A 54,009-nucleotide genomic window follows, 5' to 3' on the forward strand; every position below is an offset into this window, starting at 1 on the left:
AGTAATAAAGGGACAGTTACTAGCAGTCAGAGCTGCTACCTGAAATCGCAGAAAACAGACCTATGCATTCACACAAACGCAAATGTGAAAGAAAGTGTTTTTAAAAAGTACTGTTTTGGGCAATGGAGCAGTAGGATCAGCCCAGTCCTCCCGGCTCATTTATACCCTCTACTTGCTTTTTAGGTTATTATGTAATCTGAGAATAAGGTATAAGATAGAAGGAACACACACAAATAAAATGTAGGATTCTTAATGTTCCATTATAAACAAATCCAGTGTATGGCACAATGTTTGCTTTATAGATTATATAAAATGTTTATTAGGAAGTAAAGTGCTCAGTTTTACAGATCAATACATTCTTGATCATTGTAGAAGATTTGCATAATTAACAGCTTCCTAATAAGACCAAACACTGTACATTACATTACTATGCAAAACACCTTTGTAATAAGTGGTGAATGATATTATAATCTAAAGTTGAAAAATGAAATAATAAAAATGTTTGTAACATTTGTCAAGTGGCCATGCTCTTACTGCAAGGACCATTGTCGACACACACGGGTACCCCATGAAAACTTATTGCACTTCAAGATGAAGTTTGTTATTAAGTAACGACGCGTTACAGAAATATACCTCAACAAATACAGCGATGAATGCAAACATCTTCCTTTTCAATAATAAGCACAGACTACAAATAAAAGACGAGCTGCGTGACTGAATTTGCATTTTGAAAGATACATCTTTACAGGAAACCTATTAAAAAACATACTGATAGGTTTAGTTTTGCTTTTCTTCTCCCCAGGAAGGCCCACCCTCACCAACAGATGACCACTGCATCATTTCTGCACGGTCCCCAATCCCTGCTGCCATAAACCTCAGTAGTACCATGCCACATGCTTCGCAGGCCACAGGCACAAGCCATAACACAAGGTATCTTTAGTAACCTTCCAGCTGATTGCTGGACAACTAAACTTGGGTCACTTGGCCAAAGTCACTGATTTTAAGTACATTATTATTTAATTACTGTCTTAGCATTTAGACAACCCTTCACTCTAGAAATCCAACATCAATTACATGTTACCCACAGGTAATTACTTAGCATGCCTCAAAGTTTAACTGTAAATCATGTCACCTATAAACACATTACACATTTCAGATATGAGTAAAAAGACAAGGCTACGTATATTTAAATTGCTTTGTATTTTATTTTCTATTTTCCTTGCACACCAGCTGGCCATGTGTAGAGCTAGTGTTTTGTGGGGGTTGGTTTGTTTGTTTGTTTTTGAAGTCAGAAACACCAGTTTAACAGAGAAAAGCTCTCCCTGAGAAAGGGAGATCCAAAAACTTTTACTAAAGGCAAGACAGAGCTTAGTCTGAGTGTCTCTGGTTTCACACAAATGCCCTAACTGTTATGCTGTGGGCTCTTTTAGGAATTCGATGAGGTCTCTTGTGAAAGAGTATGAATTTCCTCCTAGTATGGGACAAAGTCACCCACAGGAAGAAAAAACACTTCCCAAGAATCACAACCTGTTTTCCCACATCATTCTGTTCTCAAGCCAAAGCTACTAAGAAATTCCAGTCTCCACACTGAACCTTCTCCTGCTCCACCTTACATGAATTTCTGTGCATATGGTTTCTCATAAACTTAAAAACAGGGAAAGGCATGAAGTCTATTTAGTCATAGCAAGTTCTCCGGTTAAACGGAAGGTATGCTGAGTCATTGGATATCCAACTGTACGAACATATGCAAGACGTAGCTTTGCCTTCTACTACTATAAGAATTAGGTGCTAATCCCTGGCAAGAACTGCTTTTTGAAACAAAAAGCCCCAACATAACATATACATGCTACTTACACTTTGTTAAATAGGCTTTTTTTTCCTCTATGTAGCCTACTACTAGCTAAGGTGTTTCACTACATAGCTTTCCATTTTCCTTTACACCAACTCCAAGCCTCTAAATGTAAGACAACTGCCATCTTCAGGAAAAAAGCACAATTGACAACCTCCCTCCTAAACTGGAATGCCACATTGGGAAATATGTTGCCAGACAAATCTACAAGCACTATGCCTCAATGCTTTCTACAGGAAACCAATGTAATTTCAGTGTTGCATCGCCTTTCAAAAACAAAGTTTCTATGACACGGAAAGCAGAGGAAATTAAATACTAAAAATCAGTGATTGTCCTAAAAACTTACATGTAAATACAGACTACATTGTCAAGACACTATCAGAACTTGACAGAGCATGAGATTGGATTTTTCCAACTCTCAGCAACTTCTCGGCCCGCTTCGGTGTCACACCCAAGTAACAGTTAGTGTTTTTCAATTTTGTGTGCTTTGAAATTACGTATTTTCTAAAAAGTAACCATGTTTACCTAAAAACGCGTGGAATGTTTATCCTAGGAACATTTAGATCATGAAAACATAGCATTAAAAAATGGGCACCATGTAACAAAGCTGAAAATGATTACATTAGTTGGGTCTGAAGAGGCAGTTCTCAAATATTACTTTTGAAATGCTAACGAAATGCAAAAACACATAACGCATACTGTTTCTATTATGGAATAATGTGATTCATGATTGTACAAGCTAAGTGCACTTTCTTCTGTTTAAAGAAACAGTATTTCTCAAAAACAGGAAAAAATGAACATCTTTAATTGTTAGTACACCAAGAGTAACTCAGAAAAACAGAAACTCAAAAAAAGAGTGCTGTTTTACCTCTCTGAGAAGTGTCAGCTGAGTAAGAGAATAATAAACTGATGCCATCTTTCAAAAATCACTTCTAAAAGCATTTAAAAATAGTATTTTCCAACAGGAAGCAGTAAACTCACAGTCCTTCATTTGAGTGTTCTAGCCACAGCACATTATTTTGTCTGAAGCTTGCTGCCCTGTGAAAATGTTCCTCATAGTACATGTGTGGAAACAAAATTCTGTCCAGGTAGATTTTGTCACACCTGGTTTCCATTCTGTCTCCTGCATTTGCATTTCCAACGCTGACAATTCTTGCTGGTAACTTGAACCTGACACATGGCTTATGTAGGTCTGAAAATGCCTTATGAAGAAAATAATTACTTTTACCCACCAGTGAAACTTGTACTTAGTGGTCTGATTGGGCTGATCACCTCACACTGGGAAACAGCAGAGTGTATTTCCTGGCTTAATACTGACCTGAACCAGTTCATCCTACACATGGATGTTATTCCCTCCATTTCCTCCTCCCCCATCAATACCATCTGATTGTGAGGAAGAGGGTCGAGAGCTCCTTGAACGAGGCTGGCCATTCAGTCCAAGCGGTGTTCCCAACCGATGGCTCATTTGGGATGCCGCATCATCCGATTCCCACCGCTCCAACTCCTCTCGAACAAGCCGCTCCATTTGTTCCCTGTGGATTTCGTTGTCACGACCAAGTCTTTCATCCTAAACAGATTAAAAGACACGAGCTGGAAGCGCAGCTTCCAAACTGCAGCCTAAGCAAAACCCTACACAAACACATGAAATACTTAAACCACTCAAGTATTTCCATAGGCTGGTGGAGAAACACGGGTGGTACTGCAGTAAATTTTTTTTCCAGTAATGTAACGCCCAGGCTGTCACCTTCATTTACGGAAGCACAACTTGTATTACAGTTTCTAATATTTAAATCCACCTTCAGAAATGTAAAATATACTGAGGAGAGCACATTCACAAGCTCAAGAACCAAGCAGAATTATTGTCTGGAACAACAGTAACAGCCATGAACACTGAATCTCTGACAGGGCAGCTGCAAGTCTGACCTTCGTAGCCCACCAAAACAGTTCATCTCGCCCACCCCTTTAACAGCCCTGTTCCGGCTGCTCTTGCCCCATCAGAAGCTGACATGTTTTAGTGTCCACATAAATTACACGTTTGTCCCACTGGCTACTTCCAAAGGGCCCTCAAGAAAGAGAGGTTGGGAGGAGAGGCGATAGAAGTTAGCAACAGAAGCTAGATAACACTGGTGTCAGAGGTGACCTGCTTCCACCTGCCACACACAATCCCAGAAGCAACAGAAGAGAAGAGCAGCAGACTGCACAGGCCTGCTGGGCTGGATCCCTCGGACTCTAACAGATTAATCCATAAAAAGCTTTGTATTAATCCCAACAGACACCAAGGGGTGAAGGAGCTGCTTTGCCAACTACTGAACACCACTGCTATCCAGTTCAGAGGTTTAAATGGTGCTCTGTTGCCTCAGCGTGACACAGGCCTGCTATAAGATGGGTAGTCACATCTGAAACTTGCATTATGTCCCGCCAGTAACACAAAACTGAAATCATTTGGCCGCTGCCAAAGCACCAACCTCGTTTTTACCACCACTCCTTCAACCCTCCCAAGCCAAGCAGCAGAAAGAAGTGCTAACAAGAAGTAAGCCATGCAGGTTGTGGCCACATATGAAACAGTAAGGGTTTCTTACCTCTGTCACTCCATCCAACAGTCTTCCTAACACATCTCTCCTTTTCAGCTTGGCTCTCTCCATCGCTTCAAGCTTCACAATAACCGCATCAATCTTGGAGACGATACTGCCGATAGAATGCTCCATGCGATCGACTCGCCTCATCAGTCTGAGGGCAACAAGTGTGAGCTTCAGTGACTGACATTTCTGAGTCAGTATTGTCAACACACAAAGAGTGGATAAGGATGAGAGAGCATTTTAATTCAGGCACACATCTGACTTTCCACAAATGACTCCTACTGCCCAGGAAGGGACAAGGTACACAAGAGCAAGAAGGTAACATAGGGGTAAAGCACATAGAGTGGAATATTTTTTGTTTTCTCTTTCCTCTGCTTTTAGGGCATCATCATCAAAATGTACTGGTTCTAATTACTCAAATTCTTCATTCAGCTACTGTTACTATAATGAATTAATATGAAGATCTATCATTTTAGGCAAAATATACAATCATAAGTAACTTAATCTTATTAAAACCAACAGCTGAAGTTCTCACTGAACCTACAAGAACCTCAAGGTTTTACTTCTAGAAAGAATAGTAAAGTCTTCTGGCATTATTGTAGTATGACCATTTTCTCTGTCTTTTCAATGACCAGGTTTTAAGGACAAGGGTTTTTTTTTGTTTTGTTTTTCTTCGGTTTTGTTTTGGTTTTCTTACCAATTTCCAGGAGCCTCTCCAAAGCACTTCCAGTTCAGACACTACCTGAAAGCTACTAAAAGGAGTGACTTAAGCACTTCAAAAACATAACATTGACTTTCATTAATAATTGTATTAATATTGAGAGTTTAGGAGAGACTAATATATAACCAAAAGAAAAAAAAAACACAAGGAAAAGAACTGCCACCATGCAGATTCATGCCCCTCAGGAAGACAAACTTACACTTGGAACTCTTCGTAGGAAACCCCACTAGAGCTGCTGCCCCTCCTCCTGGAACTGTGTCCACTGTCTTCATCCTCATCCTCCTCGGAGTCATCCAAGCTCCGGGGGAAGCTGCGGCTGCTCAGAGGACGTGGCAGAGAGCTCCTATCCAGGTCCAGATCCTCCTTTGTGAAAATACAAGCCACAGACAGAAGATGTAGAGACTTTCACCTGTACACAGGTAATGGGAGTGTCAAGGCCAAAGACCTCCTACACACCATCAGCTCCCCTTTGCCTTTTCACAGTTCTGCTCAGACAGCTAGGGATGAGAGCAAATGTAAAGGCAAACGAGGATTCTTCTAGGACAGTAAATCAGCACAAGGAGAAAACCAGCAGACAGTGCTGGAGGCATACCACTCCTAATGATGAGCTCACCCTCTCTTTCTCCAGGTCATCTCTCATCTGCTGATGTTCATGCTCTGTCAATTCCTGGTCCCCATCCTGGTCATATTTGGTAAATATTGCTTCAATCTCTGCATCTGTGTGCCCCTTCCTGAAAAGGCAGTAAAAACAGTTCCTTTACTTTCCGTTCTTCAGATGCCGAACGAACATCTTCAAGTACTAGAAAAACACTTCACTCCGAACAACCTTTCACCCCCAAGTCAAAGACATGACTGTGCTGCACATAACTTCACAACACTGATGATAAGAAAAAGCTCAGCCCCCACCTTTCATTAGTTAATAGCACAGATCATCTCTAGACTGCACCCTGCTCCTTCACAATCATCCTTTTTATACGTCCTTGATTTGTTCCCTTTCGTGAATTCCTGTCTGTTCACAAAATCCTGCAACGGCTCTGCTACAGACATCACTGTTTCCTCAAAGGCCTTAGATCTCTCCTTCCTCAGACCCTTTCTCCTCTACAACACAGCAACTCGAGGAGGCTGGGCCCCAGAGTACCAAATCCTCCCCGTGGCGTGGGATGCTGCCCCACTGCAGCAACACCAGCCATACTGCAGAGTCCAGGGGCCAGAGCTCAGCAAACCACCTCAGTTAAGACTTCTCTTCCACCTCAAACTGACTGTTCTTTCCTCACTCCTCTTCTCTCTTCTTTCCCAGTCCCACGCCACAATTTGAGTTTTCCTTTGTGCAATGCCTGAAGATCCATATGAAAAGACTGTTTGCCTGTACAAGCCTGCTTGTTTACACAAACTTCCCACGAGATACAAGAAAAGCACATGCTTTGTTACCCACTAATCAAAAGAAAAGTACTCTGCTCTGTTGTCTTTATTCACATTAGTGCACTCTTGCCAGATCATAGAAGCAAGAGAAACTTGCATCAAAGACAATGTCACGTGTCTCTAGGGATACTATTCAAGATATGAAGTAAGAGCTTCCTTACCCTTTAAGATCTTGCCGGAGTTCATCAAAATTTAGTTTTCCCCCACCTTGTCTCAGACTTTCTGAAATGTCATCAACAGTTGTTTTCTTCAATTTAAGTTTGATCATGGCTTTATTGTAGCCCTAAAAGAAAACGTGAAATTTTGTGTTTTACTTGTCATGAAATGTTAACACTCAATTTCTAATAACTTTTTTGATTACAAAAATCAGCTACTGTACACTATTATCCAGTGTGTTCCAAAAGCTCTGCAAGAATCTGTCTTCTCCTCCAGTTTATCCATCTTTTATCTCAGCATTTAAATGGACAACATACAAATACCTTCGCACTTAGGGGTAAGGCTTTCACCATTCAATTTGCACTGCAGATCAGTAGAAATGGAGTATTTTGTCCCAGTAAGACACCTTTGGCAGTTACTGTCAGTTAAGTGACAGTTTTAAATAACGCTGACAAACCAGGTACAACTTTGTGCAGTCATTTTGCTTATCTCTCATTCTTCAGTTGTAGGAACGACTTTTTTTAAGAGTCCTCATCCCAACAAAGTAGCACTTTTCGTTTTTCTCTGCTCTGTTTTAATAACCAGTTTCCAATTTTTAAACACTGAGTTACTGATCACGCAGAGTATGCGTTTAGACATTTCTAGCCATGGTATAGCACTGCATTCCATGCCAGAGCGCATGTACGTGCACTTGTTTTACATAAAGTGGGATTCAGGTCAAGCTCTTAACTCTGTATTCAACCTCAGTGGCAGCCCCCCCCGGGAGCTCCAAATACATTATCCAAGATTTCTTATTGCCTGAAATCAGGTAATTCTGAATTCTGTGACCAAATCAAATAGCAGTTCAGCTTCATCAGTTCAATACTGATACGGGGAGATCTTACAGCGGCCTTATAGTACCTAAAGGGGGCCTACAGGAAAGATGAAGAGAAGCTCTTCAGTAGGGCCTGCTGCAAGAGGACAAGGGGTAATGGTTTTAAAACAGAGTGAGGTAGATTCAGATAAGACATTAGGAATAAATTTTCTACAATAGGAGTCATGAAACACTGGAACAGGTTGCCCAGAGAGCTGGTGGATGCCCCATTCCTGGAAACATTCAAGGCCAGGTTGGATGAGGCTCTGAGCAACCTGATCTGGTTGGACATGTCCCTGCTTCTTGCAGGGGGGCTGGACTAGATGGCCTTTAAAGGTCACTTTCAACCCAAACTATTCTATTATTCTATGATTCTATTTCTCTCTGTACCTAGACAGACAAATCTTATGTTATATTCAGCAGGCTGATCATCTGATGCAAAGTCTGAGATGACTAAAATACGTTGTGATGGAAAGTTTTCATTCATTTAATTTACACTCAGCTCAGATTCATTTATTTTAACCGAGACATGCACTTTCATCAGCTGCTGCCATCTTTACTTTGTGTGGTTTATACAGTGTTTTATGGAGTAAGTTGAGATGTGAGTAATGAGATGTCAAACAAATAAAACGTTACTTTTACCTTTCTGATAAGGTCAGACAGTTCCATTTCTGCCTTCTGTTGTGCCATATCCGATTTGACTTCAGAGTATGTATCATTGATAATGGCCAAAAACATGTTCTGTTCATGAGAGAAATTAAAAAACCCACTTAAAAAACGTCAGCCAGTCTGAGCCCTACCACTCCCATGACCTTTATGTGCAGACCTATCCACGAATTTTTTAAAAGGAGCCAGGAGAAAACGATGGGCTGTTTAAAAAGCACGAACATTAAGAGCTTGAGATATTGAAATATGATGCACTGCAGTACAACAACTTTTAATCAAGACTGCTGATTATTAACATAACAGAGAATTACTTTCTCTAGTAACTAGAGAATTACTTTCCAGGAAGGGTTCATGTCTACACACACCAATGGTAATAAACCATGTTCTACCTTCAGGGCCAAACTTTTATCTTATAGATAACAACTATGAATTAATCCAGGCAACACAGCTGGCAACAAAAATGCCTGAGGAATCAAGTTAACTATTCATCCTGTAATAACCAGCACAAACACAGGTTCTTATCTAGTTACAGCTCTGCTAGTATTTCAGACTAAAGATAAAATCAAAAAAGCTTAAAATCAGACACTTGGCATGTATGCTATCAACTCTGAAAAGAGTTCGGTCACTTTTTCAGACAAAAGAGAAAAAATTGGTCTCGCTAACCCTGTGTGCCAAGCATGTAATTTACTTGAGCCATGCTGTCATTACTGAAAGGGTCCTGCTGAACCTAGAGTAAATGTGACTGAATTGCAAGCTGGACATTCAAGTCCAGAAAGAATTACTCAATTACTTAATTTACTGGGATGTTCAATGTGCTACTCTCATGCAGAAAGGCAGTGTTAACCTCTGTTTTCTCATGGACTTTAGGGAAACAATTTTCCAATGCTGTATCTTTATGCATTCTTGCCCAACGCCAGAGAAGCGAGAGATAACTTGACTACTGTCTATTTTGCTTTCAGCTGCTCAACATTAAGAGTTTGTGCTTTCCGCTCATCTTCCACAACTTAGTTTCCAGGTCTCAAGGAGCTTACAGCAACATTTCACTCAAGTCAAATTACAGGATGTGCAGATCTTAATAAGCACATAAATTATAGTGAGTACTTCAGATAACCTGCTGTGCCTTCATACTCCAGTGCTTTTTTGCTGCCCCTTAGAAACATATATTTCTTTCCCTTGCCAGACACTAGCCTGGATTTTGTGAGGTGCTTCATAGGAAGTATGAAACCTGCTTCATGTGCTTCTTCAGCCAGAGTGACCCATAGATTATCTTCCGACTGACTACCCACTGTCCATCCCACTGAACACATAAGATTCTCTGCTTCCTTACTAGTGAATAGCCAAGATGAAGTCTTCTCCCATCTCCCACAAATAACTATCCAAGTGCCACTTCTCCTCATCTCAAAGAATAATAAAAAGCCTCATTAAGTACAAGGGTCATTAAGTAACTCTAGAAGTTACAATGACACGTGACTGCTGTACCATTTTAAGGTTAGTAAAATCCTGCTTTAATGCTTGCCACCTTATCAAATCACCAAAAGACACAAAGTTTTGGAAATAATTTGATGATTTCTTCTCATGTAACAGCTTCTGTCTGGTGATATCATCACAAACAAGACTACTATATATTAATGCTAGTGCCAAACTAACTGAAAGCTACATCCAGGTAGAAGACACTGAGGCTCTTCACTTACACTGACATTAAAAAAAAATGAATTTACTTGGTCTCCTAGGTTTCTGAGAGGTCTCCTCCCTGCAATTTTTATTGTATAAATTATTAGAAAGACTGTAATATGAATTCAATAGTAGTGTTAACAGAGAGTATACAAATAATGAGTACTCACTTGCAATATACTCATTGAATTTATTTGTCAGACAATCATGCCTACATACTGCCTCTCAGATAAGCTTCTTATAATACTGTTTGTCAAAAAACGTACAGGTAACCTGCACTGGGAAGGAGAGAAAGACAGGGCCCAACTCTGCCCTGGAGAAGGAAGAGAGGACAGAAAAGAGGCCTTTGCAGGCAAACCTGCATCTCTGAAAGCTGCTGCACTGCTGATGAATCACGCTCTTCTAGCAGACAAGCTCTGTGCTGCATGCATGAACTAGGCTGTTGTAAACACCACCAGCCACTCATTGGAGTTCACAAACTAAGAGCCGGTATGGAACATTACAGCTACTTTTCACCAAAAGATAGGGGCTTATTGTGTACGCCAGCCAGGCACTACTCAGATTCTAGAAATAAACATTTCTTAATAACTTTTTTAAAAACCATTGTGGAGCACTATACGGGAATGACAACAACCATACAAAGCAAATCTATTTTAAATGAAGAAAAAATGAAATTCTGTAGTGACCAGTTATGTAACAGTCAGGGCCCTACATGGACTGCACATTCACCATTATAAAAAAAAAAAGCCCCAAAAGCAGTAGGATTCAAAAAACAAGAGACACAAAAAGGGCAATTTACATTAAAAAAAAAAAAAAAAAAATAAAGAAAAAGAGAGTGCTGCCTACCCACCCCATGTAAACAAAGGTGTACATACCAAAAGAATGAAGAACATAAAGAACACAAATGTAGTGAAATAAATTGGTCCCAAAATTCGATTAGCTTCTTCAACCTCTGTGAAGTTGAAGTCTCCCAAAATGATGCGGAACTGAGTAAATCTTAAAAAACAAAACACATCCAGGAGTTGAGAAAAACACTTTGAGCCGTGCAAGAATTCTCAATCTATTTTACCCTAACAGTCTGACAAATGGGCAGCAGAGAGGTCTGCACTACTATAATACTTTGAGGCACTACAACAGTCAATTCCTCAAGCCTATCACTAGGCATAACCAAACCTGCAGATGCCACACACAGAACAAAACTAGGGTGGTTACTTCTAGCTTTTGGTCACAACTGATAATAGGGGCAAAAGGAAGCAGAGAAAATAAATTATTACCATTGTGAAGCTTTAAGACCCACTCCCATCCCTCTCCTATCCCTCTGCCTCTCACATACATACAACTCCAACTCTCTCCCTCTAACTGTACTGTCTGTGCAGTTGCAAAGCTGGAAGAGGTTTGGCATTATACAGCACCATCAGCACATTTCAAGTTCCTCTGCTTCTCCACAAGAAACTTTTTGCAACACTGCCCCAATGTAAGGTGGCAGGGGAAAATTAATAACTGAACAAATTGGTAATTACCTCAGTTAGAATCAGGCTATGTTGTACCTTATCAGTAAAGGAAAAACTGACGAACAGTCCTATACTAAGTCCTGTCTTGTACTCCAGCAGACACCTACAAATTTACTAAGTGGCTGTCTAAGATGGACTCCATTTGTGAGTCAATCAACTACACATACTATCAGGAACACAGCATTATTATGTATTACAAACCTAAATAAGCATACAATCATTCAACTCCTGAACACAGTGTTATTGCTTTGTCTAGGAATGTGATCAATTGTTACAAAAACCACCTCACTTCCACAACCATAAACTGCCATTTTTAGCTCACTAAGTTAGTGTATTTTTAAGTTCAAAGTGAAGACAGTTTCTAAACTAAGAATGTTATAAAAAAATGCATTTGCTACTGAGCTACATCAACAGCGATATGTCTGCAGCTTATCTGTTTAGATGGATGCCATAGGATTTGCTTGGTCTCTGATGAGGCAACCAAATCCATTACCAATGTACTGGGAAATTCTTTGCATTTTTTATTTTTTTACTTACATGCAGTCCTGGAAAGTGCTGAAGTCATCGATTTGAGTGCCAAAGACAAGATAGGCCAACTGAGCATATGCTAAGAAAATAATAAAAAACATAATAGCAAAGCCAACGATATCTTTGACACAGCGCGACATGGTAGTGGATAACTGACTCATGGTTCTGTTGAAGTTAACAAATTTGAAAAGCTGTTAAAAGAAAAAAAAAAAACAAACAAACAACTGTAAAGCCAAGGAAGACAACAATTTCTTAACACAACCACTCTCCAACCTTTTAGACATGAGATGTCTCACTGAATTTGACTGGAGATAAAGTCAGTTAATTTATGTGTAGAAAAAAAGATCACTTCCCAAAAACACTGAGACTTGAAATCTGAAGAAAATTCTGTGAGAACATCAACTTTTTGTTTGGATGGGAAGTTTTGATAGTTTGGTTGTTTTTTCACTCCTCTATTTGGCATCTTGGCTTCAGAGCAGTATTCCTGAAATGCTTCCAAAAGCCTATTTATTTATCTTCAATGAAGATGTTAGCTATGAAACAGTAAAATGCGAGAAAAGATGGTCTCACAGCTGACCTTGCCTAGAGGAGGTGGATGGACTAGAGACTTCCCGAGGTCCCCTAACAACCTGCATTATTCTGTTACTCTGCAGTTTACTATTATTTCTTATAATTAGCCACTTTATTTTTTTAAACCATGACGCAAAAATTAGATGCAACTTTGTCTTTAAAAAAACAGTAAGATATTAGCTAACTTGCTTGACAACAACCTAAGTCTCAGTTCGGAGTATCAGAGTGGAAATTGTCTTACGTTTTCCCCCATTGGAGATTTATTAACTAAATGTTTCTCTGCAACTTTTTACATACAGAGGACAGGAAAATGAGTATGGACATGAAAAGAAGTATCACTAGAAAAGAGGCAGTAAAACAGAGAAATTAAATTTAACTAAAGCAATGTATCTAGTTTTCAAATGAATTGGACTAGTTTTACCAAGGCTTCTAATGATTCAGAAGTTTTGAATAGATAAAATGGGCACAGTTAAACCAGGGTAGGAAGAAGCAGTACCTGGTAAGAATTACTGACTTATCAATTCAGGAATAATAAAAACATTTCTTTACGTGTCTGCTGTGACAAAGCACTAGCACTGACTACATCTTCTAGACTTGAACAAGGGCTGACTAAAACCGTGGCAAAGTTATAACCTTGCTTTTAATCTGTGAGAAGTTACCCCTGTGATCTGATTTTTAAGCATGACTAATTTTAGGAGAAACACAACTAAAGCTCAAATAAATATATCATGTGAAACTCAGACTACTGTTTCCATTTTAATGTTAGAAAAAGGATGCATGTCTTGGAGTTACCTTAATCCAGACAAAAAACACAGTGACTGCGGCAATGTTGTTGAATTGCATTTGCCAATATGCCAAAGGTTCAAAATTAGGGAACGAATTCTGATCTTCCAGCAGCTTCTTCAGGAGCGTATCAACAGTTGATGTCCTATAGATGCTAATTCCTATAGCTACCATGGAGAGCTGAGTACAAAAGAAACACACAGACAGACAAAAGGTGATTACGGTTTTAAAACAACTTGTTTCAGCCACATATGTCAGATAAAGATATGAGGAATTTAATTTTATTTATAGCCCTACCATAATGCGAGCGTTAAGTAAAAGCAAAAATATTATTTTCAAAGTGTCCTGGCTACAGAGCTAAACTTCCAAACGGGAAAGTAACAGCTAGGGATTGCACAGAACCTAGAAGAAATCACAGATGCAAGCTTCCCACAGTCCTTCAGCGTTAGCCTCTCTGGTCACTGATCACATCAGTGCTTAGGGCAAGGCAGTTGCAGTGAACAGAGTGGGCCAGGTTTCACCACCTTTCACTCAGTAGTAATTTAACAGCCTAGTGGTTGCTGTTTGAGATAGGATCCAAACTAGAACTTCGGACAGATCAGGAAATGTGTTTCACAACAAAACCATCATAGTCCTAGATTACAGACAAAAATCCTGGGAGTAAGAGGATTTAGAAATTTTTCCTTGCCACATCTAAAGAACAAGATGATAGTGAAGCCTAGTGGGCTCAGAAAAATGAAGCTGCCACAGAGAAGGAAATATAAGGAAAGAAAGATGACAACTCAAAAAGACAAAGGTGAAAAAGAGTAAAAAGCAGAAAGACAGCAGTAACCAAAAAGGTACTAGAGTTTCTCCAGAGTACAGATTGATCAATACTGCCCAGAACAAGCAACAGCAGAGAAGCTACAATTTTATCATACAGGTAAGGTTCTTCATTTGACCTCTGCGAACATGCTTTTTATTAGTGTAAGCAAAGAGTTCACCAGGTATACAGAGTCATCAAGTACATAATCCTAAACTTAAACAATGTCCCTCGGACAAGGTATAAACATAGAATCTGACTCTTTGTGTGAACTGAATTTTACACTCGCACTTGAACACACCTCACTGACGGCAACAGCAAAGCATCTCATTTCCCCTCTCTGTTAAGTATAGCAAACAGCACACAGTTCATGTAAAAATCCTCTTAAACAGTCCTTCATTTATAAAGCACTGTGATGCAAGTATGATTTCTCTGGAATATAAATACTGACTTCAAGAATTAAACCTTTGATTCATCCAAATCTGAAGATACAAAACAAGTGTGGGTCTGGAACTGTTTTAGCACTGCTGGCTTTGTATACTTTTGGTAAGCACAGCTTGACATTAAGTCCAGAGAGAATTATATTACGTAGCTTTAAATGCAAAGCTCAGACTTTCTGCTACACTGAGATTACTGATGTGCAACACTTTCCACTTAAGCAAGAAAGCAGTCCTGACAGCTGCTAACACTCTACAGTTTTGAGACACTTCAAACTTGGTACTAGCTGGTAAGTACTTTAATATCACATTAAATGTTTTTGTGGTTCATTGCAAACATATTCAGTCCCATTCCTCCAAATGCAAACCACCACATTAAAGTAGATGATTTTCTTACAGACTATTGTAGTGGCTTTCAAGTATCAGATATATGGAAGAGAAATGGGGGGGAGCGGTGCTTTTATTACCTCCCATAATAGCTGTGCCTTCATAGACAAAAACTGTGAAAAAGCATACTGGACAAATACTCTAAAACTTTCACTAGGACACAAAGGTTGAAACCACTGAAGACAGAATAAGCAAGTTTGCAAAACACAACGACATTACAGCAGACTAATATTGTCTTATTCAGACTGAATAGCCCAATAGCCTGTAACTATCCTTCCTAACAATGGCCCTGTCCCTTAAATCCACAACATGAATACCGAGTCATTAACATCTTCCACACAGTGCATTTCAGAAAGCAATTTTAGCTTTATTATAGAGATTACCTACCACAATGATAAGGATATCAAGGCAATTCCAGAGACTTCTGAAGTAGCGCAGTCTATGAATATGAATTTCTAAGATCTCTTCCACCGTATAATAAAGAACAAAAAGACAAAATGCCACTTCACAGGCTGCCAGAAAAAAATCAAAAGTGGAGATGTAGTGAATCAGCCTCACTGGCTGAAATTGCCAAGATGTAACAAGGCCTCCAGTTGCTGGAAACTCCACTAACAACCTGCATTTAAAAGAGGGAAAGAAAAAAATTTCAGTGACACAGCATTGATGCAAAGCACTACAAAAAGATACATGGCTTTATTTACACAATTATGGATAAATAATGGAAACAGGCAAAAGTCCATTTACAATTCAGAGAAGACACTACATAGAACAGAAACTGTAAACCTGAGAGCAATCAGTTTTACTAAAACCCAAAGCATTTCAGAAACAGTGAGAAAACAGAGACGGGAAGATCTGTCTTCATCTGTGTCTGCTTCATGCTGTCTAAACAAAAGACTGATGCTGCATATCCACCTATTTACTTTAATAAGCCAATCACTAGAGAAGTCACCTGCAAACTGCACCCAAACCACTGAGGCATCAGGAAAGTCAGAACTGCCTCCAGATGATGCGCGCAGCTGCCATGTGGAGTCCTACTTCTTCAACAGTGAGGCACGCTGCTTCAGTTGTCTGACTCCTTGATACAAAATATGCTTACCCATGTCCTCAAAACAAAGCAATCAGAAGAAAATCCCACACCTACAACCTATGCTGTGCAATTTGAACACCGTCATGGTTCTGTTCATACCTGACAACGCAAAACAGGTTGATGTTTGCATTGTATACCGAGAAATCAATGAAAGCTGCTCTGGTCCCTCTGTCCAGCCACAGGTTCTTCTTAAGGCTAGCAATCTGCACAGCTGTCACTTCTCTGGTCCTCGAGAGGTCTTGGTAATAACCAGCCCCACTGTATGTGGCAATCAAGCCCCAGTGGCTGCTCCCGTTCAAATCCTTCTCATTGGTGTATGTCCAGCTAGTTCACAAGCAAGTGAAACAGAGCACATTAGTCTTTCCACTTTCAACTTACAATTAACAAAACAAGACATCAACAAAATCTGACCAAAAAACCCCCACATGTATCATTACTTAAAGCTGCTTTCATTTAAGAGGTACTTGTAGAAATTTTTGATGCTTGTATCCTGAAGAAAGAGTTTACAAAGTTGCTTTGACTAATACAACAAAATTAAGATAGAAAGATGGGTCACAAGTATATTAATTGAGAAAAGAGAATGCATCAACCCACTCACACAGAATTTCTATCCTCAGGGAAACAAAGAAAATTGTCATTTACATAGTTACGTTCCATCTCTAAAACCTTTTACAGTTCAACTCACACACTGTCCTCCAAGAGAGGCAGTGCTACTCCCATCTTTTAGCCAGGGAAGACAACCCAGCGAAACCCACTGCAGCAATACAATCTGCAATTACACAACCAGTGCTCATGAGTTGCATTGCTGCACTCAGACCTCAATGCATGTCCGGTGCATAACAGCTACCAATGCGACAATGACAGCACCTAAACTCAAGTGGTTCAAAAGCACAGTCCCCTCCAAGTTTCGTAAGGTTTCTCCATGAGCAGAAGTGGCAGCTGCTCTGCATTTACCTGGCTTTACAGACAAAACATACAGCAAATGCAGAGTTGCCTCTGCCAAGTGACTTACTGTGTAATTCAGCATAACCCACACAAAAAAACCCATATGTATGTGTCAACAGGAATATTACGTACGCTGTTCCATTTCGAAGCCCAAAAGGAGTGGTATCTTCATTAGCTACAGAATAGACATCATAGCAGTCTTTGATTTCATCCTTTAGATCTTCAGGTATTGAGCACGAACCATTTCTAACTTTCAGCTGCCGAATGCGAGGCACGCCTAGGAGCAGGTTCTCATAATAAATGAAGCTTTTGTTTTCTGCCATGGTTTTGTTGTTGTACCACATCTCCCAGTAAAGACCATCCAGCAGAGGGCCTTCTGTGAACTGAGGAGGAAGACAGAATTTTAGTTTGCATGTTGCCATCATTATTTTTATAGATCTTTGTTCTGTGGATATGTTAGAGTCGCAGTTGGTAATTTTCCTGACATTAAGGCAAAGGCCTTACTGTTACTTCTCCTCCAAAGACACTCCCCAATCTTGCCCTGCCCTGCCCCCACTAGCATTACCTAGATTGTAAACATTCACATATTGAAGGCCTACTTTGTTCCATAGCTTTGACATTGTGCACATCTTCATGCACAACTCCTACCACATTAGAAAAAAGAACCTGCAGGTAAAATTTACAGGCCATGAAAGGGCAAGCAAATCACAGTAACAGAGAGATGAACATTTGGTTTCAGATTACCTTCCAGAAGTCATCCATTGTGGACAAAGTTTTGAAATCAGTTTTCTCCATTTTTGATACAGGTGTTTCCAGGAAGAGCTGCGACATAACCCTTGTGTAATAGTACATACTGGAACTCACTGTCCCATAAGTCACTGCAAAAGATGTGGTAAGGAGCAAGAGGTAAAGGTATGGAAAGGAGAGAAGGAAAAAAAAGAAAAAGAAAAAAAAAGTGAGAGTACTTTTTTTGTTTTGAAATACATCAGGTTGTATTTATATAGATTTTGCACTGAAAAGTTTAAGCTTCAGAACAAAACAAAATCCACACCAAGCAGCATTTGTCTGTCAACTGTGATTACAATACAAAAAGCAGCAACAAATAGACTGATCAATCGGCTCAAAATACTCAGCTCTCCTTCCCATGCCTCATTCTATTATTATTAGCTTCTACAAAAGCTAACTCCAAGAAAGACAAAGGCAGGATTCAGCAGCCTGAAAGAGAGGCAGCCAGTGACTTTTTAGGTGACTTGTGCTATTCAAGACTTCCAGAGAGCTGGCACGGATGGTACAAGACCTCAGAAGAATCATGCCTTGCTTGAACAGATAACGATGGTCAACCAGGGTATTGCAGGGCACTGTGAATGACACCAGCCACCTATGGTTAGGGAACTAAACTCCACCCAAGATATGCAGTGCTTCCAAGAGAATCTCTCCACAGAAAATAAATGGTGGTGTGCTACTACTTTCCATCACACTGGGCCAAGCACTTGGCTGAGGACCACAGAGTCTAAGTTATGAAATGATGGTCAAAGCAAAGATGGCTTGAGAGCACAGTCTCTGGCACTGACACTGCTACTGCCTATAAATGCTTAAAACCATTTGATGGCTAAAACTCAGAGAAGCCTGAAAGATTAAGTCTACACCGAACAATCTCAATCACTTTTGATAATTTCATAAAAATATTTTATCTCAGGGAGGAAAATGTGTTTTCTTAAGCAAATGGAGAACAAGAAACACTTCTAACAGATTTCTGTTGTGGAACATGGAATCTGTCACATGATCGTGCAATACCTGGGTTCTCTCTAAATAAATACTCTTAAAAATACAAGACTACAATAAAAGTCAATAGCAAGCTTCCTCCTAGGGCATGTGAAGCCACAGACCAGTCTGTCTCACCATTACTGCTTAAGTGAAAAATTTTAAAAGGATAGTACTTAAAAAGATACTAATGTGCTAGCAATATCTGTACATATTTAACAGACTATACTTTTCCTTTATTCTGTTGTTACTAAAAATGTTTTTCTATAGCAAAACAAACTGAACAGCCTGTAGTCAAACTTTTCCCACTGTAACCAATTTCACTTTTTTTTTTAATTCAAGTCCCTCACTGCTACACCTCTCCTGGTGGTACAGCACACCAGTCACAAGCAGTCTTACACTACTTTGTCTATAAACCTGCACTAAGCATTCTTAAAAGTCTCAAGAAGAAAAAAAAACATTACATTTAGTATATAATCATGCTTGCAGTACAATACCAAAACAGTTGTGTCCAATGGTATAAAGTTCAGGGAAGTTTTTAGTAATTCTGCTCTGGACAAGCAAGGTAGACTTGCTCTCAGAGCCAGTCTAACAATGTAGTTTTGCATTTTTTTTTCTACTCCAAGATTCCCCCTCACAAAAAATACATCACCTTGTTCTATTACAACTGATCATAAATGACAACTTAAGTGTCATTGACTTTTCAGGCATTTAGAACAGAACTGCCCACACCAAAAACTGGAGGCTTGGAACACATGAGCTTTTCAAAGATACAGTAACTTAATGGATACGGATTTTATTGTTATTCTCCTTAGTAACCAAATAAAACATCTATTTCATAACTCTTTAGTATGCTTTATTTTGCATTGTCTTGCTAATCTTTATGTAAATACATGAATGTATTGACTATTAAGATTTTTAAAAAATCCTAGAAATCTTGAAACAGAATTCTATAAGGGCTTCAAGTTCCCAGTGCCAGAAAAGAAGACTGCTCTCAGAACTGTTACATTATACTAGCCATAAACATTCATGGTGCTGTGAGGCCTCTGATAAATATCCTGTACTGTCTGTGCTCCAGCATCACTAAGGTTCTTCACTCTGGGTAAACAAATGACAGACTTAAATCACGTGGTCCATATACACTTGAGTATATATCGGCTGCAGATGCACTTAAAACATCCAGCATCATGCAAATACAGACTGGAAACATGTGACAAGTAGCTAGCATTTTCTCTGCCTTTCCAGCTATCACAAACTTTTATTCTTAGAATGATCTATACATAAGCTTGGTGCTAAATTTGAAACTCAGTGATTTAATTTAAATTTTTGTCCTAGATGACTAACTCCTACTTTACACATTTAACAGTTCTGTTCAGTGATGTAAAAATGCACAACAGAAGCATTACATTGCAATGTGGTACTACATAAAAAAATGCTTCCTAAAAAAGAATAGGCATATTATCATTCTGCTTAAAAATTCAAAACCTGTTAAGGCACAGAAAATTTGGGTATTTTCAATCTCAAGCAACAATCCAAGTGCAGAACCAAGGGAAAAGACTTCACTCCCAGCATCTGCCTCCACATCTGCCCATTAAATCTCCCACATCACTGAAACAACCTTCATTCTGGAATCACAGACACCGAGCAGATAATACAGAACTGGGTGCATTAATGCTGAACGGTACTTACAGACACACAAGACCACAAGGAAAATCACGTACGTAACCAGCTCCCGTAAAACACTTTTCAGATATCGCTCTCTGCTAGTGTTGCTTTCTTCCATGAGTCTTGTGCCCCAAAGACCTTGAAAGGAAAACATATATAATGATATACACAGATGTCTGATGCTAGATACACAAGTGACATAATTAGTCAAGTGGTTTTGAAAGCTTAACCCACGTCATGCCTGCTGCAAGTTCTTCTATGGCTTTTAAACCGATCTAAGTTCAAGCAAGAACAACTTCTTTGCATTGCCCTTCTGTAGGCTGAACAAGGCCTAAGGCACTATTAGCTATTCATGAAATATCAAAATTTATGAACTCTAACAGAATCTGCTGAAGATTTGCTAGAAGTGTTGTCACTTAAAACCACATGGTAGGAAAACAGACAAGTATACAAAGACACTTACAGACAGCCTTCCTTCAAGGAATGCAGTGCAGTGCTTTTTTTTTTTTTTTAAATATGAAAAGCATTGTTAGATGAATGAAAATGCACATTCAGTATGAACCTTTATTGGTAATCTTAACTAACTTTCTACCTGAAAGGAGGATACGGCAGTGAAGCATATTTTTAAAGAAAGCAAATTGTAACCTTCCTCTCTCCAAGAGGCAAGGCATGCGCACCAGCGACATAGAACGGATCGTGGTGAGTATTTCTAGACTTCTTTCCTTGCACAACAAAGTTATCATTGAAACACTAGCAGCAGCCTAAATGAGCAACCGCCGGCTAGCTGTCAAACTGTGCACCTGCATTAGCTGAGCTATTTCCGCCTGTTACTAGCTTCATGATATTCTACTTGACATTCTCAAGATGACAGTGTAAGAGAAGTTATTGAACTGCTGTGATCCCTTCCAAAAGGGTAACAGAAAAACAAAAGGATCTTTTGAACAGCTACTAAAAGAAATAACCATCTGAGAACAGAAAACAGTTAGTAACCACCGTACTTCTTTCCTGCGCCTACTACAGAACCAAAAAAAAGCTGAGAACAGCCACTGATACTCAGTCCAGAACTGCAAAGAGCTTCTCTTCATTTAAGCCTAAATAAAGCAAGGTGATTCAACCTTAGTTTACAGTGGGAGAGAAAGCATATAAAAATAAAAATTCACTCTTACAGAAGAGTGCCAAACTTCCACCCTTTTCCTTTTCACATATTTTAAATGGTCAATCTTTTAAAACATCCTTTTATGTTCCCAGTAGATGGAAATGAAGTAACCTCAAACTCCCTAGGAAAAAATCCTGGATCCGTCAAACATACCACAGTAATTTGAAGTCAAGGGACAGCCAAAATACGTTATAAAGATGACAATGAAGCGAGAGCTTTTGCTTTGCAACCACTGCTGCAAAACCCAGACAGACAAAGGGCTAATCTGGCTGCTGCACAATTTCATTTGCTAACAAAGAGATGGGAATAAGGAAGGTCTTCCCTCTACCTGCAAATACAAGTTATGTTCAGAAAAAATAACGTCAGATCTTTTTAGAAGACTTTCAGCTACCACATTTTTAAGTTGTGACCTAACCACAAAGTCAAATAGGAAACTTTTCTAGCAGCAAGCACTACATCTTCACATTAATCTCTGTTCATACTCCTTAATTTGTTAATTATAACCTTCACTAGTGTCAGCTGCCAAAATAAGAGAGCTTTTTCAAAGCTGTTCTTTAAAGCTAAGTCTGAAACTGTACAGATAAAGACTGCAGCTTTACTAGACAGCATGCCAAATCCTCACCATTAGGTCATTCTTGAAGACAGAAACAAGAACATTTACAGAGTTGCTAATAATAAAAAAATCAACAAATTCAGCCTCTAATACAGCACTATGTTGCACTAGCAACCCTCATAATAAAGGCAGGAAAACACTATGGAAGAGAGGAAGAAAAGGCTGGAATAGTCAGTGAGCCGAGCTGGCGAGAGAGCCGAGTCCCGGCTCTCGGCACATTACTCACCAACAAGAAATGTGGTGAGCAGGAGTGCTGCAAGCTCAAATGCTGTCATATCGGAATATTGTTAGAAGTCAGCAAGGAACAGAAAGTTACACGTGAAAGAAAAAAATCCCCCCAAAATAGCAACAGAGATCAATGATCTCTGTGTCAAATGAACTCTGGATTTACCTGTCAGCTAGCTTGAAGCTTCATTAGTCACCACGTTTTCAGAAGGTACATACATTATTCCTCTTTTTGCCTTAATAGAATATTGGTTTAGATGCATCAAGAGAGTGGCAGTAAGCAGTGCTGGATTAAGGTGACATCTATTGCAAGCACCAAAACAATTTCCTTTCTAGCCTCGATTAATAATTTTCAGTTCATTCCTTATACAAATTTGCTATTCTTGAACTATTTGACAGAATCTATGTACGCTTTCATTTACCAAAGAAATTTGCAACTAACACTTCTCTCATGGTCATTCTGTAGCCCAAACAGCTTACCTAAAGAGCATTTGAACTCAGAAGAGCTGTCAAAAAACAATGATCAAATGCAAATAAAAAATAGGCAAAAATTCACCTTACAATAAAAAGTCTAGCTTGTCAGGTAACACAGAAAATTAAAATATTTCTGTTTACACACATATAAAATGTTATATACGCATATTCATGTAATAGATATATAATGCATATGTACTTACATATACATATATACCTACATAATCGTAAAGCCGAGTTTGTAAGGTATAGAATGCATGCAAAGTAATTCAAATTTATGTAAAAGTCTTAAGTTCTGCAAGCCCTCACTCCAAGATACGTATCACTAACAAATATGCCTACACAGAAATTCAGATGCTAGGGCAAGAACGGTGCTAGGAGAAGGAGAGGAACAAAACACAGCCTCCCAATCCATAGTTCACATTCCTTAGTAAGGTACAATCAGAGCCTGCACTACTTCAACTCAAGAAAAATGTCACGATGCATTCTTCATGAAAATAACAATTGATGAGTGACTAGAAATGATATATGATGTGATCAATTTAACAATAACCAAGAAAATCTTCCAAGAAATGCCCCACAAACACTCCTTAGTATTGATGCACATGAGAGGACACAGTAGCACCGGGTGACCAAGTGCAGCTCTGAGGAGAAGATTAGCTTTCCAGTCTGGCTCTGGAAGTGGATCTTGGACCCATCAAAACTTTTGATGAGTTTCTCCTTAACAAAGTTGAATAGTCATGCTCTCCTCTCCCCCCAGCAGCTGGGATATTTGCTGAAGAGATCTGCAAAGCTAGAGGGACTTCAGCTGCTTCACAGAGGCTCTCATCAGAATTTGAAAAGAATCCACAAGGAGAAGAACCTAAAATACAGACAGGCTGAAGTAGCTGAGTTTCTATTCACTTAGTAACACCTGTTACAGTCTTCCTGATGGTTGCAATTACCAAAATCCCATTACCTTAAATCCTCTGTGCAAGCTTTTTTATTTCACAACTGACAGCAACAAAAGCGCAAGTTGTCATTCATTATCCCTCAGCTGGTGAGGGGCAACTTGTTTAGCCATGGTAGCACTCTCACTTTTTATAACCAAAGGATTAATCACTCATGTTGAATTCTGTCTTGTGAAATGGAATTTGCTTAATTAAATGTATGCTATCTTTCCTCTAGTTATCTTGAAATAAAACCGAGTACTGAGTTTGCGATTTTCCAGTCTTCAAAGACCCTCACGGTTATCCACGAAATGTCAAAAGAACTACTGAGTGCTCTTTCCAGTATTAAACCCTCAGTTATCCTTCAAGTGCCCCATATTAATTTCAGGCTTAAAATCAGCCCTTTCGCTATGCAGCCTGCAGCGATCACATTCTCCAGCACCCTACAGCACGGAAGTCACACCTAGCCATTTACTGTGCCTGTGAATTAATGGCAACAACATTCTAATTAAAAAGCCAGAAAATGATCTGTCTACTACAGTAACTACCTACATTTGTCTATAAATACAAAACGTAAGCAGGTCAGAAATCAACAGAAACTTCGGATAGTAACCACAGAGATAAACTCACTCTGAACATTCCTTGAACATGAAACCAAGTCTTTTCATTTTACAGCTAAAAATAGAATACTACCAGTGTACACTGACTGTCTCAAACAGCATGAGGCTGCTTGGTCCACAGCCATTATTGAAAATATTTATTTTTATTTTATTGCACTGCAGGAGTGTGTAACTTTGCACCATTCTCCACACAGCACAAACTTGAAAACAGCCCACATTCAGTATTGTAAAGAGAATCACACCAGTTGGAAGGATGCATTGTGCTACCCACATCAAAGATGGTCCTCATCTTTTAGCCTGAAAGTACAAACTAAAACTTCAAGCTACGTACACACATCAGCTCTCAAATTGGTTACTCTAGCCCAACATACATCACTTTTAGGCAGCAGGATAGGCAAGGGATCCATCTATCAGAGCAGGGTCAGAACATCTCCTCTGGCAACATCTGCCTGATGCTGATGCCACTGAAGGCTCAGCTGCACTCGTTCTGCCCAGCACAGCATGCAGCTTCACCAAAAGCCAATTCCTCTTGGTTCTGCTACTTGCTCAGCTAAACAAGGTGAAAATACATGAATAGGCTTAAAAACAAACAAAACAAAAAAAGTTAGAAAAAAGCATGCTAAAAATAAGCAACCTTCCTCTGCCCTAATCCAACCCTAAGCTGTAAATACAGGTGAATTATTGATTCAATAAAGCATTTTACCAAACCTTCATTAGAATGGTATCTTGGGATGGGGGAAATCTGCCTGATGGAATTTCTTTCCATCTGCAAATACTCTGATCTTACACAAATCACATGTTATTAAGCTCTGTCTTCAGGTTCAAAATGGTTCAGAACCCATCACAAAAGCCAGTCCTAGTATTGATAAATCTGTTTTGAGCATTACTGCAGAAACCACAACTGAGATGAAACAGCAACAGCTTATGTCAGGTTGTGCAGTTATCACAAAGTCACTCTCACACTCACTTCACATTCAAACACCACTGCTTTTCACCACAGTTAAAAGCATGATCATGAGGTTCTTTCTTGGCAACATCTAGTACGGAGGAAGCATCTGAACAGTCTGTTTAGATACAAATTTTTATAAAAGGACTTCACTTTCCCCATGTGAAGCAAGTCTTTTTATAGGTATTTATGTATCTCAGTGACAGACTAAACTAAACACACCTTTGAAGACTCCAAACAGAGAAGTGTAAGTTCATGCACAACACATTATTAGATTTTGTTTTCCCAGCCATTCTGGTCTCTTGATATGAAGTGACTTAGTTCATTGAACAGTCTCTCCCAGTAAAATCTGATGCAAAGATAACATGCTCTATTCCATAAACTCTCCAGGTCTGACTTGCATCCAAGCAAAACACTGCAATGATCAAGAGATTTATTTTGGTGTAAGATAGCTGAAGTCAGAGAAATCATTATAGCAAATGATTTCTGCATGCACATGTAAATCAAAGTGAAGACATACAGGACATACAATAGCCTAATTTACAAGTCTCTGCTTAAAATTGAGTTTGTTTTGACACCTCTGCTGATTCTGTGCCAGCCAGTAACAGCACTATTATGTCAGAAAACTAATGTTTTAGAAGAAGAGATCTTATTTTATAAATATGGTTTAATTTTCCTGCAGCTTTATAACTATACAGATTTTGTCTGACACTTAAACAAATCCTACATTTAAAATCCTCACGACCTGACGCTGACACTTCAATCTTCTCTGAAAAGCAAGTGAGGTTTCTCATGTGCTCCCACAACCTTGAATCCAAAGAACTCCCCGTCCACCATTTTCTCTGCTGTGTCAAATCAACTCTGTATAGGGCCAGCTCAGCAGACGGTTAAGGCAGTAAGCTTAGAACGACACTCCAAACACTCATCTGACACGCTCCTGCTTATGCTTCAAACTATGTCCCCCATCACCAGCTGTGCATTAGCAGGTAGCTTCCAAGGCACCGCACAATATTGCAGAAATGCAAAATGAGTAAAACAGCCTCCCAATAACACCACTCTAAGCACGAATGCACCCTAACCGTCTCTTTCAAAGGACAGAGGATGCTGAAAAAGAGACAGGTATTCTGCTCCAATTCTCCAAAGACCTGGTGCTGGGTCAGGAAAGCCACATGTATCCAAAAACTACTTAGGAGAGTCTCTGGCTTTGAAAGCACCTAGGATTCAGACTTAGGGTGCAGAGAGGTCTGTGCTCCAGAGGAAACGAAGGAGAGAGGTAGCTGTGTGCGCCTTTGTGTGTGCCGGGGGGCACAACCAGGTCAGAGACCGGTACATGGGTGTGCACGAAGAGGTGGGGACGCGGACACGGGCAAGCACGGATGGACAGAGGGGACATGGGAAAAGAACACGGGCAGAGGCAAAAAGAGGGCAGGGAGCAAAGAGGCGAGTGGAAGAAAAGGCAAAAGGGACTACAAACGACTCATGAGCACTCTTCTCGGCGACCGTCTGCAGGAAAAGGCAGCCGAGCCGAGGGAGACCCGAGCCCCGCTCCGGCCGGCGGGGCCAGGGCAGGGGGAACAGGCGGGCGGGGTGCACAGCCTCTCACCTCGCAGGCGCCGCGCCAGGCGCTTGGCCCAGCCGGCCCGGTGGGGCGCAGCGCCGTCGGGGGGCAGCTGCTGGCGGCCCGGAGCCTCCGCCCCGCCGCGCCCCGGGGGGAGCCGCCGCTGCCGCCGCCCGCCGCCGCCGCTCTGACCCGCCGCGCCGCTCCCCAACGACGACGAAGCGCCGGCCGCGGGGCTGCCCCACTCCACGTCCATCTCCAGCACCGGCCCTGCCGCCGCGGCCGCTGCCGCCTCCTCCTCGGGCTCGAAGCCCGGGTTGTCCCGGCTCCAGGCCTGCCGCGAGCAGGCGGAGAGCGGCGGCGACGGCGGCGGGCAGGAGCCGGCCCGCGCCGCCTCACCCAGCCGCTCCAGCTCCAGCTGCTCCCGCCCGCGCCGGGAGCCCCCGCGGCCCGCCATCGGCCCGCCGCCGCCTCCCCCGCCCCTTCCCCTCACTCTGGCGCCGGCCCGGAAAGCCCGGGGCACGGAGGGAGATGTAGTTGTCCTGCCTACGAGCGGGAGCGGCGGCCGGGGGCGGCCTCCCTCCCTCCCTCCCCGCCGTGTCCTCAGCGAGGGCCGGGCGCCTTCTCGCCTCGCCACTCCCAAGGCGGGAAACCCTGAGGCGCCGCTGCGGGAGCGGCGCAGGGGCCGGAGCCGGGTATTTCAGGCCAGTTCGGCCCTGACCCTCGGTAAAAGCAGAAGCAGGCCCCACAGAGGGATTTTACCTCCATAATAAATTGTGAAGGAACAGCTATTTCACATAATTTTAAGAAGGAGCCATATTAAAGCCCCTTACGCAGCCCCCACCCCAGCATACACTAACACAGCCCACAGCTACAGGGTTTTGTGTTTTTATTTCAATCCAGTTACAGCAAAATACAGGCTGGCAGTACAGAGAGCAGCATGCCAGAGAGGTAGCGCTAGCCCCGTGCGTCCGGCAGCATCTGTCTGGCTGCCCCATGCCTCCGCCGACTGCGTCCCAGCGGCCGGCGCCATGTGCAGTGCGAGGAGCTGGCGCTGCTGGCGGCCGAGGGGAGGCCGCCCCGAACTGCTTGCTGCCCCAAACCCGAAAAACGACCACACGCTATACATTTACAAACAGTTACCCGACATGAAGCTACTCCCCCCTCCCCTTAGGTAGGAATTCAAAAAGAAGGGAACAAATCACATTTGTCTCCCTTTAAAAGGTGACTTCGTTATTTTCGATGCTGTGATGATCCTGAGCATCCTCGGCACTCTCCAGCGTTTGATTGCTGTTATCATCAGGGATCTCAGACGAAACATGGACCTGGCTCTCCTTGCTTTCCAGGCTCTGGTGGCTGTCCCCTCTGATGCTAGCCTTGCTCTCATCATCTCCTTCCATCTCACGGCTGTCAAATTTCTGCCGACTGTCGTTTTCCATGCTCCGGTCACGCAGCTTACTGTCCAGCTCGCTGCTGTCCTGCTCGTGGCTCTTGTCAGCCCACTCCCTGCTAATGGTGTGCTTCCCCAGGGTGCGGCGGACAGCAGGATCCTCCTGGGAGAGCCCCGCTTGCTGGCTGTCGGCATCCAGGGCGCTCTCATCCTCCTCGGTGGCATCATATGCAATGAGCTGTGTTACAGAGCAGAACAAGGAGTCATTGTCACTCCTGAGGAGCTGATCTGTGACCAGGTACAAAGCAAGCTGTGCAGAATGCAGGGACACTCAAAGCCTGTATGATACAGCTCTGCTCGGAGACGCTGCTGTCTTTTTATGAAGTTGCATGAACCTTTCGCATTACAAGAAACTCAGGTTTGATCCTAGCCTCAGATTTCACATGTGTAAGTACATCACTTGCAGAATTGCACAGCTTACAGCTGCAGGCTGCAATTCGTGCCACTGCACATCGACAGCCCTCACCAATTCCGGGTATTCCAAGAAAGCAAATACATTCCTTCACTTACGCCTAGCTTTCCCCCTACAAATCATTTTCAAAGCTAACTCCCATAAAATAACATGTCTATTTTCAAGTTCACTACCCTTTCCCAAAAACCTAGGTACTGCTACTTAGCACTATTTACCTTTTTTGCAGCTTTGCGGAGTTTGATAGCCTTCACCAGTGCGGCTTTCGCCCTCAACCTGTAAGCCACACTGTCGCCTCTGCCAGCGTTGTCTCCTCGGGTGAAAGGGAAAGGAGGGAAGGGTGCAGTTACTGGAATATCCGTGGGAAAAGTGGTGACAACCTCATCAGATTCATCTGTGTCATTGGAATCATTATCATCATCATCATCATCCACATCTTCATGGCTCTTGCTTGACACATCAGGAAAGTGCTGGAAAGCATTTGTTATCCATCAGGCAAATGAACATATATGAGACATGAATACTGTTATCTGCCTGCTCACCCAGGGCTTATGCACTATTGAAGAACTAAGTGCATGAATTGCTCTGAATTCACCTCACCCTGCCTGAAGCTTTGTTTTATTTAGGGAGAGATGTTACCAAGAGAACTGTATTTGGTTGAGGACAATGAGTGCTGCTATACACTGGCTGCCCTGCAGCACTCAACCGACATTTTGCTGTTCAAAACACTTACCGGTTTTACTGGGACATCCACGCTTTCTTCTGAAGAGTAAAGAGTCTGAAAACAACAGCAAACTTACTATTAGCACACCAGGGCACAAACAATAGAGCTGATCAGCACGTTAACTATTCTTTCAACATTTAATCCTAACATGCAAATCTTGGCATTGAAAGATGCTATTCTTTCTCTTCCAGTTAGTTGCACATACCTGCTGAGGTGATGCCACGTCATTCTGTGAGTGCTGCAGACGCTCCCAAGACTGAGAATTCACATGGTGGTGGTAATGCCTGTGTGAGAGATGGCTCCGGGGATCCTTCCAGAAAATGAAAAAAGGTGATTTAAATCCATAAAGGAGCATACAAGAGCAGGCAGAGCTGCCTGCATCACAACCTCTGTTTGCAGGCTGATGGGGCATCTGCAATGCATACTCCTTTTGTACAGGATGTGTCCTCAGCAATTCATTGCAACAGGAAGAGGACTCAGAACAAGCTGTGATCTCAGATTAATGTTATACCCAAAAACTATAATAAAGAAGATGTGCCTCTCCCAGTGGCAGTGCCAGAGCTTGGGGAATTTCAGATCAGTTACTCCAGCTCATTTTTATTGAGTGAAATTTTGAGTTATAGCTAACGACCATCAGTTCTGCTAATTCTCAGGTTCTTCTCCCAGGAATGATTTATCTTCCACATCATGAAGACTCTAAGCTAAATGCAGTAGCTGATTCTCAGAGTAGATAACTAATTTCACATGGGCAGTAGCTGGCGATGGAGTATAAATCAAATAGCTATATACAAGACTACTACCATTCACTCACAGCACTCCAGATATTCATGGGAAGTGGATTAAAGTGCTCTTCCAATACCAAATATTGTCATCTGATCCACACTAATGAATGCGGGTTATAGTAGTTGTGCCATGCTACAGGCCTTTGCTCTTTTTAACTGATAGCTTACACATTTTTCATTAAGAAAAAAACATTTCCAGTGCTGGTCCAGAGACACAACTATAACAAGAGTCCACAACCAGGTACCAGCCTAGCATGGCAAAAGTCTACTGAATTCAGTGGCTCTCTGCTTTGGCTGCCTGAGAAACTGGCTCATAACAACCAGGTGTGGACATGTTCTGCAGGCAGCCACAGTCATAAAACAAGTATTGGACAATGTGTATTAGAGAAAAAAAAAAAAAACCAAAAAGGATTTATTAAATAAAACTAATAGAAAGACAAAAGGAGCTTACGTATTTTTCTTCGGAGCTGGCAGAAGTGGCATGCTGCTTGGATTTACCAACCTTGAAGAGAGAAAAGAGAAAAAGCATTTGTCAGTATTAATTTCTTGCTAATGTGCAAAGAAAATATGTGATTGCTAATACACATCTGTGATTTACTCACTGGCCATGCAGCAGCGACACTGATAATGCATAAACACAGAACTGCCACCTTCATTGTGATGTTTTACCTGGAAAATATTTTGAAACTGTGAACCAACAAGGTAAAATACCACAAAAAATGCCACATGCTTTTTCTTTCTCCTGGTGTTCTTCACTGTACCGAGACCAGCTCTCTGCTAAGGATTCAAACTGCCCATGCCCGTCTTTTCCCTGTCCTCCATCACCGCCTCACACTCAGCCCGTTTTGTAATGATTTAACAACTCAAAAGCTACATGAATTTTAAAACCAGATACTGAGAAGGGCTGAGAGTAGCCACACTGAGAGGGTGAACGGACTCCTCCAGTCATCTAACTTGCACTGGCAAAAGGAAAAGCTTTGTGAAAAACAAAGTACTATGAAGATCAGCTTAGGTTTATCATCATTCATTTAACATCATTTTGTGAAAAGAGACAGGACAAGACAAGCCCAGCTCAGATTCTCTTTTCAGTTATTTTAAAACTAGTTTTCAGGATTACTAACTGGAGTCACTGTGAGTAAACTCAGTTTATATGAACATCAACTGCTTTTATTAATAGGTCTTTATTTACCCCTGCAGAAGTTTGAACCAAACGACCTGTGTTTCCAAGCAAGAGATGAAGTGAAGTATCTGCTCACATTGTAGTTTTAGCATTTTGATAAATGAGGATTCCTGATGAAATTAGGAGAGTGCTGAGCTACAGTAAACTTTGGTGCTGACAGACCAATTCCCAGGATAAGCAACATCCCTGAGAAATTAAACTGGTTTACTGATGAAGAAGAGGCATTTAAAGCTTTAGTAAATCATAGCAGGAAAGAAAGGCTACACTTAAAATACATTAATAAAGCTGAGACAGGGCACTCTAATAGAGGTATTGCAATTTCAGGAGTTAGACAGAGAAGGGTGCATGTCCCATCCATTCAGTAGTGTGCAGCACAAACTGCAAGCCTGCTAGGAGAAACAGGGATACTGCCAGACAGTGGTTATATGAGGGAGAAAGCTTTCTGTGTCCAAGTACCAGCTTCGAGTTTCCAGCACTTGACTCAGTGGCAGAGTTTTCGGTAACCTCCTCCCAACATCTATTAGCACATGGATTTTACCTGGTGATTATGTGTAGTACCTTGCACTGCTAAAGCAACCTTCCCCTATAAAAGCAGACCTTTTTCCACAGAGAAACATCAAATGTCCCTGTCCAGCAAAGCAGTTTTCAAAGATTTCCTGTCCAATGCTTCCTCAACTAAAGCTGCTGACAGAATAGCACATATCAGGTAAAAAAAAAAGAAAAAAATTACCTTTCTGGTGCTAGAGGAGTCACCTGTGAGAAGAGCCCTCTTAGTGATCCCAGCAGCAGCTCCAGCCAGTTGGCTCCCAGTAGCTCTGGCTTTCTCCCCTCGTCCCCTGACTGCCTGACATCTCCAGCCTCAGGGAATTTAAACCCTGTCCCAGGCATGGCCACCAATCCCCGCGTGGCGGAAAAAGATGAGGTCATGAGGCTCCTGGCCACCGTCCTGCCCACGTTCTCCTACACTTCCTCTTTGGCTTTGTGGCTTTTGAAGCAAACAAAAGCTACTCTATGGTTAAAACATTACTTATGGGCAAGATCATTAACCAGCAGGTCTGTTGAATGCACAGCATTTGGTATCGTGTAGGAGGACTTCAGGGCACGTCTGTCCTCCTTTTACAAAAAGGCAGAGCCCAGTTTCCCAGAAACCTTTCCTCCCTTGTTCTGTGGGGGATAGAAACAGGTAATGTGTGCAGGAGGAAGGAGACCTGAACATAAAACTCCCCAAAAAGCTGTTAATGCTTACACAAAGTCGTAGATTTGCTCTCCAGGGTATACACGTAACAAGAATCACAAAGACAGGGTGCAGAATATGGCCTTTGCCTTTTTGATCCGAACTAGGTTAAAAAAAAATCCTATTAGTGTATCTCATAGGCACTTGGCATCTAGAAACTTGTTTGGAAAGGTATTCAAGAGACATTGATAGTCTAATTAAAAAGGAGTCATGCACCATTGTCAGAAATTCTCATTCCTTTTCTATTTATTTGTGTCCCATCTGGGTCCTTTCTAGTTTCATCCACTTTCTCAGGTGCTTCAGTTGAGTCACCTGCTACAGCTGTCTGCTGCACCAAACCCGCTCCAGGGACCAAATTCCAGATATTTTTCTAGCTGAAGAAAGAAAAAGAGGCAGCTGCAGCTCCACTACAAGGAGTACCATGATTAGCAAAGGGCATTATGGGATGAAATTACACATCTGCTACGGAGCAGTGCATCAGCCCACTGATGGGCAACAGATCTGTTCTGGCAGCGCATCGCTTGGACAGGTTCTGCCTCATCTGTGATGTGCTGTAAGACTCTCAAGACTCTCTTCTGTTTGTTGTTTCTTTAAAATTACAATGAAGTGTCGTTCAAGCACAGGAAAACATTCCAAGCAGCCCTTTTAGAAGGCAGAATATTCATAATCTTTCAAAGCAGTTATCTTTCTCCTCATTTCTGTTACCCAGCTAATATTTCATGTATCCTTAGTCAAGCAGCAATGAAATGGACATCTTGTTGTCCCAGCCCTTGTTACCAATTATCCTGCGCTTACTAACATTTCTGTGGCATGTTTAGAAACACTATGAGAAACACACTCAAGTAAGCTCAGCAACTGCCCGTCACATCATCACATGCACCTACGTAATTATATTTTAGAGCTAGGATCAGCAACAATTAGAAGTTTAACTTAGTCTGCTTAATAGAGTATTCTAATACCCTAGGAGGAGAATAGGATAAAAAGGTAGTACATCTTTAATAGTTCTGCATGTCCATGAACCCGTGTATGCACCCACCTGAATGAGGACTGTCTTAGCTTTTATTTTTGGAGCTATGTGACCATTATTATTTACTAACTCAGCAAAGACTTTTCAAGCAAAAAAGCCTTGATCTGCGATCTTCTGCAGATTTAGATAGCTTGTATCATCTCCCATCACATCTTCAGCTCAGTGCTTCTGGAAACCAGTTTGCTGAAGCCCTTGAATGCAGAGGCAGGACTCAAGATGTAAGTGGACGCTATTTAGAAGTTTTGGTTTGAGTATTATGTCGTAAATTATAAAACATTGCTATTACTTAGTAACTAGAACTGCTTCAAAAGGCCGCTGCTGTTGACTCCGGGGAATCCCAAACCAGGCCCTTAGACAGCCGACTACCTTTGATGGCAAACACTGATACAGATTATTAGTGCAACTTGTAGCTCCCGTGTCTGGTAAGAAAAAAAAATACTTCTGCATTACAGAGCAAGAACGTGAGACACAGGGAAGCTCGGTGGCCCACACCACTGGATGTGAGACTGAGTATGGTGTGTCCTGCTCTCCTGTCCTACCCGCACATATTCTGGGTCAAATTTTGAGCCTGCAAAAACCTACTTTCTCTACCAACTGTTCATCAAGAGACACAGAACTGAGTAACGTTATACTGAAAAATCTCCTAGCACTGTTTTCTGGCCAAAACAAGAACCTTCCAGCATATGCAATCTGCATAATGGTATATTACTGTCTATCAGACTTTCAGGAAAATACCCTTTATGTCAGGACTTGTAAACAACCTGTTTCACCAAGTTCAGCAGCAGTTATCAGTCATCCTGATCAAGAAGCCAAAGCCATTAGAAACACAGTCTTCCTGAAAGACTTTCCTGTACAGGTCAATTATCCCTGTGGCTTTTCAAGGTAAATGTTTTGCGAGTACCTGGAACACATGTCTCTTAGCAGAGACGCTATGTGACTCCCAGGGAATTGTTTCTGGCAAGAAACTGATATTTCCAGTGTGCTGGGAGATGGGAGCGTTTCTGAGTACCGTTGCCAAAGCTATATGGTTGATTTTGTAAGAGCTAAGGAACAACAGTGATATTTTGCAGTAATCAGAAGCAGGATGTGAAGCGACAGTTATTACCAAATGGCCTCATTTTATGCAAGATCAGCTAGTACAGAGCTGTAGTAAATTTAGCACTTGTCTCATGCCCGTCATTATGTGGTTATTCATCCTGTAAATCATTTCGTCTAGCTGAGAAATCCTTTGCCTTGGTAGGAGGTAGTGCTTTCTCGCCCTCTCGGAGATAAGGAACAAGCAGGGCAGAAAGGGGGGAAACTTTCACCATTTTCACTTTCCACATTAAAATGCCTAATTCTCGAGAGAGCACCTGGCTGGCGGAGGCACAGCAGAAGCAACTTGCTTGAACTGGTACAGGTGGGAGGGTACATGATTTCAGCTTCCAAGAGCTGTCAGCGTCTGTGCGGAGCGCGACCATGACAGGCTGTAATTTGTTGCATGTAGGGGACATTTTCTACTTGGCTATCATGTCAAACAAAGCTTTTGACCACAATTTCTTCCAACTTCTGCTGTGTTAGGAACATGTGGTTGGGCTGCCATTTCGTGTCGTCGCGAAGCACTATTGGTGCCTCCCTGTGCAACCTCCGACATGTACCTAAGGCCCTCGGCTGAGACATCAGTGTGATGCCTAGTGATATCCTTGGCCAGCATGGGAAATCCCAGCCTGCTTGTAATGACTAGTCTCTCAGGAGAGCTGGCTTTTGTTTAGGTTTGTTCACCAAAAAAAGGGTCTTGGGGGAGACCAGAACAACATAATCTATATGACAAAGACTAAGACTGGGAGAGAGAGAGATTAATTTCTTCAGCAGCATGAAGAACACCATCAAGTGAAAACACCAAGAAATCTCAGCTTGGCAGCACTCTTGTAAGTAACTGTTTTGCAGCTAGAATGTCCCAAAGAAAAGCAGACTTAGTAAACTGTGGTTTCTGTGAAAAACAGCTGAAAACCAAAACTTTCTTGCATTGCCACCATAAAATACTCCTGAAAAGTACCTTGGAAACTAAGCATATCAGCCAATATAATATATCCCCCAAAGCCCTTGAATTTTCCCAATTAAAGCTTCAAAAGTGGGGAAAAGCTTCCATTCAATAGCTTGTAGGCTTAAAAAAAAACCCTTCTGCCTCTTCAATAGACCTCCACGGTGTTTGTGTCCAGGCCTAGGGGAGTACTTGGCATGCAGAAGCGATACAGGTGTCAGATCTGTTTGATAAAGAAATTACAACAGATTCCCTCCTTGCACGTGCGAGCGGGGCACCCCAGTAACACATGCTGTGCTGCACAGCTGCCAATGTTGTGCTTTGCACCGCTTAGAGCATTTCCAAAATAGAACAGCAGTCAAACAAGCAGCAGCAAGTTTCTCCCAAGCAAAACCTCTCATGCAGTGACAGGGCAGTTCAGAACAATGTGAGGTCCATGACCTTCCAGTCTCCCTGTCACTTCCGATCTGCAGCACGGCTTGGAACAACTGGTTGGCAAGGTAAGCTCTATTTAACCCTTATTCAGGCAACACAGGGAGTTATGGTTTCTTTCTTTCCCGGAGTCAGCCCTAGCCACTCCTGGGGGTGTTGCAGAACTAGGCACACCACTGTCCCAGAGCTGTGGTAGGCGATTAATCAGGACAGAACAGAGACTTTCTGGGAAACAATCCCACCAGAAGCATACAGCATGTTAGAAAGTGCTGGTGTTTGACAGATAGCATATTTGTATGGTCTGTCCTTACTTCCCTCTGGGCAAAGAGAGCCCACTCGCTTGTTTCCTCTGACTTCTGTGACTAATTGCTACCTGTTCACTTTTTCAAATGCCTTTTTAAGAACAGCTTTGGAAACTGAAGAAAAAAATAAGTATTTGAGACACTGCCATACAGCTGTGGTCCACAAATCCAGGAGGCTGAAAAGCCTCAGTCAGGTCCCAGCTTTCACAGAGCCAAGAGGCTGCTCTTCCTACAGCATAAATACAGTCCAGCTGTCTGTAGCTTCTTAAAATGGAACCTTGCTGATGTTTCTTCCCTTTACTTTTAAAGCCAGCTAGAAAAAAATATTTTCTTTCCGGATTTTTTTTCCTGTTGGAATTAATGTATTTTAATACTGAAGTCAGTGGAGCAGCAGCAATAGGAATTAAACCAGCAGAGAAACATTATGTTATTTTCAGGTCATCATAGTTACCAGAATGAAGAGCAAAACACCAGACACTCCCATGCTGGGTTTGTGGCTGTATTTTAGCAGAAAGAATTGCAGAAAAAGAATTGCATTTGTTTCAGCTGGATAACTTAATAAACACAATAATAGTCTGAACTACCATTAGAAATAAAAGCAACCAGTGAAAGTATATCTAGTGTACATACTTTTTTTCATGACTGTGCCATTCAGTGATGTATGTAACCCTCAAAAAGCAATTGTTTGAGAACAGGAGAATGAGACTTTCAGCATCCCAATGGGAGCTGAGCTCGATTCGCTCTCTTAAGATGTTGGCTCTGGAGCCTGAACACTGCTGCAGAGATAATGCTCTAGGATGAAGGAAAGCATGCAGGGCACATGTGCTTAACTCCTCTACATACTCAGAAGAAAATAACCATCAGCCTGCGAGCTCAGGCTTCACAGTCTCAGTACTAAGGGGAATTCAATGGCAGGAAAGAGCTTCACAGAAGATTGCTTTATGGACAAACATTGCAAAACTTCATGACAAGTTGTTTCCCTCTCTCTTCCCTCTGCCATCTCAGTTCCCTATTTCCAATCCTACTGCAAGATTTTCTCCTCCTAGTCAGAAAGGACACTAATGGAAAAATCTGAATATGCAGAATGGGTATGGAAAGAACAGCATCTTCTTGCTCTGCATTGTGAAACTTGGAAAGTCACAAGATGCCCGTTCCACCTAGTGCAAGAGCTTTTGGCAGGGCACCACGATACTGCACGCCCAGCACCCCTCCACTTGCATCTTCGCTAAGCTCCGCTGGCAAAGCACAAAGAGCTACCCCCTCACTGCCAGAAACGCAAGAAGCAGAACAGATTACAGCACAGCACGACAGAGAAGAGGTGGACGGGGAAGATGATGGGCCAAGTCCTCCTCTGCAGCCACCAGTGCACTGCTTCTGTGCGTAACCGAGATCAGCACTGCATTCCTATACCGCACCACGAAGGATGAGTCCTAACTGTGCCCTCATAATCCTTATCACACAGAAGCCTTGATTTTACATTCCACATATACCATGATGAGCTCCCGTCATGTTTCCACACTTCTGAGGAGCAGAGAGTCCAGAAAGGGTTGCTACCAATCCCAGAGACAAACCTTTTAGAAGACACGCTGTCTGAGAGGCTCCTGGAAAGGGCGAGCACAAAACATAATTTGGAGAGGTGCCGGGCATTACGCAACACAGGATCGCAGCCCGCATATCTGTGGTTATCTGTACACAAGGTCTCTTGTCTGCAGCCTGCCCTGACTTTTCTATCTCGAAAAAGTCTGGAGAAGGTGAAGCGTGCAGTATACAAGCAGAGCCGGACTGCTAAGGACAGGTTGTGACCCTGTCAGTGAACCTGACCTCAGAGCCAGGCTGGGCTACACACCAAAAACCCTTCGGATTTCACGTGGTTTCAGGTTTTGTTGTGACCAGTTTGCTTAACTCTCGGTCTAGGGCTGCTGTGGTCTGAGGTGAGACGAGTGCAAAACTGAGTCAGTGTGAAAGCAAACATCTGCCGGGCACTATGCATGGGGGTGTGGAGCCCCTGCCAGTGGAGTGGGAGGAAAAAAACCTATCTGTGGGCCTGCAGAAAGGGAAATTAAAGAGTTGGGGACTGGATTTGGAGAGGAAGTAATTTGGCCGAGAAGCTCATCTGATTTTGTGGGGGAACCAAAAACCAGCAGGCTAGGGTCAAGGCCTCTGCCATCCCAACTGAGTCACGGAGAGATTCCCTGCAGCTTGCTCAGGCTCGGAGGTGATGAGGCTGTTTTCCCTCGAAGCCTGTCCAAGCAGGAGCTCTGCAGGAAGTAGGCTTCACTACGGCAATGGAATATTTTGGTTCCATCTTGGAAAGCCAGGACACCTGCGTGTCAGGATACTTCATCTTAATTGGTTTTGGGGTAGCCACCTCTTGTACAATATGGATTCAGCATGCCAATAGAGAATATCACTCAGATCCAGCAATTTCTTCTTGTGTTCTGCATATTAACATTGTATTAATCCTTTCCATTTTTAGAAATTGGGGTTTTTTGATGGAATGGGAAGTAGTAACTCACACCTGACAGGTATTGCCATCAGCAAGTCAAGAGATGTTAATTTTCCTAATTGTATAATTTTTCAAGTGAATAGGATAAATTGATACACTGAATAGTGCAGATTATGGGTAATACAAGTGTCTGGGAAAAAAAGTAAAAAAGGGTTGTTTTTTTTTTTCATTGGAAAGGTACCCTCCCCTCCCCTCCCTCTTTTTCAGTCAGTTTTTCTTTTTTCTCTGCCTCCCTTTCAGCAGGACTGGAACACAAAACTATTTTGGTTTGTAAAGTACCTATGTAATATCTGCTGAACTGGCAGTTCATGTATGTGGGACAGGTGCCCTTACTCCCCAGATTTGTCACCTCCTGGTCAGTCCCTGACCCTGCCCAGCACTGAGGACTAGGAGCTCAGCATCCTGTGATACAGAGGAACTGTGTAGAGGCACACTGAGCGTGGCTAGTCGGGAAGACAGACAGCCTGCTAGGTATGGGAACACAGCAGCACACTTCTGGCAAGCCCCTGCTCTCCCTCCTTGCTTACCAGCTCTCTTTGGAAGGGAGGTGCTTTTTTTGAAATACACAGTTGAAAGATAATCACATCCAGATTTAGGAAATAACATTTTGCACATAATTCATACTTGCTACCTAGACAGATTATTGGTTAAGCATGTAGCTATAAATTTGGCAGAATAAATGGCAAACTGTGGTTGGCATATGGATGTGAAGCAGGAAGCAAACTCCAGCTATACATTAACTAGAGGAAAGGAAAACCTAAGAAACTGGAATAATCAGCAGGCTCTGAAGCAAACAGTGAGAAGGGGCAGCTTACAGGGCAGCTAACTCGAGAAGCGTATGCAGCATCAGGGCTCTTTGCATTAGGAAAAACATTACTGGTCAATAAATAACAAGCCAGAACTGCTGTTTGCTCGCTGAGTCTTGTTTATCACAAAGAAGTCAAATGACTTCTCCTCACCCGTGGAAAATGTGAACACAGAGGATGACAGGCAATTTTGGGAAGCAACATCCGTTCTGTATGGAGAAACTTGATCTGCTATACCCAAAATAACTGATGTTGAAACACAGCCTAATTCTCATCTAAGCAATTAATTAAACAAAATGAGGAAGCACAACTGCTTGTTGGAGCTGTGTTGGTCTCACCTCAGGCAGCAGGGCAGTAACATGGGCTCAGCTGGACTGGAAATCATAGAGGTAAGGCAGGTCATCAACAGATAACTTTGTGCTCTCAGCAGGCTGCTGAAAAGCAATTACCATGCCCCCTGGTCCCTGTGGGAAGCACTGTAGAAATTCTGGCACCTGTACCTCCATTGGCACCCAGACAGTTGCAGCCCATGGGAACCTGTTTGTCTGAGCCCTGCAGGACCACGCTGCTGCCTGCATCCTTGACACTTCCTACTCCTGCACTACCCTCATAGCTCAGGCAACTGTGCCTTGGCTCAGCTACGCTATCTAGGCTCTCTGGGTGTGCTAAACAGAGGAAAAGAAATAGTGTGGTGGCTACAGCAAAAAAACCCAACCAAACAAACAACAACAACAAAAAAAAAAAACCCAAAAAAAAAAACCCCAAAAAACAACAAAGCTGGCTGCAGGTCAGCATCCAGCTAGCAAAACTGCTTAGATGAGTGACTTCTGGAGAATGGGTTCTTCTGTCTTCACCTTTTGCAAAAAGAAATGGACTTCCCCCAGGACAGGCTTCAGTATGGAGAGAAACCTCGGTGTTTGCCTCCATGCACAAAGTGGCTAGAATTTTACTCCTTGAAAACTGGAGGCGTAATTATATTGCAGGCTGAAAGCCTGATCAGAGCAGGCTTCCTGCAGCACTGCTTTGCTTTGGCTCAGCCACAGCAGTACACACAGAGATGCTCAGATATACTAACATACGCACACACATACAGTTAATACTTTAAATTCCACTTTCTGGACCAAAGAAAATTCTGGAGTTCTGAGTCACACAGAAGTTACACAAAAAGCAAAAAACAACACCAAAAGAGTGCACTGGACCACGCTCCAGTTGTATGCAATGGTGCAAGTAAGTCCCAGTGAGATAAATCCGAGCCCCCTGTTTCAGGCTTGAATACAGATGGGAAGAGGAGGGCTTAATTTCGACAAATATTCACAGCCATGGATGTCTCCTTTGCCTCTACCCCAGATGAGGCCAGGCTGATGCACTGAGCATTTTTAGATATACCTTCCAGTCTTTCAGATTAGTGGATTCAGTCATCCTACCTCTTCGCTAGGTGGCTACTGTCATGAGAGGGATCAGTTTAACACAACAACAGTCCCATTTAGCACAGATTCCTACAAGAGAAAATGCGTGACCAAATCTTGGAGCAAGGGATAGAGGGAAGTGGGTTGTTCAGCAAACACTCTTGTGTCTCTTTTTGGCCAGTACTATGAGTGTCATTGTTGGGATGCAACACTGCTGATCTAAAGATGATAGGAATAATGTAGATTTTCCAATGATAACTATCTAAAAAAGCAGTAGTATCAAAATATTAAGAAATGCAAACTACTATGGCAAATCTTTTTTTTAAGTAGTCTTTCATTTAACTTCATATCTACTGTACCTGCCCTTCTCACCCTTATGCTATAGCATGTGACTTCAGTAATTTTCAGCAAAATTAATATTCATTATGGCTCTGATCTCGCAAAGCTGTTGTATGGGCACAAGCTTGTCCTTATTGATCATGCAGTTATTGGGTTCTGGGTGAGGACTATTAAATAAGTTTTTAAAGGGAGGCAACTATAAGATTTGATGCAATAATAATTTGCCCATTGGTTATCAGCTCCTAGCTCAATACTGCCAATGCCTCAGACAAGGCATAAATGCCCAAGAAATACTAAAAATCTCACTCTGAACTCACAATTATGCTAGCATTTCTCTTAATGTACTGATTTCTTATCATTATGGAGATGGAAAGCAGAGAACAATAGGAAGGCAGAATAGAAAAAAAATATAAAAGTTACCCTGGCCAAGTAATTGCATTCTCTGGCTGTAGGTTTTAAATGTCTTTCTTTAACAGGAAATCTTTCCTATAGACTTCAGTGAAAACAGCTATGTTCACACATACACAGATTGCGCGTTGGAAGCAAGCAGAGGACAGCTTTTTTTTCTTACGTGGGCTACACAAACACTGCAAATTGAAGCTTAAGAAAGCAGAGCTGCTCCTGTTTCACCACGATACAGCCTGCTGACAATTAGCCTGTCTGCTTGGGCTGCTCTGCTTCCCTATCCCATCCCCACACAGCAATTAACAGGGGCAAAAGAAAGCCCAGGCACTCCCTTGTTACATATCAGCTGCTTGGGCTGTCCAGGGGTCTGGGTCAATATCTAAGAGATCTTTCCTGGAAAGCCAACAACTCTTCCAGGCCTGAATCTGTAATACGGACAGACTGAAAGAGTCAATTACCTTTCATTACCATTTTCAAGATGCCATCACTTAAACAATATGCAATGCTCTGGTGACAGTCTTGCTAGCACTGCCATTTGCTCATCCCCAGTTATTCCTTCTGAATTGGTGTTATTCTGTGTTAAAGCTGTTTTCCATAAAAATTCCATTGATGAGCACTAACTACACTGCTCATCCATAACGCTAAGAATTAAATTATGAACAGGCTTCCCCATTGTTTTTTGTGGGCAAGAGATTATTCATGCCATTTACACAATTCAACCGTGTATAAACATCGCAGCCTGACTTACAATTATCAGTTGTATTCCAGCCCCTTCAGTACTGGTATCAACAAGTTATATTCTGGTTTCAACAGAGACAACCCCGATGGCAATGCTGGTGAGGTTTTTCCAGTACCCTTCTGCTCCCAGCTGAGAAAGCTTCCCCAGAGCACTGGCTTCTCTCCCTGTTCTGGTTTCAGACAGCTGCCCAATGAGTCTTTGTTTTACTGTACAGCAAGCAGGTCTGTGCCCTCTGGGGAAATCTGAGCTCCCCCAACTCCATTAGGCTGTGTGCACATCTCCTGGCTTCCTGGGAACGTGTCTCCTCCGAGCAATCAGCTCTGAAAGACAGCAAGTTGGTCAAAGTAACTGAGCCTCTGATGGAAAACAGGTTGGAAACACACAGGTAATTTAAAAAGCTAGAAATTAGTTCTGAAAGAGACTAGTCACAGTATCTCTCCATTCCTGCCAACACAATACAAACTCCCTGTTGTCCATTCTCTCTAAGTTCTTGTCATAGGAATCCAAAGGAATAACTTTTCTGAATTTGATGGAATGAAAGCAGAGGATCCTTCCTGCCTGACACCTGTTCAGCATCTCTGTACATAGGAAGCAACGCCACAGCTTCCCAGATTACTTAGTGTGGTGTAACCCAGGTGCTGTGCAAGGTGCCCACCTCAGCACACACAGTGCCCACCTACATCCTCCCCCTCAGTGAGCACCTGGTAGGGTCAGCATCTGTCATGCTGGGTCTACGAACACTTCTGTGCTTTGGCATCGTGCAGGGCCTCTGCCCAGAAGGAGCAATTCTTCATGCAGGTTATTCAGCTGTTACTCTCCAGGAAATCTCTTCATCTGCGTAGTCCCTACTCTAATGAGCGTCAAGGTGGACATTAGGCTCTCTAATGAAAACAGCTACTGGTTTATTTGTTTGGATTTTTATTTCAACATAGAAATCTCCCTGCAGAATGTTCTAGGAAAGCACAAGAGAAACATTTCTTCTGTGAAATGTAATTAACATAGTTTTCTTCCTGTTGCGAAGTATAATGGCAAATATAAACCAAAACACAAGAATGGGGTTATTTTGGACCATGGTTTTTGCATTTCAAAATACTGTGACGAGTTTGGTTTGTCAAGCTGAAGACAGGGCAGACGTCTCTCTCCCTTCCTGTTTAAGCCAGTGGTCGGGGAAGGGCTGCCGTAACCTATAATGAAGGTTGGCTCGCCAAAAGCAACTTGTTTTCCCCAATCTATAAATGCAGTTTCCCAAAGATTGAACATATGCCACAATGTGCATATGCTCTGTGATCCTGTCTGACATGGCGAACCCCAGTCTGATCCCAAGTAATGCTAAAACTTACATAGAAATACCCAACTCTGACAAACCTGATATATATACTTTCTCAATACATAGCTCACACAAAGATATGGAATACTCCTTCAGAATCAAAGAAGTGAGTCAGACTTTCCTCTGCAAAAGCATTTCCTAACCATGGAAGAACTTGACCAAACATGGGACCATTGTCACATCTCACTATGTTATTTGCAGCTGCTCTTGAGGTGGCAAAGCACTTAAACATGTACGCATCTGAGGCCCAGGGGCTGTTGGGAGAAGCGCAGTGCGACACAGCTGCACGGTCACTGCCTAGGAAGGCACCTCCTGCCCAGAGGTCATTTTACCCAGATGGGTAATTCCCTGCAACGTGTCTCCACATGCAAAACATACAATCCAAGACGGAACCAGAGAACTGAAATAATAAATGGTTTGCTTTTCCCTGCTTTCCAAACAAGGTCAATCATTAAACAAAAATGAGAAATTACATTCTGTCAGTGGAAAGCCTCACTAGTATAAGTAAGTATAACACACTGAACTTGTTTGGATCTAGGATCAACAGTCTTTACTGTAAATATTTCTGAGCCAGTGTACCTTAAAAAATTATCAAGTGCTTCCTACCTTATTTTCTTTAGTCACTGCAAGAATTTACAAGTAAATACGCTGGCCTCCATCCATAAGAAAAAACACTGCAGCACAAGCAGCATGGCTGAATAAACCTCTAGGCAAAAGCAGGCAAGACCATCGCACAAGCAAACTCCTTGCATTGTCTGTAGCTCAGGTAAAGTGAAACAAGGCTGGTCTGGCAGGGACTACATGGAAGCAATATCCCTTTACCCGAGAGCTGCTCTCCCTCCATGCTTGAACATGGCAGTGCACTGCTGTGGCCCTCTCCTCTCCCTGCAGAGCCTGTCTGGCTGTCCTCCTGTGCCATCAGGGCCCCGGAGGCTCCGGGCAGAATTGCGCATCTTGGTGAGAAACTTCTTGAGCCTTCAGCAGCAGCATCACCCCCACTGTCCAGGGGGGCAGAAAAGCCATCTAGGGCCGTCGAGGGCTGCTTCTCCCAGCAGTCAAGGCATGTATTAGAAGGCTATAGCAGTGCGAGGAAAAGCAGTATATGCAAGTAGCATATATTTTTAAAATTAGTTTTCTGGATATCAGAAGATATCTAGATATCTATCAGAAGGTATCTCCATCCTACCTGGAAGGTGTTTGTTAAGATCTAGCCCACATTTTCCAAAACAGGAGGAGCAACACAGTAAGGAAAGGTGAAAAGAAAGCTAAATATTTTCATTTGCAGGTAATTGCACAAAGGCCAATATACAAAACCTGAAAAGCTTCAAGAATCAAGTTCCTGCTGAAAGCCAAGAACATAAAAGGTGTCCCACCATATGTGTTTTACAACGTTTTGGCCCACTAGGTCTGGCGGCTTACCCCGTGACAACACAACATTGACAGCTAAGACTCAGCAAGGGTTTTCCCAGAGACGTGACACTTCCAGCGAGCATTTAGGAGCGGATTACTCTTTTAGCTCTGTTTGTGGAGCCTGTGATGGGCCTAGCCTTGCGTCAGCAGCAGATGCCAAGGACAAAGACACTGAGACTGTTTCTTTCTGCAACAGACACACACCCCTTCCCTCCCGAAACACTGTCAGGGTGCTGCTGCGAGCAGCTGCCCTCCTGCCCATCCGAATTCTGGCCACCTATGGCCAAGCAAGCACCAGCCAGCGGGGCACAGCCTGAGGCATCAGACGCATTTCACTCTTGCCTACCAGCGCAAACCTGCAAGGAAAATCCAATCACAAGCACATAAGTCACTTCCCTTCTTAGCCACGCGTATGAGGCACCAAATCCCAAACCAGGCCTCTTACTGGGCAAGGTCCCACTGCGTTTCGCACTGATTCAAGCAGGGTGCTGACAGCAGAGAGTGCATCTGTAACACCCAGGGCTACGGCTGCCTGGCCAAGGGGATAACACAGGCAAGCAGGCCTGAGGACGGGGCAGCACAGGGCACAGCGTGGATTTAGCATTCCTCCAACACTGAAGGTGAGCACTGTGATTACCACAGGGTCACAACCACATCTGCCCATGGCCTGTCGGGGTATACAAAAACAGTTCTAGGTTTCTTAAGGAAAAACAAGCAGGGAAAGGCACAGAAAATTTGTCAGACAAATCATGGAGCCAGACAACTTGTTGGAAGGAGGTTTAGGTCAGTGTCAGGGCCCTGCCTTGTGCACAGCACATGAGGAGCTCTGCCTGCTCGTGACCCCCATCTGCACACTTGGTTTGCTTGAAGCCTGTTGCAGGTACGTGTTTCACAGACCAAACATCTGGCACACCTGCAGGCTTCAGAGAAACAACCAGACTGTCAGGAGGAGCTGAGGTCCAAGTTGCCCCTTTGTACATCAAACAAAAAGAAATACAAATAATTCCTGAGCAGCTCCCGAGGTGTGACAGACCACTTTGTTTCAGTTACACATAAAGCCTTTAAATTGGGATTTTCCAGCAGCCTTCCAGTGCCAGGCTTGTGTCTTATGAATCATATTTTGTCTATCACATCAGCAATGAAAATGTATCAATTCCTACGGTAAAGGGGATTTAAGCTCTCTGTTGCTCACCCTAACGAGAGCAGGCTCCAGGCTGAGCAGCGCTTTACTCTTTAAAGGAAGAGGAGGATGCTCACACCAGCCACAGAGCATCTCTCCAGCACAAGCTTTGTTTTCCTGTGGGTCTTTAGTGACAGCATGTCATTATAAGGCAAGAACAACCCCAAGTAAAAGTCTCTCCCCAGCACACAAACACTGAATATCCAGAAGTGTTGGGAAAACAAAAGTAGCTATCAGTAGGTACTTACATATAAACTGAATTGAATTATACCAGCACTTTGCTACCCATATCACAAACCTTTATGGTTTCTCCAAGAATGGGAGTTAAAAAAAGCATGCCATGCCACATACCTCGAGCAAAACCTTCCCTTCATGCCTGGCACACTGACTGGCCACCAGTCCTTGCTAAGTGTCAGAGCTCTGGAAATAGAGATCCTACATGCAGAAAGGGTAATTGAAACATGCAACATCACCATTCCCTTTCTGATACAAGTCACACCAAGGGATTGGTTAGAAAAGGTGGAGAGTCAAGGAGAAGGAAAACGTCTTTTTTTTTCAGCTGTTTCACATCTCCTGAGAAAGCGCATCACAATAGCTGGTCTAGGTACTTGGGTTGTAAGCCGCACACAGACTCAGCTGTCACTGAGCCATTTACAGCCTTGGGCCTTTATCTCCCCTTGAAGAAGTTAGCTTTTGACCTCTGTCTTTGCATCTCCTATATCTCCTATCACTTAAAAACCTTTTGCATGGCCCTCAGGGTTACTGGAAATCTTCTGCAAACTCTGAGAAGCAGAATGGCTGTTTTGAAAACAACCTGACAGGATAAAACCATGCCAGAGACCTGCACAGCTCTGCCTCTGCCTTCTGAGCCCAGCATCCCTGGGAAGGGGCTACCTTGCTTTCTCCTTTCAGTGCTCCAGGTAAGGCCCTGACATGAAGCTGGGTAGTCGTTGCTTTGTCCCCGACTGCACTCTTTGAACAGCAGAGAAACCGAAGCTAACATCAGCTACTGGTGAGGGTTTTGAACCATGAGGCAGCAGTGTTTTACTGCTGTCATTACAAATCCAGAGGTTCCATCTTGCCAGTGTTGTAATGCATAACTTGTTAACTTAATCTAATTTTCTAGTTAGTCATGAGCTCTCAGACGGCATTCGCGCCTTTAAATCAATAGGACTTTCAGGGATGAAGTGTGGTGCATAGTTTGCTGCTGCCAAACCCAGCTAGTACCTTCCCCTCCCTTTAGGTGTGCCAAGGCAGACTGCCCAGACAGCACCGCACAGGACACTGCTCAGCCACACACCTTGGTCCCTGGAGCACTGCCGCCTCAGTTTCCCCACCCGAGAAGCGGATGCAGTGGCCGTGGGTTGTGGTGGAGAGGATGAAAGCTGCTCCCTCACCGCAAAACTCACCGGATGGCACGGACGCCCCCCAGTTCCCGTCCACATCCCTGAGTGGAGAAATACAGGCCCCCACCCCGACAAACACCTCCACCTACCAACTCGGGGGAGGTTTTCTCCAGCTCTGAAACCCCAGGCCTGAGCTGTGTTTGAGCCACATGAAGAAGGGGTACGGTTTTGTTTTTCCAGTGACCATAGCAATACTCTGCCCTTTTCTGGGGTCTGGCCTTGTGTTTTAAGTGGCCCGGAGCCAGGCAATCCTAGTTAAGCAATAGCAAAACAGCTCTGGTCTAGCACGGTCCTTGTTAAAATCTTACTTCTGGCTTAGCGAACAGGAAGCTAAAAAGTAACTACCTCCCTCGGGCACATCTCCACAAAGCCCCTTTTGTATGGCACACCAGTATGGGCCGGGGGAGTAGCCAGGGCTTACAGAGAGGCTGTGCTGGGTGGCAACAGGGAGTGGAGACATCTTCCTGAGCAGGGAGATGGGAGGGGGCAAGAACGTGTTAGACCTCCAGTATCATAGCATCTCACCTTAAACACATCTGGTACCCAGCACTCTGGCTGGTGTTAGAGGAGAGGGCACTCAGTGAGGACAGATCACTTTTTCCCCAGGAGGAAGGCAGAGTTTCCTGCCACCCATTTCCAGGATGACTTACTCATTGCTGGGAAGTGCTGAGAGTAGCAGCTGTTCCCCGGTTTTTGCACAGCAAATGCCATCTTGCACCCAGGTGTGTGTCTGAGCTGGTTTCCAGCAACCCAAGGAAGTCCATGCAAGCCAGGTCAGCAGCAGGGCAAGTCACTGGGTCCAAACAAGATGACAAAATCATCAGCTGCTCATGACCTACCAAGCAACTTTGCTTCAGGCAATTAGCCTAGAGACCAGCATACCTGCCTGTTCAGTGATTTACAGTCGTAATACTTTAACCTGGGTGTGGGGGAGCTCTCTGTGAATCCCAGGGAGCTTGTCTAGGGAAATGTAGCCCTTGTCTGTGGCACAAGCCTTCTCCTGCTAAGTGGAGACTGGACTTGTGCAAACTAACTTACAGGTCTGGAGTATCCTCCTTCTCTCATTCACTTTTTACAGTTCATGCAGAGCACAAGGTGACCATTTCACAGCAAGAACCATTCCTGTGTGCTAGCAATCTTGATTCAGATGCATTAATAATAAACAGGAATAAAGGCAAAGATTTTTCAGGCAGCAAATGAGACTCTGAGGGGGTTTGCCAGACCGTGGCAGTGCTGAATCTCCTGAGTGTGCTCCACAGCATCTTCCTTTCGCTTCTGTTTTAGTTCATTTCAAAAAGTAGAAAACAAAACTTGGAAGCATAGAGGAGTCAAATAAACTGAATAAGCAGGAAACTCTTCCACAAAACTGATATCTAAGGAATTTCATTTATTAAGAAATTCCCTGACCTCCGTTTGGCTGGGGATTTTGGACAGTCAGAGCAAGAAGGCAACAGCAGTTTCATCAGAATGGAGAAAACTGAGAGGAGGAGGAGGGAGGAGGCGAGCACTGAGGGAGGGCAGCACAGGGAGAAGTGAAACATTGAGGTGGAAACACATAGTGTAAAAGGCAAGGCTGGAGAAACAGGAGTGGAAAAAAAGTTCCAAAGGGAAAAATGCAAACAGAGGAGAAAAGTCAGAAGGCTGGCAGGGGAGAAGGCATGAAGCACAGGTAGCTGGGGAAATGAGCTGGAAAGGGGGGAGGGAAAGCAGAATAAGAAAGAGGAAGCTGCTTTAAAAGGCAGAGCTAGTTAGTCAGAGGCAGAGCTGAAGAAGAAGGGAAGAACAAGGCCCCGAGCTGTTCCCACCAGCAGTACCCAGCCCTCTACCCAAGTCTGCAGCAATGGTCCCTGGTGAGGCAGATCCACCAGCGTCTATACTCCTGCATCAGCTCTGCTTTCATGAGCCTTATAATTACATGGATATATTATCCTCAGGGAATCGACCTGCAAGCTCTGCCTCAGAGCTTGGCATGATCCACATAAAAAATTTCAAGCATAAACTTAACTGCCGTTTGTGACACAGATCTCGGTGCTCACACAGCTCTGAATTCCAACGGCTGACCTAAAGGTGTCCCTGCTATCGCTGGCATGTACAGTGTACACTGTCAGCAGCACTCCACTCAAACACACTGCCAATGGCAACTATTTTAACCAATTTTTTCCAGGACATTTTCCACACACATAGGCACCCCCTGCCCGACTCCTCTGCCATATGCCAGCAAACCCTGCGCTGGAGCATCCCCTCCTTTCTGCACAGGATCCTGGGGACATGTCACCTCCCACCAGCCCTCCCAGCTGACCCCCAGCTGCCCTCCCCTGCCTGCAGGGAGGCAGCCCAGCCCTGCTTCGCTCAGGACACAAATATGACTGCTGGCAGTAAAGCAGTTGAAGAAATAATCTGATATAACAAGATATTTTTGCTTATTGCACTGGTGTTAGAAAGTGGAATGACACCACAGCAGTGACCAGCACTTTGCTAGTATTAATGTACGTGTTCAGTAGCTCTGATAGAATATAAACAGGAAGGAGTCAAAAGCCGGTGCGATCCTCAGCTACGTGACTGATCCTGCCCAAACAGAAGCATGCCCTTTCCAACGAAGTCTCTATTTCTAGTCCTAATCGTTCACCTCCCTCTTGAGTTTCAGTTGAGCAAGATGCTTTTTACTGTGCTGCTTTGCACTGCTAAATCTTTGGCCTTCAAGAGTTAACACTCCAAATAAAACCCTACATATATTTCCTACATAATCCCAAAGCACTCTGTATGGCTCAGAGAGAACTTAACTGTTTAATGCAGGAGTTAGAGGCCGCAGGCATGTCAATGTAGTACATTAGAATCATAGGATGGTGTGGGTTGGAAGGGACCTTTAAAGGCCATCTAGTCCAACCCCCCTGCAAGGACCAGGGACATCTCCAACCGGATCAGGTTGCTCAGAGCCCTATCCAACCTGGCCTTGAATGTTTACAGGGATGGGGCATTCACCACCACTTTAGGCAACCTGTTCCAGTGTTTCACCACTCCCATTGCAGAAAATTTATTCCTAATGTCTTATCTGAATCTACCTCCTTCTGTTTCAAAACCATTACCCACTGTCCTATCACTACAGGCCCCGCTAAAAAACCTGTCTCCATCTTTCTTAGAAGCCCCCTTTAGATACTGGAAGGCTGCTGTAAAGTCTCCCCAGAGCCTTCTCTTCTCCAGGCTGAACAGCCCCAACTTGCTCAGCCTGTCCTCAGAGGAGAGGTGCTCCAGCTTTCTTATTGTCTTTGTGACCCTCCTCTGAACCCTTTCCAACAGGTCCATGCCCTTCTTACATTGGGGGCTCCAGAACTGGACACAGTACTCCAGGTGGGATCTCACCAGAGCAGAGTAAAGGGGCAGAATCACCTCCCCTGACCTGCTGGCCACGCTTCTCTTGATGCAGCCCAGGACGCAGTTGGCCTTCTGGGCCGCAAGGGCAAATTGCCAGCTCATGTTGAGCTTCTCATCCGCCATCACTCCCAATTCCCTCTCCTCAGGGCTGCTCTCCATCCATTCTCTGCTCAACCTATATTTGTGCCTGAGATTGCCCTGACCCATGTGCAGGACCTTGCACTTGGCCTTGTGGAACTTCATGAGGTTCACATGGGCCCACCTCGCCAGCCTGTCAAGGTCCCTCTGGATGGCATCTCCTCCCTCCAGCATGTCAACCACACCATACAGCTTGGTGTCATCAGCAAACTTGCTGAGGGTGCACTCTATCCCACTGTCCCTGTCACCAACACAGATGTTAAACAGGGCCGGTTCCAATACCGACCCTGAGGAACACCACTCGTCACTTATCTCCAACTGGACATCAAGTTGTTGACCACAACTCTCTGAGTGCAGCCATTCAGCCAATGCCTATCCACTGAGTAGTCTGTCCATCAACCCATGTCTCTCCAGTTTAGAGAGAAGGATGTCATGCTGGACAGTGTCACATGCTTTGCACAAGTCCAAGTAGATGACATCAGTTGCTCATTCCTTATCCACCAGCGCTGTAACCCCATGGTAGAAGGCCACCAAATTAGTCAGACATGATTTGCCCTTCATGAAGCCATGTTGGCTGTCACCAATCACTTCATTATTTTTCATATTGTGGCCACTGATGCTAACTCATTTCTCCATAAACTTTGGCTATGGGTGGAGTAAAGCAGACAGTGGAAGTAGGAAGAGATGCTCCTCAGCAAGGATGTGGGATCACAACCTGACCAAAACAAACCCTGTTTAACATGTGGTGGCTGATCCACATGGTTGCTTCCCACAGCAGCATCCTCTGGTCTCTACCAGACAATCATTACATGCTTTTGTTAGATTTCTATATATGCTTTTTTTTCTGTAAATTTAAAGAGGACCTTCCCTTCCAGTAAATTACAGCTTTCTTTTGGCTTTCAGGCCAGTCTGCAGCTCATGTTTTCATACAGTCTGACTTGCTCCCTTTTGGCTTTTTGGAGGCACTGACTGCAGAGAAGGTTAAGCAGTTCAGCGGTTGAGTTGCTGGTACAAAAAAACCCCTACAGATTTCTGATCCAGAACACACACCAAAACAACCCGCTATAGAGAAACAGCCCAGCTGGAGCCAAGTATACGTGCTATTGCACTACACGCCCCCAGTATTTATTTACAAAGCAACCCAAGTAGGACTGCCATCCAACCAGGTTTCTTTAAACACATACTTTTCATGCCCAGAAACCATCCTTGGATTTTTTTTTTTTTTTTTTTGTGGGAAAGGGGCCTAAAGATGTGCACAGGAGTGCTTGTCCACAGCTGCTGCAGGCTCAGAGATACCTGAGACACAGTGGCTTTTTTTGTGCCTGTGCCATGGCTCAGTTGTCACCACAGAAGAAAACACCTTTACAGGGACTTTGCGGCTTCATGCAGCCGCCCTACACACCACAGTCCACGTGCCACAGCACCGTGCTGAGCTGGGTCAGCACCCCCTGAAACCTGCAGGAGCATTTCCAAGTTTTGAACTGGACCAGACCAAGGACTGTGAGCACTAGCAAGGGGACAAAAGCAGTGCCAAAAATGCTGCCACAAGGGGAATTTCCCCTAAAGGCTGAGGAAGTTCATATCAATACCTGGAGGTCCATACTGAAGCCTCTGCTAGCTTTTTACTGTTTCACAAAAGCCTGAATTTTTCTGCCCTCCACACCCACCTTATTAGGCAAAAAGCACTTTTTCCCCAAGACAAGAGATAGTTTAATCCTCACTTCAGCAGAGCTATAAAAGTCACAGCACAAAGCAGGTGAAAACCCTCTGCTTTATAAAAATGCCTCTGTTTCCTCTAAGAACTGAAACAGGCTGGATGTTAATAACAATTTTCCAGAATCCCATGGGAACCCATTTGCCCCATAGGGCAAAGTCCCCTAGACTATGGCGCCAGGGCAATCAGTTCCTAATTACACAGGTTACAACATTGTCACCCCCAGATTAACAAAGCATCAGGAGGTGACTGAGGCCACATTATAGACCATGGTGGCGACAGGATGTGATAATTCACCCGGCATGCCCAGGAAGCCAAGGATATCTCTGAGGTACCCGCAAGCCCACAAGTTCTAGCTGCAATGTACTAAACACGCACATGGCAGAGCAGCTTGCTGCACTGTATAAACCCTGACTCAACTACAAGTTGTAGAGCCACAAAGAATAATTACAAGGAGAGCTATTTTTAAGACATGTAGCAAAGGTTTAGTGTTTTGGGTGTTTTTTTTGTCATTCCTCCTCTCCTTTTTACAGCAAAGGTGCTGGGAAGTCAGCCAGGATCCCAGTCCCTGATCTGCCCAGGTAAAAGCCTGCCCCAGGCAGAAGAAAGGCAGAGCAGGCTGGCCCTTGCTTTCTCACCGCCCAGCAAACCCAGGGAGACACAGCGCATCTCACACTCCGCTGCTGGTGTCAGTACCTGCAGTGCTTTCTCCCCACAGCCGGTAGCACAAGATGCCGCTCCTGTCCCACTCCCACAGCCTCAGCACCCACAACATGCAGGGACTATGGGCAGGTTT

At 43.2% G+C, this 54,009-nt stretch overlaps 2 protein-coding genes across 2 annotated transcripts; both read right to left on the reverse strand.

Annotated features, from left to right (window-relative positions):
* Nucleotides 1-290: 290 nt before the first annotated feature.
* PKD2 (polycystin 2, transient receptor potential cation channel) lies at nucleotides 291-27,365 on the reverse strand. Its single transcript, XM_086747429.1, has 15 exons — nucleotides 26,954-27,365; nucleotides 20,412-20,525; nucleotides 17,706-17,839; nucleotides 17,094-17,344; nucleotides 16,116-16,340; nucleotides 15,317-15,545; nucleotides 13,313-13,483; nucleotides 11,960-12,141; nucleotides 10,787-10,907; nucleotides 8,217-8,315; nucleotides 6,727-6,848; nucleotides 5,760-5,877; nucleotides 5,346-5,509; nucleotides 4,429-4,576; nucleotides 291-3,416 (listed from the first exon to the last, which is right to left on the reverse strand). The coding sequence occupies exons 1-15, from the start codon at nucleotides 27,363-27,365 to the stop codon at nucleotides 3,183-3,185; spliced, it is 2,724 nt and encodes a 907-aa protein (XP_086603555.1). The 3' UTR covers nucleotides 291-3,182.
* A 415-nt stretch (nucleotides 27,366-27,780) lies between these two features.
* Nucleotides 27,781-32,273, reverse strand: SPP1 (secreted phosphoprotein 1). Its single transcript, XM_010119303.2, has 7 exons — nucleotides 32,184-32,273; nucleotides 30,876-30,942; nucleotides 30,725-30,775; nucleotides 29,697-29,801; nucleotides 29,501-29,545; nucleotides 28,986-29,237; nucleotides 27,781-28,536 (listed from the first exon to the last, which is right to left on the reverse strand). The coding sequence occupies exons 2-7, from the start codon at nucleotides 30,927-30,929 to the stop codon at nucleotides 28,126-28,128; spliced, it is 918 nt and encodes a 305-aa protein (XP_010117605.1). The 5' UTR covers nucleotides 30,930-30,942; nucleotides 32,184-32,273; the 3' UTR covers nucleotides 27,781-28,125.
* Nucleotides 32,274-54,009: the final 21,736 nt, after the last annotated feature.

The sequence above is a fragment of the Chlamydotis macqueenii genome, chromosome 4, assembly GCF_036417535.1.
Source record: "Chlamydotis macqueenii isolate bChlMac1 chromosome 4, bChlMac1.mat, whole genome shotgun sequence".
Lineage (NCBI taxonomy): Eukaryota > Metazoa > Chordata > Aves > Otidiformes > Otididae > Chlamydotis > Chlamydotis macqueenii.

Excerpts from the sequence above, each read along its gene's own strand:
- PKD2 (XM_086747429.1), bottom strand. The coding sequence starts at position 27,365 with ATGGCGGGCCGCGGGGGCTCCCGGCGCGGGCGGGAGCAGCTGGAGCTG. Across the intron at positions 15,546-16,115 it reads AACCTGTTTTGCGTTGTCAG|GTTGTTAGTGGAGTTTCCAG; the intron begins GTATGAACAGAA and ends TTTTAAATGCAG. Across the intron at positions 3,417-4,428 it reads TGTTGGATGGAGTGACAGAG|GATGAAAGACTTGGTCGTGA; the intron begins GTAAGAAACCCT and ends TAATCTGTTTAG.
- SPP1 (XM_010119303.2), bottom strand. The coding sequence starts at position 30,929 with ATGAAGGTGGCAGTTCTGTGTTTATGCATTATCAGTGTCGCTGCTGCA. Across the intron at positions 29,546-29,696 it reads ACGTGGCATCACCTCAGCAG|ACTCTTTACTCTTCAGAAGA; the intron begins GTATGTGCAACT and ends TGTTGTTTTCAG. Across the intron at positions 28,537-28,985 it reads TCCGCAAAGCTGCAAAAAAG|CTCATTGCATATGATGCCAC; the intron begins GTAAATAGTGCT and ends TCTGTAACACAG.